Raw genomic sequence first — 71,556 nt, 5'->3', positions numbered from 1 at the left:
TTATATATAGATGTATATATACACACACATATATATATGTGTGTGTATATATATATATATTTAGCATGTGATTCCTTTTTTTTTCTTCTGGCCACGTAGCATGTGGGACCTTATTTCCCCGACCAGGGATCAAACCCACGCCCCCTGCGTGGGACGCCAGAGTCTTAACCGCTGGACTGCCAGGGAAGTCCCTGTTTTATATTTTCATATGTTTTCATGTTACTAATTATGGTCCTTTCACTTCAGCTTGAAGAACTCCTTTCAACATTTCTTGTAAAGCAGGATTAGTGGTGATAAACTCCCTCAGCTTTTGTTTGTCTGGGAAAGTCTTTACCTCTCCATTATTTCTGAAGTACAGGTTTTCTGGGTAAAGTATTCTTTTTAAAAAAAAAATAAATTTATTCACTTATTTATTTTCAGTTGCATTGGGTCTTCGTTGCTGCACGCGGGCTTTCTCCAGTTGTGGCGAGCGGGGGCTACTCTTCATTGTGGTACATGGGCTTCTCATTGCAGTGGCTTCTCTTGTTGCGGAGCACGGGCTCTAGGCGCTCGGGCTTCAGTAGTTGTGGCACACGGGCTTCAGTAGTTAATGCTCGCAGGCTCTAGAGCGCAGGCTCAGTAGCTGTGGCGCACGGGCTTTGTTGCTCCACGGCATGTGGGATCTTCCTGGGCCAGGGCTCGAACCCGTGTTCCCTGCATTGGCAGGCAGATTCTTAACCACTGTGCCACCAGGGAAGCCCTGCATTTTTTTAATTCACTGTATTCTCCAGCTCCAGAATTTCTGTTTACTTCTTTTTTATGATTTCTATCTTTCTGTTAAGTTTCTCATTTTGTTTGTGTATTGATTCCCTGATTTTATTGAACTGTCTTTTTGTGTTTTCTTGTAGCATACTGAGTTTCCTTAAAACAACCGTTTTGAATTATTTATCTGCCAGAGCACATCTCCATTCCTTTAGGGATGGTTTCTGGAGAACTACTGTGTTTCTTTGGTGGCGTCGTGTTTCCTTGTTTTTTCGCATTCCTTGAAGTCCTGCGTTGCTGTCTTTGCATTTGAAGGAGTCGCCTCCTCCAGTTTTACTGACTGGCTTCAGAAGAGAAACACCTTCCGTCAGTTCTGTTAGGCACTCTGAGACTTTCTCAGGTCTTTTCTGTAGATGCACCTGCTCCACACTTCTTGTTCCCTCTCAGAGGGGATTCTTGTGATTGTGTTCTTTAGATCCTACAGGACCGAACTGGCTGCCTTCTCTCTGGTGGTGGTGAATGTTCAAGTCTGTGTGTTTTCTCCCAATCCTGCAGAGTCTGGCTGGCTTTCTGTGTGTGCTCGCTAGCTGTCTGCCAAGGCTCGTGCTTGCTGCCCTTGGGGACATGAACAGGGAGCCAGCCTCGGGGTGTGGGTTTGTGTGGGTAAGGCACATGGAGTGCGGAGGGTGCCTGTGGACAAGCTGGGGGGATCTGCAGGCAGAGTATCCCCCGTGGCTCATGGGAAGGCTTCCTGTTGGAGTTGACCAGGCAGAGAGTAGGGTCTGCACCCTCCTGACGCTCTCTGGGAGCTCTGGGTGCTGTTCTCCCAGCCTCTCTTCACCCTCGATCACGCAGCACACCTTGGTGTCTGCAAGGGACACAAGAGAAAGAGACGGGCCCCTCTGGCGGTGCTGTGCACACATGTGGAGCCCAGGCACTCACGCATATGCTCCCCTTCTCCCTTGGGAGAGAGCGTGCCACCTTGAGGAAGGGGTGATTTGGTAAAGTGAAACTGTTCCTCGTACTCAGTGTGCCCACTGTACCCAATTTTTGCACCAAGGGTGCGCTGGAACTTCTCTGCCTGACTCCCACAAAGGTCCTGTCATCAGTGGGTAATTGTTACAATTTGTGTTCTTTGGGGAGAAAATGTTAGAAAATGCCTACTCTGCCGTTTTGATGATGTCTGTCTCCCATATATGCTTAGTCATTTCTTTTTTAAAAAAAAATAAATTTATTTATTTATTTTTGCCCGCCCTGGGTCCTCATTGCTGCACGCAGGCTTTCTCTAGTTGTGGCGACCGGGGGCTACTCTTGGTGGCGATGCGCGGACTTCTCGCTGTGGTGGCTTCTCTTGTTGCGGAGCACGGGCTCTAGGTGCACGGGCTTCAGTCGTTGTGGCTCGTGGGCTCTAGGGTGCAGGCTCAGTAGTTGTGGCGCACGGGCTTAGTTGCTCCGCAGCATGTGGGATCTTCCCGGACCAGGGCTCGAACCCTTGTCCCCTGCATTGGCAGGCGGACTCTCAACCACGGCGCCACCAGGGAAGCCCTAGAAATTATTTTTTTAAAAAAAATTTTAAACACACTCTGTTCCTTTCCCTGTGATGTATAAAACTATTTGTATACGCATTTTCAAATCCAAATCATTAGATGATTATGTTGAAGATAAACAAAACATTCAATCAGATGTCATTAGTATTCACAATGGAACAACCAGCATCTTCATGGTGAAACACTGAGATGCCCAACCTGCAGGGAGGAGATGGCACAGAGGTAATTACTCAGAAACGAAGAGCACAGCGCTTTCAAAGTCTCATAAAAAGCACACGTTTCTGCTTCCTGCACACCTGTTTTCACTCATGCTTTCACAGTGAAAGAAGTTTACGGTGAGCCCGGAAGCAGCAAGGGCCGGATGTGTGAGACAATCGTTGCCTTAGCCTCTGGCTTGCCTGGAAGAATTGTAGTCGATAGATGCCATCTGACAGTCTGCAGTAGGAGGGAATAAGGGCAGCTCTTCTCTTTGGGTGTCTCCTAGGCCTCCCCTGCCCCGGCACCTTGGCCTTGGTATCTACACAAACACGACCTGATACGTAATCTGGGGAAACAGGCCCTAGTAAGGATAAGCATATGCTAATGGTTTAAGCCCAAACAGTGGTGTGTTTTTTTTTCGTTTTCTGTTTCTGTAAATTGTCTCCTTTAAGCCTTGCACCAGTCTCTGGGGAAGAAGGAGCCTCGGAGGAGACAGAGGTGAACCCAGGACAGTCCCCTGGTTTGTGGTTATACAAGTTAAGCTCTTTAAACCCAGGGCTCTCGCCCTTCTGACCCCAGGAAGTCTGCCCTCTTTTGTCAAATAATATCCACGGGCAACGTCTTTCTTCTGCCGCGCTTTCCCTCGTAGCTGGAGGGGTGCTGTGCCTTCAGCGGGTCTCATGAAATTTCATGGACTTATACCTCCATCCAAAGGACGCCTTTTTGCCCACGCAAATGCGCAGCCCAAGGATGGGGATGACGCAGGTGTGCGGCTTTTCATTCTGCGGGGCTGCGTACATTTGACTGATGAAAACGGTGTGGTTTGGCAAATCATCTTTATATCAATTGGAAAGCCAGTTGGCATCTCCTCTGCCAGGATTCAGGTCTGGGTTCATTCTACTCTGCTCCTGGCCGTGCAGCCTCTCTGAGCATGTGGCCAGCCACTCACTTTGGCCCCAGAGGATGTAACCACTGAGCCTGCAGAGAGAGTAGGGCGGTCAGAGGTGACTTCCACTGGGAAGAGGGCCAGCATTGTGGGCACCTGGAGCTTATCATGGGGCAGAGGGGGATGGCTTTTTTAAGAAACGAAACAACAGGAATTAGTGATAGGGGAATTTAAGACTGTGTCAAAACGGATGTTGGTCCTGGCTCCTTATTACTTTGCTTTCTGTTCTGAGCAGCCCTCTTAAATGCTCCCTAGATTTTCTCAAGGTCTGTCTTCTTGTCTGAACAACAGCAGTAAGAAGTTTGACATATTGCACAGGTTTTTTGTATCAAACGAGATAATGAGAGGGAAATTCTTTGTAAAATTCAATCTGTGTGCAAGCCTGTCGTGTGGGTATGTTTCCTTAAATCTTATATCCTCAGCCCTCTTCCCTGTGACTCCTCATGTCCCTCCCCCAAGTGTACCATGGAATTCCTTCAGAAGTGTTAGGCGAACTTCTAAATCTTGACAACATAAAATAACAAAAATTTGCAAGTTTGGGAAGAGAAAACGAAAAGAATTTTAAAGGTGCTAATGCCATCATGTTTCATAACAGGGAGTAATTCCATACTCCTAGAATAAAAACCACTAAAAACTACAAAAAAAAAAAAAAGTTTAGGCAAAGGTGATTTCCCTGCAGAGAGCTCCCTAGGGCAGACACTGCTGGGATGGAATGTTCTCCGTCCCGTAGAGAGTGAGTGTCTGAATCGTGGAAACTCACACCCCTTAGCTGCTTCCGTCTCGGACATTCAAGCAAAGAATTATCTCTGCACTGGTGTCAACTTATGGGGAGGAAAGTGCTGTTTTGTGGTTGTTTGGAATTAGGCAGCAGAAAAGAAAACATTAGTACCCTGCTAGGCAAGCCATAAGATGGGATTTAGCCCCTCAACCTATTGTAAAATTAGCAGACCATTAAACAGGGAGCAGAGAACACAGTTCATAGAAGGGAATATCAGAGCATATGGTAATGGGGCGAGTGGTGGACGGCAGTGGTGTGGGAGCGGGAATTTCAAGAACGTCTAATTCAGGACCCTGACTGCGCCCTTAGGACTACATGACTTAAAGACAAGTTTTCAAGCTGGTTTTTAAAATGAACAAGGCAAGAATGATCCTGGAATGGACACAGCGTCATTCATTCCAGCTATCCGCTCAACAGTGCTTGGACTCACTTTTAAAGAAATCTTTAAATTTTGGGCTAATTTTAAGCTTGCAGAAAAGCCTAAATAATAGAGGGTTTCTATGTGTCCCTCACCCAACTTCCCTAATGTGGACATCTTACCTACCTGTAGAACAATTACAAAACTAAGATATCAACATTAGCATAATAAAGACTTGATTCGAAGTTCATCCATTTTGACTCGGTAACTGACCTTGGCCAAAAAAGGACGTAGGGGACACTTGAAAGCTAAGTGGATGGACGCTCCTCGGTACTGAGTCCGAGCTCTGCTCGCTGCACGACAGGCCCACGAATCGGAGACGAGGTGCTGAGACAAGGAATACGACTTTATTCGGAAAGTTGGCAGACCGAGAAGACGGCAGACTAGTGTCTCCGGTAAACCATCTTACCGGGGTCCGGATGCCAGTTTCTTTTATAGAATCAGAGAGGGGGAGGCGGTGAGGAAGTAAAGTAAAAGGGCCACCAGTCTTGCAAAACACCTGGAATGACCAGCCTCGGGGAGGGGATGTGTTAATGTCTTCTTTTCTGCAGCCATTCACAGGAGGGCAGGGTTCCCTGAAGCAGGCCATTACGTATGATTATAATAACAAAAGCAACGAGAAGCAAAGGCCATTCATAGTATGGAAAGACTTATCGGTTTATTCAATCCTACCCTCAGCTTTGTAATGTAAGGGACGTTGCCTTGTTGCAGATCTCCTCCTATCTATTTATGTATACATGTGTTTCTTAGAGTCTGCCCAGTGGAGATAGGATTTAAGGTGGAATTTCTTCCACTCTTCCATCTTCCTAATCTTTTCATAATTCCATCCAGAGCACTAGGTGGCGATGTTGTGTTTTTAAAAGCAGTTTTCTTTTTAGAAGCGATCATTGACCAGTGAGATGAAACTTAAAAATAACAATTATGTTTTCAATTTTAGCTAATTTTGGAATCGTGTTTCCTCATTGTTTAAAATGCAACAAGAACCCTTAATTCTTTTTTCTTTGAATTTTGTTTTATTTTTTATACAGCAGGTTCTTATTAGTTACCCATTTAATACGTATTAGTATACATATGTCAATCCCAATCTCCCAATTCATCCCACCACCACGCCTCCACTTTCCCCCCTTGGTGTCCATACGTTTGTTCTCTGCATCTGTGTCTCTATTTCTGCCCTGCAAACCGGTTCATCTGTACCATTTTTCTAGGCTCCACACATGTGTGTTAATATACGATATTTGTTTTTCTCATTCTGACTTACTTCACTCTGTATGACAGTCTCTAGATCCATCCACATCTCTACAAATGACCCAATTTCGTTCCTTTTTATGGCTGAGTAATATTCCATTGTATATATGTGCCACATCTTCTTTATCCATTCATCTTTCGAAAAAGAACCCTTAATTCTTAAGCTCAGAGGCACTGGGTTTTTTTGTTGTTGTTACTGTTCTTCAGGATAACTATCCCAATATTGAAGTAAAATAAAATTAAATTAAAATCTATCCAAAGGTAAAAAAGGAATTTGAATTTTCCCTTAAAGGAATTGAGAATTTATGCTGAAAATATTTAGCGAATTGACAGAGAGATTTCTATTCTCATGGAAGTCTGTGCCAAACCCAGAATTAGCTGTTTTTCAGTATATCTGTTTTCAGAGAAAAAAGTAAAGGCTATTCTAAGAAGCAAAGATAATTTTAGGTCATTATCATCTTATGATTTGGGGAGAAGAAAGACCTAAATCTGACAGATAACTCTTTGCAACCAAGAACAGTTACCCAGGGCAGCACTTTCTAGAATGAGGGTAAGTGACGTAAAGAAAGAGAATTACGTTAGACCAAGAATTTTCTCCTGAGCAATGTGAAGAGTATGGACTCACCTCCTCCACAGATACTGGCTCTAGAAACTATTAGTTTAGAGGAAAAGTCATTTGTGTGTCAGTGATCTGAGACTGGCTTTCTACAAGTCCAGTTGTGTTGACATTGGGCAGGTAGGGGCCGGAAGGAGGATGGGTGAGGTGATACTAATCTTATTTGCCCCGTCATTTAGGTCACAAGGCCTCATTACGGATAAACACATACCAGCCAGAGTTGCGGAGTGCCTGGCTGGACAGTTTATCATGGGCCGTGCTGGCTGCAGAGCTAGGGCACCAACCTTTTGGCATTTGGACTCATTCATCTGTTAAGTGGAGACTCCCGTCTCTTAGGATTGCTCTGAGGACTCAATAAATGCGGATTAAAAAACTAATAAAGTACAGCGCTTGGGACATAGTAGCTACTATCATTGTTCTGCCTTTTTTCTAAAGGTTGACCAAAAACGATCCTAAATTCACCCAACCTGAATTACTGGGCAAAGTAAGTAAGGTTTAGATGTCGAAAGCCAACTCAGACCTTAAAAATGGGCATAACTATATTTAAATTTAATGAATGTGTATATCTTTCCCTATTTATAGTTATTTTTATAGCAAATTCAAATGTTGTTTTACATGCAAAATAAGTCCCTGTTCTTTTAAAAACGAAGTGAACCTCTGCCCCACAAATAAATAGCAAAACAAACAAGCAAACAAAAACTCCCATCTGTGAAGCAACAGACTCTACAAGTGACTTAATTCTGTAGTAAGCGTTTTTAAAACTGCTCTGGCTTAGATGTTCAGAAATTCTCAAGAGATAAGAAAAGGAATACAAATGTGAAAATTTGGTTTTGACTTGATTTCCAAGACTTAATCAAATTTTAGATGTAAAGTCTAGGTGAGCAGAAATCATTTCCATTTACTTTGTCTCACTGAACAGGTAAAGACTGAAGTGATCATCTATGGTGTTACACAGTATTCATCAAAATGATTGAAATAATGAAACTTTGTATCCTGTATCTGTGAATTTAAATTTTTGTTAGATTTGTTAAATTTTGCTTAGCCTATTATTTCATATATACATGTTTGGATTACTATTTTTTTAATATGTGTGTGTGTGTGTATAAATTGATGGTTCCTAGAACCAGCGCCTGTGAAAGAGGTGAATCTTCTCACTGTCATACAGAAGAAAACATACTCCTTCTAAACCCTTGGTCTCATATACTTTTTTTTCTTTCAAGTGCTGACCCTTGCTCTGGAAAGCAACGCCCTGGGTGATTCTCCCTGTCTGCAAAGAATCGTCTCTCAGATAGACTGATGTCTTTTTTCCCCCTGAAGCATATGACTTGAAATAGTGAAACCTTGAGTTCAGAAGGTGCTTTCTTGTGAGTGTGACAAAAATGCTAAAAAGCATAAGCACCCTAAGCCGCTGGGATGGTAAGATGGAATCCTTTGTTATGGAAGGAGGGACTGGGAGCAGGGTCCCTGAGGTGTAGAAAAGTCATGATGATGATGATGGTGACGGTGGTGGTGAGGATGATGGTGGTGATGGTGGTAGTGATGGTAGTGATGGTGATGATGGAAGCCAGCTGCTCTCCTGGGGACCCTTACTGTGCCCCTAGTCTGTGCCTGACACCAGGTCTACATCAGTGTTCCTTGGTCAGCACAGTGTTTCTCAACTGGGGACGGTCCCAACTCTTTCCTCCGTGTGACATGTGACAATGTCTAGAAACATTTTTGTTTGTTTCTGGGGGAGGGGCACTGCTGATGTCTAGTGGATAGAAGTCAGGGATGATGCTAAATGCCCCCAACGTACAGGGCAGCCCCCAAGAAAAAGAACTTTCCAGCCCAAGTGTCTCTCATGCTGCAGTCAGGAACTCTGGCCCTAGTGTGGGGCGCTGGCCCCCATTGTGTGGGTTAAGATTGTGAGGTAATAAAAGACATCTGGGCCCCAGGTAAGGCCTTTAGGATCCCTGTAATGAAAAGATACAGTTTTTCACTCTTTGCTCTTTTTATTAGTGTGTCCCCGAGATATGAAAGCTCATAGCTTTTAAAGGCTTTTTTAGGGCTGTTTCAGAAGGCATCAACGATCTTTTTAAGAAAATTGCACAAATGAAACAGTGTGTGCTACTAATGTTATATGACTAACCTAATATGAGCTGTCATTCCGAGTGAGCCTGTTAGAAATAGTGTTCTCCTGCCCATCAAACAAAAGAGACGTGTTTTTTAGAACCAACGTTCAGTGGAGGATGTGCTACTTCGCGGGCTCCGGGGACATGCTGGTAGGTGAAAAGGCGCACTCGCTGACTTAGGGGAACTAGTAGTCTCAGCGCAAGGACACCCTTGACTCAAAAGCCTTGATCTGTATAAAGTTGCAGCGAGCCAGGTGCTGTGACGGAGAGAACACTGGTCTCCAGGAGCAGAAGGTGGAGAGATTTTGGGTGGAGACAGACGAAAGCGCAGGTCAGGAAGGACCAGTGTGGCTGGGGGGGGGGGGGCGGGGAGCAGCTGGAAGGTAGAGCTGGGGAGCAGAGGGGCAGGCCCTGCTAGGACTGGCGATCTTTATCATAAAGTAGGAAGAAGCATTAATTTAATTGGAAGCGTGGCATAATTGGTTTTTTCTTTTTTTTAAATCACTCTGGTTGCAGAATGGAGAATAGATCGAGGGAAATCATTTTATTGTTCTTATTCCCGTTATATAAGTGATATCCAGTGTCTCTCCCCAAACAGGCTTTGGTCAGATGATGGAGAGACCTCGCCTATAATATCCTGGGTGTGAGTGAAGTGGCTCCTTAACTGGTTGACGTTTGGAACCAACGCGCAAATTCTAAATGCAGCGTCCTGAAGAGGGAGCGACGTCTGAGTTGGGGCAAGTGATCCAAAAGCAAAAATCCAGGGTTTAGATGAAAAGCGGAAACCCGGGTGGGCACTAAGGCAGGAAACTCAACGCTGGAGGACAGGAAACTCAGTGCTGGAGGACAGGAAACTCAATGCTGAAGGACACATGGAACAGCGGAAGAGGAGAGCCTGGAAGGGTCCGGCTGTGGCGGGCACGTTCCCCGTGACTTTCCCTGGACACAGCAGGGCAGGTTCCCTTCCCCCAGACAGCCTCTGTCTCACGAAGGGGGAAACCAGAGGCTCCTTGGGTTTGAGCAACAAATCCTCTTACTTAGTTCTTGTAAATTTCCAAGAACTTTACAAGAATGTGGAATGTGAATTTCCCAAACCACCATCCCAGCCAGCGCCCTCCCCACTGTGCCCGTGCAGGACCCGGCCATGGTATCACCATGTAGAAACAAATAACAGAATACAAATCATGTGAGTTGGGGTCCAGGAGTGTGGGAAGTATGGAGGGAAATTATTATTAACCTTTTTGTCCTGTTTGGGAAGACAATAGAGATATTGATTTATTGATTTATTTCCTCTGACCTTTATTATTTCCATCCTTCTGCTGACTTTGGGCTTTGTTTCTTCTTTTTCTAACTTTTTTAGGTGGTAGGTTAGGTTGTTCATTTGAGATTTTTCTTGTTTCTTGAGGAAAGCCAGTATCGTTATAAACTTCTCTCTTCAAGTTGCTTTTGCTACATCCTATAGATTTTGGAAAGTTTTGATTCCATTTTCATTTGTCTCAAGGTATTTTCTGATTTCCTCTTTGATTTCCTCATTGACTCCTTGGTTTTTTAGTAGCATGTTAATTGGTCTCCACAGGTCTGTTCTTTCCCCCATTTTTCTTTCTGCGGCTGATTTCTAGTGCCATACCATTGTGGTAAAAAAAAAAAAAAAAAGCTTGATATTATTTCTGTCCTCTTGAATCTGTTGAGGCTTGTTTGTGGTCCAGCATGTGATCTATCCTGGAGAGCATTCCATGTGACTTGAAAAGAATGTGTATTCTGCTGGTTTTGGTTGTAATGTCCTGTAGACATATATTAACTCCAACCAGCCTACTGTGTCATTTAAGGCCACTGTTGCCTAGATTTTCTGTCTGGAAGATCTTTGATTTCAGTAGTGTGTTAAAGTCCCCTACTGTTACCCTACTATTATTGTCTTATTGTCAAGTTCTCTCTTTATGTCTGTTAGTATTTGCTTTATTTATATATTTAGGTGCTCCTGTAATGGGTGCATGTGTGTTAACACGTGTAATATCCTTTTATTGCATTGATCCCTTTATCATTATATAATGCCCTTCTTTGTCTTTCTTTATGGCCTTTATTTTAAAGCCTGTTTTGTCTGATATGAGTATTGCTACTCCTGCTTTCTTGTTGTTTCCATTTTCGTGAAATACCTTTTTCCATCCCTCACTTTCAGGCTTCGTGTGTCTTTAACCCTGAAGTGAGACTCTTGCAGGCAGCATTAATAACTATTAATGCATTATTATCAATAATAAACAGATACCTTTATAATATAGTATATAATTGTATACCAGTACAGTATATACGTTTTCTTGAGGGCCTTTTATATGAGTTGGGAGGAATATATCTTTACTGCGTACGTAAAGAATTTGAAGCTACGGATCTAATAATGAAAAAGAAGCCGGAATAGGTACACCTGGTACATTCCAAACATGGTCTGTAAATCACTTGTTTAAAATTTAGCATGTATTTTTCCGAAACAAAAATGTTATAAAAAGCTGTTGGGTTCCCCAGCTAACTCAAAGACACTAATTAAGTTGTTAAGTTTTGGGAACTAGAGTAAAGACTTATTAAACCAGACCAGAATGGACTATAGAATTGGAAGTACTAAAACCGAATTACCCTTCACAACAATTTATTTTTAATATTTATTTATTTGGCTGCGTTGGGTCTTAGTTATGGCACATGGGTTCTTCGTTGTGGCACGCGAGCTTCTCTCTAGTTGTGGTGCGGGGGTTTTCTCTCTCTAGTTGAGGCGCGTGAGCTCAGTAGGTACGGCGTGTGGGCTTAGTTGCCCCATGCGGCATGTGGGTTCCTAGTTCCCTGACCAGGGATCAAACCTGCGTCCCCTGCATTGCAAGGCGGATTCTTTACCACTGGACCACCAGGGAAGTCCCACAACAGTGCTTTAGATTCCTGCGGGGACCAGAAATTGATTTCTGCTGACACATCTTCCTTCTTATTTGTTTCTTGATGAAAGGCAGAGACGATCCTTTGGGGTGTATTTTCTTGCTTTGGAAGGAAATAATAAGACATTCTCAATGTGGGAGAGGGCTGGGACTCTGGCAGCTGGGCTAAGAAAGAAGTACATCTCACGGTCCAAGTGGTCATTTCTCATTACAGGAGTGACCAAGTAGAATAAAGCTGTGGTGAGAATCGTGAAATAAGAAACACCAAAAGAGGACTTCCCTGGTGGTGCAATGGTTAAGAATCTGCCTGCCAATGCAGGGGACACGGGTTTGAGCCCTGGTCCGGGAAGATCCCACATGCTCTGGAACAACTAAGCCCGTGAGCCACAACTACTGAGCCTGCACTCTAGAGCCCTCAAGCCACAACTTCTGAGCCTGCGTGCCACAACTACTGAGGCCCGAACACCTACAGCCCATGCTCCACAACAAGAGAAGACACTGCAATGAGAAGTCTATGCACCGCAACGAAGAGTAGCCCCCTGTGGCCGCAACTAGAGAAAGCCCGCGTGCAGCAACGAAGACCCAATGCAGCCAAAAATAAATAAATATCCTTCTGGAAAAAAAGAAAAGAAAAGAAAAGAAACACCAAAAGAATTGAAAAACAGTGAAGTGGCTCAAAATATGAAGTATGAGGAGTAAAAGATATTGAGCGACTTTCTGGAAGCAACTATTCCTTTCCTTACGAGGTGGTAGAGATTGCCAGTGAAAAGCTCCTGTCGCGCAGAATACGGTGTACGGTTCCGGAGTTTCCTGGTTTTATCAACAGAATTTTGTAGCTGCATCACCATTTCTATTTATAATGCACACCTGTAGAGTAATTAAATCTTATTAAATCAGTTTGAGATTCTTGGCGGTTGTAATTGTTGGTTTCTAGGCACTGTGTAAAGTCTTATCAAACCACAGGCTTCTATAAGTGTGTTTTAGATGCCTCTTTCCAGAGCGCACACACAGAGTCGCCGATACCAGGGTGTTTGGAGCCTCCACTTCTTCTAGGCTTGGTCTTACAGGACCAGACACATAGTTGACTTGACTCTCCAGCAGAATAATGAAGTGAATTCACTTCTGGATGACTAGCAACTTTTTGTGGTGACTATATTGGCTTAACAAGGACGGGAAGCCATATGTGTGTGAGCATCTGCATGGACAGAGATTAAGAAAATGGGGGAAAGCGAAGGCTTTGTTATGAGACTGGACTGTTTTGAATTTCTATTATCTTCATTCCACTCCAAGCAAGAGACTGGGCTTTGAATAACTCAGCTAATCGGCTTAGGTAATAAAAGGTGTGAGTACTTATCTTACATTTCATTCTTCCAAAACAGAAGTAAACAGCCGTGCTGCACCCTATTGTAATTATCCACAAGAGCCCAAGAATCTGATAAAAGTGAAAATAAATGACAATCAAATAACAATATCATTTTATATTTTCAGCAGACAGTTGGGGAAGACTGTATGGTACATTTTCTCTCAAGTTTCTAGAATTGTAAAAATTTTATTGACTCTTGACGAAGCATGTTGTTATAGACCTTCCATCCTTTGATACGTGACTATTTGATTATTTATTGCCATGTTTGGCTGTGCGTGTGTTCTTTTCTTTTGTAATCTCGTGGGTGGATGGGGAATTGGTTATAATTTAGTCACCTCTAAGACCTTGAAACAAAATGGAGTCCCTGGTGTTATAGCTTGTTCTTTTAATTTTTAAAAAATTGAGATATAATTGACGTATAACATTATGTGGGTTTAAGGTGTACAATGCACTAATTTGATACAATTATATATTGCAATATGATTAACATCTTAGTGTTAGCTGTCACCTTTATGGGGTTACATAACTGTTATTTCTTTTTTGTGGTGAGAATAGTTAATATAGTCGCTTAGCAACTTTAACTCTATAGCACAGTATTGTTGCCTGTAATCACTACGCTGTGTTAGCCCTTCAGGACTTATTTTCAACAAACTTGCAACTAGTAGATAAACGAGTCCTGTTTATTTACCAAATAGTACTTCTAGTTTGCTTTTACATTCTTTTTCCTAAGCATTCTTATATTGACATTTTGTGTGTGTGTGTGTGTGTGTGTGTGTGTGTGTGTGAGATAGACACTTGAAACAATAATTTAGTCGGCTCTGAATACAGAATCTACCTTGTTAATGTAGGAATTTTCTCAATTTCTTCTGTATTTGAGTTCCCTTCATGTTTAACAGGGCTCTAATTGTGCTAAGGCTTTATTTATTTATTTTAAAAATAAACTTATTTTATCTATTTATTTTTGGCTGCGTTGGGTCTTCGTTGCTGCACGCGGGCTTTGCCCCGGGTGGGGGCTGCTCTTCGTTATGGTGCGTGGGCTTCTCATTGCAGTGGCTTCTCTTGTCACGGAGCACAGGCTCTAGGTGCGGGCTTCATTAGTTGTGGCACACAGGCTCAGTAGTTGTGGCTTGCGGGCTCTAGAGTTCAGTCTCTGTAGTTGGGGCACATGGGCTTAGTTGCTCCGCAGCATGTGGGATCTTCCCGGACCAGGGCTCGAACCCGTGTGCCCTGCATTGGCAGGCGGATTCTTAACCATTGCGCCACCAGGGAAGTCCCTGTGCTAAGGCTTTAGAGGAAGAACATTCCTCTGGTACAAGATGAAAGAGTGTGTATTTGTGTTAGGGCTGTGTCTCTGGTCGGGGCCATTGAATTATGCATATCCTGTTACACCAAGGGTGAAAGATTTATTTTTTATCTGTTAAATTGCCACCATATTTCTTTGTGACATATTAAATGTTTAATATATATTTTTGTTTAAAATTTAAATTGTGGCCTGAGTGAGAAACCCAAAGGATTACATACCCATTTTTCTTGGGGTGGGGGGAAGGCATACATTCAAGTCAAGAAGTAGAATCTCAAAAAAAAAAAAAGAATCTCTCCAGCACCCCCCCTCAAATCCACCATGTGCTTTTCACTAGTCACCACACCACCCACCCCCTACATGTGACTGCTGTCCTGAATTTATGGCAATCTTTTCTTGCTTACAACTGGGTGAGCTATGTATAAATCTGAAACCAAATAGTTTATTTTGGAACTTTCTATAAGTGGACTCATGCTAGATGTATTTTGTGTATCTCGCTCCTTTTAAAGTTTTATTTGCAAGTTTCACCCATCATTGCATTATTGTATTGCATGTAGCTGTGGTTCATTAAATTGTATTATTCGATATTGTTCCATTCTGTGCCTTTACTGCAACTCAGTGGTTCTCTTGTGGGTGCACACTGGCCTGGTTTCCATCTTTTGGCCATTATGAGCCCTGCAGCTGTGAACATGCCAGCAAAGTACTGGCCCCGGCTCCTCTTAGGTTGAAGAATTGGCAGCTGTGACAACCACTATTTTGAATGTTATCTTTGTCGTATCTTTGATTATCTCATTACATTTCAAATTTATTTCAACTCCCTATCAATGATGTGATACTGTGTGTTTACCTTTTTTTAAATTAATTTTTATTGGATTCTGTTAATTTTTATTGTATAGTTGCTTTACAATGTTGTTTCGTTTCTACTGTACAGCAAAGTGAATCAGCTATACGTATACATACATCCCCCTTTTTTGGATTTCCTTCCCATTTAGGTCACCACAGAGCACTGAGTAGAGTTCCCTGTGCTCTACAGTAGGTTCTCACTAGTTATCTATTTTATACATAGTATCAATAGTGTATATATGTAAATCCCGGTCTCCCAATTCATCCTCCCCTGTGTGTTTACATTTGCTTCTTATGTTTTTCTCTCAACTTCATCTACAATGTATACAGTTGTTGTTGATTTGTTTTCACTGAAATAAATTATTCTGTGCAGATTACATTTTATGACTACGATACAGTTTTATTCTCCTGTCCAGGGACATTTGGATTATTTGCAGGGCTTTTTTCCATTACAAATAATTTTGCTATGAACATTCCTGTACATGAAAACTTTGGCACCCGTTCAAGAGGCCCTCAGGATGGAACTAGGAGGAAAATGGCTTTTCAGTGTAATGCTTGCCTTTCGGCAGCAGCACAGGGTGATGGGCTTAGGTGCTCCGTTATTTATTTTTTTAATAAATTTATTGTATCTATTTATTTCTGGCTGCGTTGGGTCTTCGTTGCTGCGTGCAGGCTTTCCCTAGCTGCGGCGAGCGGGGGCTACTCTTCGTTGCGGTGCGTGGGCTTCTCATTGCGGTGGTTTCTCTTGTTGCGGAGTTCGGGCTTTAGGTGCACAGGCTTCAGTAGTTGTGGCACGCAGGCTCAGTAGTTGTGGCTCATGGGCTCTAGAGCACAGGTTCAGCAGTTGTGGCGCACGGGCTTAGTTGCTCCGCGGCATGTGGGATCTTCCCGGACCAGGGATCAAACCCGTGTCCCCTGCATTGGCAGGAGGATTCTTAACCACTGCGCCCCCAGGGAAGTCCCTGATTAGTACTTTCTTCTGCCACCCTTTATTTCTCAAGTTTCTAGTTACGGGTAAGTTTGTTCCTGGTGCCCATTACGTGCCGCTGATCCATTTTTCTGTCTCTAAGCTGACGTGACACCATTTTAACTATTGCTTTAATACATCTTGGTATTTGGCAAGTTCTCTGATCTTGTTCTCCCTCTTGGTCTGAGGGAGGACATGGCATATTTTGCAACTTTATTATAACTGCTAGCATTAACCTGGCAAGTTCCACGAAGAACCCTGTGTATCGTATCTTTCAACATGGACACACCTGACAACAGCATTCTAATTTGAGGTGATGGGTACTGACTTGTACTGACGTCATAACCTCCTGATAGGATGTGCTCTCTGATCCGTCAGCCTCCTGTGTTGCCCCATCCACACCCTTCCTTCCCTAAAGCCGGTGGTTCCCTATGGCCCGTTAGGAATCGGTTCAGAATCCTGAGTCTGTCCCTTCAGGCCGTCTGCGGTAGATCTCTGCTTATCTCTCCAGTCTCCCATCTCCTTCCCCCTTCTCCTCTAGCCACACTTTGAGTTCCTTCCACTCCTGCTTGGAGGTCTGTCATGCCTCAAGCCCCCAAGTTCCCCTCTGGAAGAGCTGGGAGACTGTTGGTCTTTCTTTAAAGCACCTCCCGTCTCTCCTCCGTCCTCCTCTCTGCTCCCTGTCTCCCTTGTTTCTCACACTACAGCCTTGTCCACCAGCAGGTGCTCTAAGGGTCTCATTCAGTTTGGAAACAGGATTGTAAGCAACAGGATACCAATGAAACGTGGCTTCAACAATTGGGATTTGTTTTTCTCACAAAATAAAAACCCCATAGGTTGGTGGACCCAGGGTTGAATTCAGCTGCTTGATGATGTCAGGGTTACGCTTCTTTCTTTTCACTGTTCCCTCATGGTGACAAGAGGGCTGCCAGTGACAGGAGGGCTGCAGCAGCTCCCTGCATCAAAAAGAGGAAAAAGACCTTCTCTTCACTATAATTCCTTTTATCAGGGAGGAAAAGATTGCCTCAGAAATCCACCACGAGACCCTCTTTCCTGTGCTATTGGCCAGTGTCCCAACTGCAAGGGTGGCTGGGGCAGTTTGGACTTGATATCACACACTGATGCCAGCAGGGAAGAGTGGACATTGGAAATAGTCTGACTCAGGACGTTCCTGCTTATGAACACAAATGGGCCTGAAGTTCACAGATGAGTTTGCATATTACACACCTTTGGACTTGGGGTGCACTGCATTGAGTGTGTGTCAACTTTGCTGCAGTACAAAGAGCTGTGTGGAACCGTTGAGTTTACTGTTATACAATAATTGAGTTTTACTTCCTTTTTTTCATACTTATACATTAGTAAGGATAACTTCAACTCTACAAAATTTTTTGTACTTTTTTGGGAAAAAATATGTTTTCCTCCTTTTTGCTGTTCTCTTTCTGGAAATCCTATTACATGTTTGATCTTTGGTGTTCATCCTCTATGTCTTATCTGTCTTCTCAAATTTTGTGCCATCTTGTCTTCTGGTCTATTTGGTAATATGTATTACACTGTCCAATATGGTAGCCATAGACACATATAACTGTCAAAAATTAAATTTAGATTAATTAAAATTAAGTAAAAGTTACAATCCAGCGTCTTAGTTGTAGCAGGTCATATTTCAAGTATCAATAGCAACAGGTAGCTACTGTGTTGGACACCACGGATGAGAAAGATTTCCACTGTCAAGGAAAGTTCTATTAAATATCACTGGTTCAGAGCCTACTTAGAAAAGCTTTCTGAGCACAGATCCAGACAGAGTCTGTGAGAGTGTCTTCAACAAATATTTACTAAGTTAAAAGAAATCAGAAAAATTGTGTAAATAGATTTAAAACACCGGGGTCCATCGCTCTTTGCTCTACTGCGTTATAGGAAACTTTGTTCTAGTAAATTCCCGTTAATAAGTAATCATAAAATCAATCACATGACATATTTTATATCTGTTTCTTCTACTTTGTTATTTAGTAAACAGCCATTTTAAGTGGTCATACTTTTGAAAGATTTAAATACAAAATTAAATTGTCAAATAGTGGTGACTTGTATTGCAAGCAGAATTACTGTAAAGATATATATATATATATGACAGTTAATTATTCAGAACACTTAATGGGTTCCATTAATGTGAGCAAATTCAACTCATTATTTTCCCAGCAGTTATCCTTACTAATGTGTAAGTACGAAAAAAAGGAAGCAAAACTCAATTATTGTGTAACAATAAACTCAATGGTTGCACACAAGCTCTTTGGACTGCAGCAAAGTTGACACACGCTCAGTGCAGTGCACTGAAATCCAAGAGTATGTAATATGCACACTTTGTGTCTTCATTATTTGTTTGACTGTTTTACTTTTAAAAACCTTAGTTTTAGGGACTTCCCTGGTGGTCCAGTGGTTAAGACTCCATGCTCCCACTGCAGGGGGCATGGGTTCAATCCCTGGTCAGGGAACTAAGATCCCACATGCTGTGTGGCATAGCCAATAAAACAAAAAACAAAAGAGACCCCCAAAAACCTTAGTTTGGAATCATTACAGATTCACAGGAAGTTTCAAAGACAGTACAGAGATGTCCTATGTACCCTTCACCCAGATGCCCCCAATGGTTACCTCTTATAGAACAGTATCAAATATTGATAGTTACAGTATCACAACCAGGAAGTTGACATTCGCACAATGTGTCATTTCATCCCATGTCTAGTTTCACGTAGTTGCTATAATCAACTATTGTACTAGATTACACATTATACTATATTAAGGCTATTCCATCACCACAAGACTATTGTGTTAGCCGTGTGTGGTCCCCACTGCACCCTGACAACCGCTAATCTGTCCTCCATCTCTGTGACTGATCTCGAGAATGTTACGGAAATGGAGGCTGACTGTGCAGCCTTCCATATTAGCTGTTCACTCGGCATACTACCCTTGAGATTCGTTCAAGTTGTTCCTTCTACAAAAGTTTCTTTTTATTCCTGAGGGTCACGGTATGCATGTCCTACACTGTGCCTAACCTTTTGTAGGACGTTTTAGTTGTTTCCGGTTTTGGGGCAATTACAAATAAAGCTGTGGTGAGCATTCTGGTAAGGATTTTGTGGGAGCCTAATGTTTCAGTTCTCCAGGATGAACGTCAAGGAATAGGATTGCCGAGTTGCATGCTAAGTGTACATTTAATCACTAAAGAAGCTGCCGAACTATTTTCCAGGGTCGCTGTACCATTGTGCGGCCTCAACAGCAAGGTGTGAGAGGTCCGGTTTCTCCACATCATTGCCAGCGGTAGGTACTTTCACTGTTTTTAATTTCAGCTACTCAGTGGGTGTGTAGGATAGCTTGTCATGGTCTCTATTTGCATTCCACTAAGGGCCAGATGTTAAACATCTTTTCACATGGTTCATTTGCTATCCGTACGTACCCTTGGTGAAATGTCTTTTAATGTCTTTTGCACATTTTCCAACTTGTTTGTATATTTGGTTTTTACTATTGAATTTCTAGATTTCTTTATATATTCTAGACGCAAGTCCTTTGTCAGATATGTGGTTTGAAAATACTTCTTTCACCTTCTTAACAGGGTCTTGACATAGCAAAAGATTTTAATTTTGATGAAGATCAATTCAGAATTTTTAAATGGAGCATTCTTTTTGTATCATGTCTGAGAATTCTTCACTAAGCCCTAGGTCCCAAAGCTTTTCTCCCATGTTATCTTACAGGAATTTTTTAGTTTTATAGGTTGATATTTCATATTTTAATCTATGATCCATTTTGAGTTAATTTCTATATAAAGACTAAAATGTATTGAAGTTCGTTTTGGTGCTGATGGAATTAGTCTGGCACCATTTGTTGAAAAGACTGTCCTTCCTCTGTTGAACTGTGTTTGCACATCTGTCAAAACTCAGTTGACCGTACTTGTGTGGGGCTATTTCTGGGTTCTCTCTTCTGTATCTTTGATCTGTGTGTCTCTACCCTTCACTAATGTCACACAGTCTTGATGACTATAGCTTATAGTAAGTCATGAAATTGAGGATACTTTCTTCTTAGATCAAAATTGATTTAGTTGTTCTAGTTCCTTTGCCTTTCCATACAAATTTTAGAATAATTTCGTCTATATCTGCAGAAAGTTTTGCTGAGATTCTGATAGGAATTTCATCAAACCTATATATCATCTTGGGGAGAATTACCCTCCTTACTACATTGAATTTTCCAATCCACGAACATGGCTCGTCTTTCCAATTATTTAGATTTGGATTTCTAAATTACTAATGGATTTCTTTCATTAGTACCTTACAGCTTTCAGCATGCAAATACTGTATGTGTTTGGGTAAGTATTTTTAAGTATTTTAAGTATTTCTGAGCAATAATAAGGTGTGTTGTATTTTAAAATTCCACATGTTCATTGCTAACATATAGAAATACAGTTGAGTTTTGCATATGCTGATCTTCTGCAAGACTTGATGAATGCACTTACTAGTTCTATGAGTTTTTGTAGATTTCTTGGGCTTTTCTACACAGATCATGACGGCATCTGCAAATGGATATCTCTTATCTGTACACCTTTGTTTTATGTTTTCACCATGTTTCCAGACCTATGTTGCGTGTGGGTGGGAGAGCGGACACCCTTGCTTTGTCTTGTTTTGGTATCAGGGTCATACTCACATCACAGAATGAATTGGGAAGTGTTCCCTTTTCTTCTCTTTGCTGGAATACATCATGTAAAACTGGTGTTAATTCTTCTTTAAACATTTGGTAGAATTCTTCATTGAAGCCATCTGGACCAGGAAATTTCTTTTTTAGTATCTTAAATTATGAATTCAATTTTCTTAATAAGACTCTTCAAATGATTTCATATTGGGGAAGTCATTCTTTCCAAAAACGTGCCTCTTCCTCTGGCCTCTGTTGCTTCCAACAGGAAATTTGCTGTCATTTTGATAGCTTTTCTTCTATAGGTCAGGGGTCCTTTCTCTCTCACTGTTTTCTTTATCTTTAGTTTTCAGAAGTTTGACTATGATGTGTCTTGTGTGGATTTCTCTAAGTTTATCTTGCTTGGTAATTGCTAGGCTTCTTGAATCTATAGGATTTTGGCTTTTATTACATTTGAAAAAATTTCAGCAATTATTTTTTAAATGCTTTTCAGCCCCAACCTATTTCTCCTCTTCTTCTGGGACGTCAATGACATGAATATGAGACTTTCTGTTATCAATCTACAGGTCTCTGAGGCTTTGTTCAGTTTTTTCAGTCTACTTACTCTGTGTTCTTCAGATTCGGTCATTCTTATGTCTGAACAGACAGCAAGGGTCACCAGACATAGGCGGAGGTCTGCAAAATGAGAGAAAAGCGAACAGAAAGAGAAAAGCAGAAAACTAGTAAGAACTTAAGGAAATGATTAATGAGTGAGGGAAATTCCAAAAGATATTATGTCCATTCAGTAAGCAGTGGGCGCTATAGAAAGAAAGGACAAGAGCAAACTCATAGAACTTAAAAATATAATGGTCAAATAACCAAATTCAGTAGGAGCCTGGAAGGTAGATTTAAGGAACTCTCTCAGACCAGAAGATGAGAAGGTACAAAATCAGAGAAAGAAGATAAGACATCAGCACCAAAGATCAAAAGTGTGATAGGATTTCTGGAAAGAAAACAGCAAAAAGGAGGAAAATATATTTTTTTCCAAAAAAATAATACAAACATTTTTATATAGTTGAAAGTAGCCCAATTTCTCAACTGGAAGGAACCTACCATGTTTCAAATAGAACAAAAAAGCCACAGGCTTAGGCGCCTCAGAATTTGACTATCAGGATAAAGGCTTTTTCAGGAAAGAAGGTCACCTGAGAATCATTTCTGACGAGAGTTCTCATCAGGACATTAGCTGCTAAAAAAGGGAGGGCGCTTCCTTTTTGTTTATTTCAAGATTTTGCTGGTGTTGTTCACTGTTTTGTCTGTTGTTTCTGAACTCTGAGAGGGTCCATGAGTACTTGAACGTCCTTTTAACAAACAAATGAATGCAGGAGTTGAGTGAGGGCGGGAGAAGTGTACACCTTCCCATCAGGAATGAGCTTCTTTGTCAAGCCAGCGTTCTTTAAGACATGTTGCTCCCATGGTTCCCCCTCCTGTAACAGGGTGTGGGTCTGGCTGGAGTTCGCTGCTGGGTGGCTTGATGGGACAGTGGTGCCGGTGTCCGTCCTGCTCTGAGTGTAAAGTGAAGAACCTTTGTATCCTATTACCAGTTAATCACTAAAGGGATGTTGCCTATAAGCTTAACTTCTACACAATGGCCCATCTCTCCGATCCCTGCCTCCGAGAGATTAAGGTAATGAGCATTCAGCTAAAATACCTGTGTTTAGTTCCCAGGAAACCTCCTGAGCAGGCCCACCTGTGAATGACTGCACGAGGGAGAAATTAACACCTCCCCTCCGGAGGCTGCCGGGAACCAGGAAGTGCTTGGCTTTAGTCCCGCCCCTTTTAGTATAAAAGGAGCCTGAATGCTGACTCAGCAAGACGGTTCTTTGGGCGTCCGGCCCGCCATCTTGCTCTGCTGGCGTCCCAGGTAAAGTCGCTCTTCTTTGCCCCAGCAGCTCGGCTCAGTTTATTAGCCTGTCGTGTGGCGAGCAGTACAAGCTTGGACTTGGTAACGAATTTTGATGAAGCCACCCAGGAGCCTTGCTGCTCGTGGCCTGCCAGCCCTGGCTGGGGAATTCTGGGGTAAGACCCTAGCAGCTGCCGGGACCCCTTGTCCTGGGGATCTGCCTTCAGAGTTCTCTGAAGCAGCACCGGCCGCCCCAGCGCTTGGCAGTGGAAGGAAGGAATCGACGTTTGGGAGCCGACGGGCTGCGTACGGTAGGGTAAGTGGCTCCGGTGTGTACAGCCGGGAACTTGATTCCTTTCCGTTTGGGGCGTTTTGTTTTGTTTTGTTTTTGCGGCGTTTGGGGCTTTTTCTCTGGAACAAGCCAATTTGTTTCGTATTGGAGTGGGGTGTACCCTGTTGGAGAGAGGAGAGAGTTGTTGGACTTTGACCCGATTCGTGAACTGGTTCGTTTGCTTCTCTGAAGGCTAGCACTTGTATGTGCTGTTTGTGTTTTATCTTGAATTTCTGTCTCGAAAAATGGGGAATGTTTACTACCAACTAAAGATTCTAAAGAACATCCATCGCCCCCGTTCAGTGGGAAATAGCCCGGGCAGCCTTTGTACCTCTTCCCACAACTGTGGACTGGACGTTGACAGTGGGTAACGGTAATCGGGAAGAACCTCTGTATCCTGTTACCAGTTAATCTCTAAGGCGAGGCTGCCTATAAGCGTAAATTCTCCATAACGGCCCATCTCTGGGACCCCTGCCTCCCAGGTAATGAGCATTCAGCTAAAATACCTGTGTTTAGCTCCCAGGAAACCTCCTGAGCAGGCCCACCTGTGAATGACAGCAGGAGGGAGAAATTAACACCTCCCTTCCGGAGGCTGCCGGGAACCAGGAAGTGCTTGGCTTTAGTCCCGCCCCTTTTAGTATAAAAGGAGCCTGAGTCTGACTCAGCAGGATGGTTCTTTGCGGGGAGGAGCCCGCCATCTTCTTGGTCTGCTGGCTTTCTGGATAAAGTCACTACTCCTTTCCCCAGTAACTTGTCTCTCGATTTATTGGCCTGTCGTGCGGCGAGCAGTATGAGCTTGGACTCGGGAACGTGAGGTCTGAGAAGAGCATCTCACGGCAAAGGTGAGAACCGAGCTGAAAGGGGGCTCAGCAGAGAGGCACACCTTGGCCCCCGGTGCGGTTCCCACAGCTGGGCCAGTGAGCGGGAGCTGGCTCCAGGGAGAAGGCAGAAAGGACCCCAGGGGTTCCTCTTGGTGCGGGGAGGTGGTTGCAGGGGGCTTCCTTTCACGAGGCCCTTTGCATTTTAAGGGGATTGGAAGGCGGTTTTAGGGGGTCGTGTTTGTTCCACGTGTCCACCCGTCACACAAGGGAAACGCTTCAGGAGAAGAGCAGGGATGCTCGGCTGAGGCTGCCGGAGAGGAGGAGCTGAAGCCAGTGTCTCCCCGTCCAAGAGCCGTAACATCCAACCAATGAATGACAGGCACGGGGCTCTGATGCCCACGTCTAAGTCTTTCCAGTGAAGCCCTAGTGCGGCCTCAGCAGATAGTGATCCCTCTTCCACTTCGGTGCAGATTTATTTTATTACTGCGTAGTCTGGGTTTTGTTTTGTTTGTTTGTTCCTTTTTTTTTCTGTACGCGGGCCTCTCACTGCTGTGGCCTCTCCCGTTGCGGAGCACAGGCTCCGGACTCGCAGGCTCAGCGGCCATGGCTCACGGGCCCAGCCGCTCCGCGGCATGTGGGATCTTCCCGGACCGGGGCACGAACCCGTGTCCCCTGCATCGGCAGGCGGACTCAACCACTGCGCCACCAGGGAAGCCCAACTTTGCATTTTTATGTAGGTCTGTGACCCACTTTGCACTAAATTTTGTGGCAGGTGTGAGGGCAGTGTCTAGATACTTACTCATCGTTGTTTGGTCCGTGGCTATCCAGCTGTTCTGGCGCATTTGTCGAGAAGCCACCCCACCCCCGCCTTCTCATTCTGCTGCCTTTGCTTCTCAAGGGTCAGTTGACTACTGCTTGTCACTGGGTCTGTGTCCAGGCTCTCTGTCCTGTCCATCTGTTTGTTCCGTTCACGATTATGTAGCTTTACAGGACATCTTGAAGTCAGGTCCCACTGGTCCTCGTTAGAAGCTTTGGTTCCTCCTGTGTAACTCTTGTTTCCTTCTTTAAACTCTGAGATGACCACAGGGTGCGCGGTGCGGCTTCTTTTTTCTTAGCTTATTTCCCACTGTTCATTCCATAGTTAAATTCCTTGTAGATGTGTTGTTGCAACTTTAATTGTGGTACCCACCCCTGCCTTACTGCGTGGTTATTTCTTCACGGTCAGTGCGGAAGGTAGGTGCGTTTTCGGAATGGACATGTCTGAGCACGGCTGTCGTGAATGGTCTTGGACAACCTCAAACAATTTCCTGTGTTTGCAGAGGGCCAGCGTGAACGTGGCGGTTTAGCATAACCAAGTGTAAATCGGCAAACTTCTGCAGATGAGCTACAATATATCCTATTTCCTCTTTGATAGTTGTGTTTCATAATATATAATACTATTATAATTTAAATGACATCGTACATGTTCATAAAGTACTATTGCATACCTAATGTTAATATAGACAAAAATCAATAATGTATTCAAATTTGAAAGGGATGGAATATGAATCTGATTTCTGGGGCGATGACAAAATGGATCAATAAAAAGTTCCAAAGATGGCATCACTTCACTGATACACTCCGTGTTACTCAGAATAGGTCCCGCAGTTTTTGAGACACAGATGCAGATGCTAGAAAAGCCTGCTGAGATTTGCATTTTAATATTTCCTGAAGATTCAAGTACATCCAGCTAGAATTTGCAGGAAGAGACTTTCATTCGAGCTATGCTTTATCCGAAGGTCCCTAGGCCTTCAGTGTTAATAGTTGCTTTGAACATCGCTGCGCTCTCTCCAGTTGCCTTTTTAATCACCGTTTGTGCAGCTGCATCATCACAGCTATTTGTCTGCTGCTCTTTCAAGCTGGAACACTTCAGGCCCTCTCTCTTTTTATTTTGTTTTTCAGAGTCAGCTTTGTGTTTGCAGTGTCAAGATTTACATTTGAAAGAGACAGGCAGGGAAAGGAGAGAAGATAAAACCCTCTTTTCAGAGACCCCTCTTTTATTTTAATTGAAGTGTAGTTGATTTACAACGTTGTGTTAATTTGTTGTACAGCAGAATGATTCAGTTATATATATATATGTATATTCTTTTTTGTATTCTTTTCCATTATGGTTTATTTCAGGCTACTGAATATAATTCCCTGTGCTCTACAGTAGGACCTTGTTGCCAAGGGGGAGGGGAGGTGGGGGAGGGACGGACTGGGATGGTTAGGGGTTAGCAGATGCAAACTATTACATAGAGAATGGATAAACGACCTCATTTTCTTTGCGACGAATTTCACAGTGACAAGGATGTTGGGCACTGCTCCTTTTCACGTCTGGAAGCTTTCAAGAGTGTGATTTTAACAAGGTCTCGTTTTTCTTATTGTCTTTTCCTTTTTTATAAACATGAACGTAGCCGGGTTAATTATTTCATTCTGTCAAGTGAACATGCAGGACCAATGCCTGGATAACATGCTGCAGAGTATTTTCACAGGGCTGTCACCTGTCTTTCAGTCCCTCAGGGTGACAGGTGTGCTTTAGCGAGTGATGGTGTTGCTTCTAAAGGATGCCATTTATACCACTGACAGCGTGGATTTTCCTATTTTTATAACAAGAGTTTTCCAGCCGGTGGAGGTAGTGTTTTATCCTAATAAAATTAATATATCATGGGAAGTTTCCAATTGTGGGAGTAAAGTGTCTCGTGCAAGGGGCACCTCTTTTTAAATCTGTGCAACTAAAGGGATGATTCTGGTCATCAAGGTGAGGCTCACTGGAGGCAGAACAATTTTGGAAAAAAGGAAAGTTCTTGGGTTCAATTTTTTTTTAAATAAATTTTATTTATTTAATTTTGGCTGCGTTGGGTCTTCGTCGCTGCACGCGAGCTTTCTCTAGTCGCGGCGAGCGAGGGCTACTCTTCGTTGCGGTGCGCAGACTTCTCATTGCGGTGGCTTCTCTTGTTGTGGAGCACGGACTCTAGGCGCGCGGGCTTCAGTAGTTGTGGAGCGCAGACTCAGTAGTTGTGGCGCGTGGGCTCTAGAGCGCAGGCTCAGTAGTTGTGGCGCACGGGCTTAGTTGCTCCGCGGCACGTGGGATCTTCCTGAACCAGGGCTCAAACCCGTGTCCCCTGCATTGGCAGGCGGATTCTTAACCACTGCGCCACCAGGGAAGCCCGGGTTCAATTTTGATCTGTTAAAATTGTGCAGTGGCAAAGTCAAGAGGACAATTGAATATATTCAACTCAAATTCAGTTAGAGATGAAGATACAGGAAGAAATAGCACCTAGACCACGACACTGATGTGGTAGCGGATGAACCCCCCGGGGCAGAGTGTAGAGTCGCAGGAGAGGCCCAGCCTTGGAGGAAAGCCAGAGTTTCATATGGGCCAGAGGAGAATCAGCCAGAAGACTGGGGGGGCGACCAGGGTCAAGAAGAAGGGTGCAGGTGTGTGATTTCAGGAAAGTCAGGGAAGAGCGAGCTTCCAGTGGGAAAGAGGCATCCTAAGTGTGAAGGCTGCTGAGGGGCCAGGCTGAGAATGGCAAAGGGTCCCCAACATTCAGGAGCCGCCGTGAAAGCCAAGATGCAATGTCCTGGGAAGTGCCTGAATGGTGGACAAGGGGAAACTCTCAGAGACAGTCACGTGCGGGGGAAGGAGAGTGAGGGGTGGTGACTGAAGGGGGAAGGGGGGGTCAGGGGAGTGGGTTTTCTAAGCGATGAGAAAGATTGAAGTAGCTGTTGGGAGACAGCTCCTTACGGCTCTCTCAAATGTCTCATGTCTGCAGGCAGAGGCGTTGGCTGCCTTTGCTCAGAACTGAGTAGTGAAGAGCTTTGCAAGGTGCAGCATTTTCCTCTGAGCCAAGGACAGATCTGTCCAGTGTCCACTACAGAAGGTAATGTCTCCCTCTGGGACAAAGCTCAGGCAGGCGTCATGCCCATCATAAAATACCTGGGCTCCTGAAATGCATCCTGGGATGAATGCAGGTATTACTTGAGCCTCTTCACCTGGCCCTGTGAGAATCGGGGTTTGGGGAACAAAGGCGAGTAGGCCAATGTTTACGTTGCTTGCTGTGCTCTCAGTGATAAAATCGTTTGTCTTGGACCCAGGAGTTTGTGTCTTCTTGCATCATCTGTAAAACTGTGGTAAGCTCCTCGTTTGTTTGTAAGACGGTTCTAGTTATAGAAAGGGTTTGGCATTTACTACTTCAAAGAAATAATTTTCCCTCAAAGTCTTATGTCAGTATTTGTGTGTGCATGTGAACTTCTCATTTTCCGCCAACCGGATTACTCTGAAGGAGGCTCTCTTTCATGTATTGCACATTCTGCTCTTGAATTAACTCTTCAGCCACTGTAGAAAACAGTATGGAGGTTCCTCAAAAAATTAAAAATAGAATTACCACGTGATCAAGCATTTCCACTTCTGGGTTTGCATCTGAAATAAACAAAAGCACTAGCTCCAAAGGATCTCTGCGCCCCCATGTTCATTGCAGCGTGATTCATAATAGTCAAAATGCAGAATCAATCTAAGTGTCTACCAGTGGCTGAAAACACACACACACATATGTATAGATATATAACATTTTCTTTATATATATGAATATTATTCAACTATAAAAAGGAAAAAGTCTTGCCATTTGTGACAACATGAATGGAACTTGAGGGAATTAGGCTAAGTGAAGCAAGTCAGAGAGAGAAAGGCAAATACTGTATGATCTCACTTATATGTGGAATAAAAAAGAGTTCATAGACACAGATTGGTGGTCGCCAGAGGCAGGGGCTGGGGGAAGGGGGTCAAAAGGTACAAAATTCCTGGGGCTTCCCTGGTGGCGCAGTGGTTGAGAGTCCGCCTGCCGATGCAGGGGACGTGGGTTCGTGCCCCGGTCCGGGAAGATCCCACATGCCGCGGAGCGGCTGGGCCCGTGAGCCATGGCCGCTGAGCCTGTGCGTCCGGAGCCTGTGCTCCACAACGGCAGAGGCCACAGCAGTGAGAGGCCCGCGTACCACAAAAAAAAAAAGGTACAAAATTCCATTTACAAAATAAATAAGTCATGGGGATTTCATGTACATAGTGACTATAGTTAATACCATCTTACATATTTGATATGCTAAGAGAATACGTTTTTGAAAGTTCCCATCACAGGAAAAAAATGTCTAACTATTTGTAGTGACAGCTGTTAACTAGGTCTATTGTCGTGACCATTCTGTAGTATATACAAATATCAAATCGTTATGCTGTGCATCTGAAACTAGTAATCCTGATCCTGCAAATTCATTCCCCCACAAAATTTATCATGTGCCTTGAACTGAGAAGTACTGTCATAATTTTCAGAAAAATAAACTTTTTTGTTCATTTTCAGTCAGAAAAATAAACCATTAAAAAAATTTTTTTGCTTTCAATTTGGAGTTTATTTAGTTATTTAGTTATTTTTTGTGGTACGCGGGCCTCTCACTGTTGTGGCCTCTCCCGTTGTGGAGCACAGGCTCCGGACGTGCAGGCTCAGCGGCCATGGCTCACGGGCCCAGCCGCTCCGCGGCATGTGGGATCTTCCCGGACCGGGGCACAAACCCCTGTCCCCTGCATCGGCAGGCGGACTCCCAACCACTGCGCCACCAGGGAAGCCCATAAGTTGATTTTTCTTACTTGTGAAAAGTATATTCAGTCACTCAGTAATACTGATTTCTGTTCAAGAACCCTATAGTCGAGTTGGAGAGAAAAGATGAACACACAGGAGGAGAGGCAAAGAATTTTCCTCTGAAAACTGGTTGGTATAGCGTGCTCTAGGATCTCAGGGAAAAGAATCAACAGAGGGTAGTCCTGGAGGGCTTTACGGAGGAGGTGGGAATTGAGCTTGTTCTTAGCGGATGGTTAGTATTGGAGCAGCTGGAGAGAACAGAGGGAAGGTGTTGTAGATGTGGAACAAGATGGATAAAGCGTGGAGGTGAGTAGAGGGCTGCGTGCTTGTCCCAGCCAATCCTGATGAACTCAAGTGATTAGTTCAAAACCGCTCCCATGGGGGTGTCATCTCCATCCTCAAGGACCCCAGGAGTGGAGGCAGAGGACAGGTGGTGAGGAACGAGCGCAGCCCTGTGCCACGGGAAAGGTTCACCCACTGCACCCGGATGCCGAGGGGGAGGGGCTCCGTGGAGGGAGGGATGCTCAGGCGGGGACAGCGCTGCACAGATGCAGGGAATGGGGGGCGGGGCTGGTGTGAAAGCTATTAGAGCTCAGCCCCGCGCGTGCCCGCACAGAGAGAGGCGGCCCCACCTGGGTCCCTGCACAGGACAGGCAGGTGGAGCGGGCCAAGCCAGAGACGCACGCCCAGTACTAGGGCGCGCCCCTGTATTTCATTAATCCTTTAGCACTTCCCCTAAACAGGTCGAGTCCCTCTCCCCCAGTCTGCGGGGTTTACCGATTTTTGTGGTACAGAATTCTGCTGAGTTACTGAAAATCCATTTCCAATTTATAGGAGCAAGATACGAAACAGCTGTCACTCAGCGTTTCTTTATTGACCGAGGAAGTGGAAAAAAGGCTTCAGAAAACAGGAGAAAAGGAAGAAATTGCATGAATTCTTCAGACCGTAGCCCCTACAGAGAAAGCCTTTTTCCTGCTCCACTTTCCAGGTGTTTGGTGGAGGGCCAGGAGATGAGGTTTCGTCTGCTTCCATTTCATTTTCCCTGAGTCTGTTTGACTCGGGTGCTAGAGGTGGGCTGAGCTGGTAATTTATGCTTTTGGAAGAACATCAAACATCAAGTAGCTCGTTCCCTTCGTCTCTGAAAGGACCAGGCAGTTCATTAGGATGGGCCTGTGGCTTTGATGTGAAGCAGGGAAATCTTAAGGAATTCAGGACTGTTCAATACAGAGAATTTTTCAGAAGGAGATCTGGTTCACAGTTGTGCTGTGAGTGATTCTAAATAGCAAAACCAGCTGGACCATCAAGGCCACTGGATCTGAGAAGTGCGGCTTTAGATGTGGATGGCGGCCTGAGCGCTCATCCCTAAGGCTCCCTCCACCTCCAGCCCCCTCCCTGTGCGAGCCTGTGGTACTTTGTGTGTCGGTGTGTCGGGCTGGTCGGGGCTGGTACGTACATCACGGGAGAACTGGACACCGAGGCGCTTCCTTGGAGGCCCACAGCTTGGGACAACCGCTTGCCCACGGGCCGGCTTGTCCACTGCGGCTCGTAGAGTGGAAATCGCCTAGCCTCCCAGCACTGGCTGGTTTCTTGAGAGGTGGTAACAGCTGAGACTATGAATTCAGGGCTACATCCAGCTGTGAGTAACAGAAATCTGATCTAGGGCGGCTTAAACCAATTAGGGGTTACATTTCACCTGTAACGAGACGACCAGAGGCAGCATCCCAAAGCTAGCCCAGAGATTCACGATGTCATCAGAGACTCAGGCTCTTTCCGTTGCTCTGGTGACCTGCGCAGAGCAGGTGACGGGCTTTTTCCCTGTGCTTAGAAATGTGGCTTCTCTGCCTGCAGCATCGGGTACCATTCCTGCTGGTAGAAAGAGTAGGGAGCCAGCACCTGCCAGCGATCTTGTCCGCCCAGCACTCCCACTCTCACCCGCCGGCCAGGACGGCGCCTTCCCTCCTGAGGCAGGCTGGGAAACTTGGTGCCTTGGGGGCGCACACCAGCGCCCCCAACAAAACGAGGCGGACACAGGGAAGGCAACTAGCAGTGTCTAACCAAAAAAAAAAAAAAAAAAAAAAGAACTCACAGAGCCAAACGCAGGCAAGAGGGAAACAAAAAGCAAAAGCACAAACCCTCACCTAGCAGATGTGGCCATCAGAGGCGGGAGGCTGGGTGAAGCACTTGGGCGGGGGGAGGGCTGCCACTGAAACTCAGCCGGTAAAGAAGTTACAGCTTTCGGGCAACAAGAAGGACCAGGAGCAATTCAGGGGGTTTGATTAGGTCAGAACAGAGGGTTCTCGAGCTAAGACACATGATTTTTAAAGGATTTATTTCATAAAATGCAGGAGAGGCTATTCACGTTACTCAGAAGAACTGGCTAGAATTTGAGTGTTCCAGAAGAGAAAAGAAGGACTTGGGGTGGCGTGTGGAAAGGGCTTATCAGCTCCCAGTAGGATGAACTTCTTTGGAAAATCCTGCATCACAAAGAAAATCTTATAAAAACAAAGATCTGGACAGAAAAAGTTATTCACCAGGACAATGGCCTTGGGGAAGCATCTGCAGGACCGGAAGCCAAAAGGTAGTGGGTTCACACCTGCAGGCCTCACCCCCCTATCCTGGCGGGAGTGAAAAGGGCTTTTGCAGATGTGAAAGGATTCCAGGAGGATATCATGGAATATATTTAGGGAAGTACACTAATCAGATCAACTGCTTGTTTCATAATTAGGAGAAACTAGAAATTATGAAGATTGTGAGTTTAAACTAGCAATTACAGTAAAATAAATCATTGAGGGACTTCCCTGGAGGTCCAGCAGTTAGGATTCCACGCTTCCAATGCAGGGGGCACGAGTTTGAACTAAAATCCCACAAGCTGCACAGTGGCAAAAGAAAAGAAAAAATAGAGAAAAAAAAAATATTTAGAAACTTCCGTTGATCATTAAAGGGGAAATAAAGTGAAAATTTCAGTATTGCTCTGAGATGTTTTTACAACCAATTCAGTTGAAGCTTCCCACCTAAATTAATGGGACCGTTTCTTCATATGCTCAGATAAGAATTCTAGGGATTCGCTGTGACAAACATTCAAACTGAGGAAAAGCCCTCAAAGTCAAGGTGAATGAAGAGCACTAGATTGCAGAGGTTCGTGGGAGAAAATGCAAATGCAGAATTTAAAGTAGGTAAAAGACGTAAGGGAGAAACATAAGGGGAAACAGTTTCATATTCATCTGCTGGTCTTTCCCGAAGACCTGGTCCATGTGAGGCAGGGAACGGGCAGGAAGGGAGAGGTTGAGGATCAGGGGAATTCAGGGGCTTGTTGATGGCTAGTCACCCTTGACGCGGGGTTCTGGAGATCCCAATTGGGGGGTTGCATCTGAGGAGCTGAGAATAGGAGCAGTGATGGCAGAAGATGCAGGAAGTGTAGGCTTTAACGCACAGACGATGAATGGCAAGTGTAGGGTACACCCACTACCACAGCCCGCACCAAGTCCAAACGACGCTAAGAGATCACAGAGCTCTTTCCGCTGAGCCCAGTCTTAGCCTCAAAGTCCTTTGAAACACGTGTCTCCAGGCAACCCCTACTAATTGGTCAGAATTGGCACAGCAGATGAAAGATTGACCACAGTTGCTATAAATGATGGGCAGCCACTGAAGATGAAAAGTGACACAAACACATCTTTGTCTTCACTATGTTGGTCCAAACTCATGGCATCCAACTTTCCCATCAAATGCAGATGTGCTGGCCCTCTGCCTGCTCGCCCTGGGACTGGGCCACCCCCTGCTCTGCATACCAGGGAATCATGTTCCCCAGGTCTCCCTGCCTCTGGCATTTATGCAGGTTCAGCCAGTGGGAGGCACCTGCCCGAGACTGGAGGGCAGGTGGGGGGTTGGGCGTGATGCCGGGGTGTTTTCCCTCCTCCCCTCGGCTTTGTGGCGTTCCTGGCAGGACCAAGTCCCCTCGATGGGCCTGGGCGCCCCGGGAAGGCCCCGGCTCTGTGGGCTCAGTTCTCACCTGCTGGCTGGCTGCAGTTCTGGCCTCTGGATCCTGGACCCCATCCGTTTCCCTTTGGCCCAAGGAGGGACAAACCGCCTGGTTTGTCTGACCACCCACGCTTTGGGTCCTCAGCTCTTTCACTGCCCGCGCAACTGATTCACAAAGTTCAATGCCTCTGTTTGAAACGTCTTCTCGATGACCCCTGGCTGATTCACCTGTGTCATTCCTCCCCTGTCTGGATCCACTGTCCTCTCTGCTCACCGGCAGGTGACCTCCCATCACGCGTCAATACTGAGTCTATCAGTGTGTGCAGTTGTGGGCCCAGGAGAAGAGGGATGGATTAGGGACAAGAACAAGATGGAGGCTGGACTTGAGAGAAAAAGACTTTTCCATCCCCGTTGACATTCCAGGCAGTGGCTCTGGACAGCGTCCCTCAGTGGAAGTTTCCTTCTGAAGACACGACGCTGTCACCTTCCCCCACTGGCCCAGGCAGGCTGGAACTGTGATTAGTGCTCTACATGAGCAGAGAGAGCTAATGAAAATCTAGAATGTACTGGGGAAAGGACTTTCCATTCGTCTACTTGATGCCCATTTCACAACTTCTTGGAGAAAGACAGAGTAGTGGGGACCATGGTGTCAGCTCAAAACTGAAAACTGTCTTTCTGTCTCCCTCCACCTCCACCCGCTTATTCCATCACAGCTGGAAAGGGTCCGAGAAAAAGGTAACAAAGACAATGGCCTAGACGTTCTTCAAGTCCACCTGGAAATTTTCCTTCTGGTTAAAAAAGCCCACAGGAAGGGCGATGACCTTCTTCTGGTATCGTGTTTCCTTCTGCGTCTCTACACGGTTCCGATTGTGTGAAGATAACTTTTTAGTGGGTTTTGAGGCACCTCATATTTTATTTGCTAACGTATAGAAATGTGGTTTCTAAAAACTCATTATCCCTAAAGGATGAGGTTGACGATGTCAGCTGACTTTGATTTTAGGCAACAGTGAGTAATTCTGCTACCTCAGCTTCTGGAATGATCCTTCATATCTGCAAATTCTCTTCTAAATCAGTTATTCTCCACACAAGAATAAGTTTTGCTTTATTTTTCATTTTAGGAATAGCATTTCTCACTTAATAGAGCTTTCCTTTTCCCACGCATTCTTCCTCCCCCCCCCCGCCCCAAAATCAGAGGGACTAGGACGCTTGAAAGAGGAAAATCGCGTTTGTCTGACTCGTCTCCTGAGGGCGTTTCTAGCCGTGTGGCTCAAGGGCGAGGGAGCTCCTGCAGAAGGTCTTATTGGGCTTTTTTTTTTTTTTTAGTCAAACTGATCTGGTGTTGAACCCCAGTCATTTTGCCAACATCTCAAACATCACATATGTGCTTTTCACACTCATTCTGCTAAATTCTTCTGGGATATACAACCAGGTGTCTGTGGGAATTTGAATCCAGGGGGAGCGGGGAGCAGCTTGTAGGAGCCCTTGTAACTTTATTAGTAAAGGTCTTTCTCCCTTCTGTTCTTTTATCCACTTACGGGACATTAAAATATTGACATATATCATCAGCTTCAAAATAGCTGATGATAGTTTCCAAACAGCCTTTCTAATGAGTAACGTGACCCCAGGTGCTTGCCACAGGGCGTGATGGCGGCTGGCGCTGACAGCGCTGGGTGCCGGGCGCTGAGCCAGCCTGTACTGCTGCGAATATCTGGCGGCTCTGACCCCCTGGCATACCTGGATCACATAAACGAATAAACACAAAGCAGGACGTGGATTTTCTTCTCTGCCCAGCCACTCTGTCAAAGCCCGTCTCTTCCCGCTAGAGCACAAGACCTCCTAAATACTTTTAAAATTTGCTTTTTGTAATTATATTCAATAGATCTTTTAAAAATGTGTAAAATTAAGCACAATTAAGATAAGTAAGGTAAGATCATAAGATATAAACCACCCATTTTCCCACCATGCAGATAATCGCTTGTTCTAATTATTTTGGCATATTAAAGTATTTTTAAGTCATCTGTGTATTTACGTATGGCTCATATGTGCATATGTATATAAATGTGTAAGTAATATATGCGTGTGTGTGTACATACATGAGAAAGAGATTTTAATTATAATATACAGTTTCTGTCCTATTTGTTGACCTTAACATTATACCATGAACTTTCTCCTATCTTATTGTGTTTTTAGCCGTGGTTTTCATAGCTGTGTGGAATTCCCTGAGGCTTTGTACTCGATGGTGTGTCAGCAAAGTTGGGTTGTAGAAGAGTGAAGGACATTTCCTTGGAAATACTGTGAATTCATGGTGAATGTCCCCATGTCTTCTGCATAGGGCAAGCCCCAGTGTTTTTCCTTGGAATTCATTTTGTTCCTTAGACAGAAAGGTTAGGTGAAACAATTACAAACTTTGGGTTGAGAGGACCTGAACTCAAACCCTGCTCTGTCACGACGAGCTTCGTCCAAAGTCTCCTGGGGCCTCAGTTTCCTTGTGTATCAAGTGGGGGTGAGGATGCCTCCCAAGGGTGTTGTTGAGGATTCCCGGGATCACACTGGGCCAGCATCTGCTACACAACGGGCGCTCAGCGCCAGCTTCAGTGCTGATTCCTTTTTCCAGATTTCTTTTTCCTTGGGGAAGGGTGAGGGTGGCTGGCTTTCAGAGTCTGATTATTTGTCTCGTGACGACCGTTAAGTGTGGTGGTCCAGTGGGCCTGGCAGCTTAGTGGGGCCCTAGTGGCCTCCTTCAAGCAGCCAGTGACACAGAAGCATCCCAGCAACATGAGTAAGGGCTGTGGAACCAGCTGCTTGGATTAGGTCGCGGTCCTGTCATGGACCAGCCTTCTAATTCTTATTAAGTTATTCTGCCTTCCAGTCTCTCGGAACCATGAGTACCCCTTCTATCTCAAATTTCATTTCAATGTATCAATATAACAAAATTATTGAGATATTTTACATTCATTTTTTCACACTAAGTCTTAGAAATCCAGGGTGTATGTTACACTCCACGTCTCAGTTCTGATGAGACTCAGCTGTTCAGTGCCGTCCTGTGGCTTGTGGCTGCTGTGTTCACAGCACACGCCGAAGGGTCCACCAGCTTAATGACAGCATTATTTGTTTTTTTTGCGGTACGCGGGCCTCTCACCGCTGTGGCCCCTCCCGTTGCGGAGCACAGGCTCCGGACGCGCAGGCTCAGCGGCCATGGCTCACGGGCCCAGCCGCTCCGCGGCACGTGGGATCTTCCCGGACCAGGGCATGAACCCGCGTCCCCTGCGTCGGCAGGCGGACTCTCAACCACTGCGCCACCAGGGAAGCCCCGGTGAAAGCATTTTTGTTTGTAGTGGTTCACAAAAGACAGGTGCATCTCATGCTGAATGATGTCTTAGATTAGATGAAAAATGGTAGTTTTCACCTTGTGTTGAGAAGGGGATTCAAGACAGAAATTAAGTTTAGTTATGGAGAAAATAGTTACAGTTCTTTTTTTTGTAACCATTTTTAAATGGGAAGAATTGTTAGTTTGCAATGTTGTGTTAGTTCCAGGTGTAGAGCAAAGTGATTCAGTTATATGTATATATTCTTTTTCAGATGCTTTTCCATTATAGGTTATTACAAGATATTGAATATAGTTCCCTGTGCTCTCCAGTAGGTCCTTGTTGGTTATCTATTTTACATATAGTAGTGTGTATCTGTTAATCCCAAACTCCTAGCTGACCTCTCCCCTCCCCTCCCGAGTCGCATTTCTTCTACCTACCTGGGGTGTAGTTAGATGACAGCTGTCCAGATCCCCCTGCCTGCCCGTTATTCCGGATGAGCTCCGAGTCAGCCTCTCTGGTCCCTACAGAGAGGCAGCGGCTGTACCACCTCTGCTGGCTTTTCTTCTCCTGGGGCCCAGCGTGGCCGCCAAGGCCTCCGAATGTCTCCTCCGGGTTTGCCGGTGCCCTGCTGGGCTCCTTCAAACAGGCTTCGTAGATGAGAGCAATCCCGCACCCCTTCGTGCCCGCGTCGCGTTACGGCAGACAAGGGCCACGCTGCTCTTCTAATCCTTTTTCCTCCGCCCTCCTGTGTACCAGCAAGGCAGCCGGGACAGGAGACGATGTATTTTCAAAGTCATTGACTTTTCTGTCCCTTTGACTTTGTGATCATTTCACACCTAGTGTCTCACTTTCCAAGTCTGCTTCTCCAGCACGACACTGTGTAGTTAGGACGGGAGCTGGGAGTGGAGTTTATGGATTCCAGTCCCCCGTGCTGGCTTTTTCTCTGTGCACAGCAGACCTCCTCCTTCCACTGGGCTGTGACAAACACAGAGACTGGCTTCTGACCACAAGATAGAAATTGCCCTTGACACGTGCTGCTCAGATACCTGTCAGTGTCCTGGGGATTTAGAGAACTCTGCTCCATAAATTTCAAAGCACAATTTCTCAAAATATTCATAGTATAATGAGCCTGCCAGAGCTGAGCCCTTGGAGTCCGTGGGGTATCTGAGAAGCAGAGCAGTGCCTCAGGGAGAGGCTGCTTTAAGGAGCCTGTCCACAAGGACCTACTGGAGAGCACAGGGAGTACTAATCAAAAATCTGTAATGACCTATACGGGAAAAGAATCCGGACGAGAATGGATAGACGTACATTTATAACCGAGTCTCTTTGCTGTACGCCAGAAACTAACACAGCATTGCAAATCCACTATACTCTAACATAAAATAAAAATAAAATAAAATAATTTTTAAAAACCTGACATAAGGGTTCCAAGCAGGGGCATTGAGTCAGACGGGGACTGCAAGCCGGGCTCTGCCTTTTCCTGGCTGTGGGATTGCAGGCTGATGGATAACCTCGCTGACCCCAGCTTTCCTGAAGCTAACATTATACCTACCTTAGAAGGTGGTTTGTGAGGACTACCTGACGGCCATCTACCACAAGGCTTGCCTAACTAGTCTCATACACTGTGTTTACAAGCGGGGCTCCGCAGATCCTTTCTGTAAAGGACCAGGTAATAAATACTTTAGGCTTGGCGGCTACACGGTCTCTGTTGCAACTACCCGACTCTTTGTATGGTGCAGCCGTGGCCAGGATGTCAACACACGAGCATGGCTGCGGCCCAATAAAACTTTATTGACAGAAGAAGGCTGTGGCCACAGTTTGCCAACCCCCGCTCAGATGAGGGGTCAGCGGAGGTTTGCTGCCGGAGGGCCTTTCTGCTGGATTCTGTGCACCTGGGGTTTCGTGAGCACAGCACGGAGCGCCCAGGGCCATCACCCCGATGCGTCGCCAGCCTGAGGCAGAGGTACTCAGCCCCCCTGCTCCTCTGTTTGCTGCCACATCTCCTGTGCACACACCTCGGTCCTGGGCTGCCGCATCCCAGCATCTTTCCAGGGGCCCCATCTTCGGTGCTTGTGAATCCGGCCTGCATCTTAATTACCTGGAAGCAGGCATCTTGCGGGGAAAGAAAAATGATGGCAAGCCAAGGTGTGGGTGTCCCCTCTGAGCCAGCACGTCCTGCAGAGGGGGTTTGGGGCCCCCGGCTCCCCCAGCTGCTCACATCCTTCCTCACACAGAACCCTGGACGCTCCCTTCAAGGATTCTTCACATTCTAACCGGAAACAACAAGCCTCTGGGAATTCCCTTCTAGGAGCCTAATTAACTGATATCCCTTCACGTGGCAAGTGTGAAAATACCAGGGCTAATGTGACGTGGTAGTGGGTGAGTCTTCCCTCTAATAACTTACTTATATTCTCTAAGCCTAAGAGCTCTGCCTCGCTGGCAGCACCCCTCAAGGCGATAAGTTACTCAGAAGCTGGCCGACTAAGTGAGCATCAGGACCTGCTAGCCTAACTTTGCTTTTCTGCTGGATTTCACTGTGGCCTTTCTCCTGGTCTGGTAGTGAACCCTTGGGTGAGGAACACTGACCCAACCTCTGTTTCAGGCCGGGCTGTGTCCACACTCAGTGTTTGAAGGCCTGCTGGTGTTGTTATTATTATTATTTTTTTTGCGGTACGCAGGCCTCTCACTGTTGTGGCCTCTCCCGTTGCGGAGCACAGGCTCCGGACGCACAGCCTCAGCGGCCACGGCTTACGGGCCCAGCCGCGGATGTGGGATCTTCCCGGACCGGGGCATGAACCCGTGTCCCCTGCGTCGGCAGGCGGACTCTCAACCACTGCGCCACCAGGGAGGCCCTGGTGTTACTCTTTTTTACAGTCGTCCAATTAGGTCTCAACTTTGTGCCATTTTTTTTCTAGGGGTGGCTCATTATTTTGTGCAACTTCTACAAATTAAAACAGAAACTTCTAGACAAATGAAAACGTTTTATTTACAAGAAAAAAGTCTGTACACTGTGTACACGTAAAAATATACAAAACCAAACTAGAAAATATCAGTGTTAAAATGTGTACAAACACTTTTAAAAGGTGACTCCTGGAAAACCTCAAGCCTTAATTCGTTTGAAGAGTACACATCTCAATTTAAAAAATTATACAAAAAAATTCTCTAAGCTGTTAAAAAAGTTCACTGGTTTCCACCGGAAAAGCTTCATAAGGATTTTATCTAGAGTAAAACAGGCTGTGTGGTATCATAAATGTTAGGTTTTAACAGTTCCGATGCAGTTAATTTGTGTGAAACCTACCAAGTAAGAAGACTATTTTCCATAGAACCAAGTAAGTGTTTCTTCCCCTAATCTTGCAAAAGCCATGAACTCTACATCAATTACCCATCAAAGGTCAGAGTTCAACCAGACTTCTGGCAATGATACAACCTTCAGGTCATAGCTCTACCCTCAGCACCTTTTAAATATTTCTGCCAGACCTTTAAATGTAGCTGGAACGTGTGAAATACGAGTGCGTGGGAAGACTGGATTTCTGTTTGACAGAAGGACATGTAACATTTGCTTACCTCTCTTAAAAAATTGGTGTTTGCATAATTAAAACAAAATTTATTGTAAACGTTTCAGAAATAAAGTTTGATGAAAAACAATATAAAAGCAACCATGTGTGTAGATATGTATATATACAATTATATAACTATATCTACATGCACACTTTTTATAACAAGAGTAAGAACTCTATCAACGTCTTTAATTCTTTAAATTCCATTAGCCCAAAGCCTGTAGAGAAATTTGTTGGATTTCTTCTTACTAAAAAGTCTTCACTCACTTAATAAAGCAAGAATCAGAACTTAGTTTATTTCCTTGAAAGATAAATACCTTTCATTTACCAATTGTGTAAAATAATTTACCAATTGTGCAAAATAATGCCCGAGAGATAGAAACATGCAGAATAATTTCACAAAGGAAATATCTGGAGTACAAAGCACGAGCCTGGACTCAGGTACGCTTTCCCTAAGCACTGAATTCCTACACTCAGCTGCCCTCGTCAACTGTGGAACCACTGGGCAAGAGTCCTAAAGGATCAGAAAGTGAGAAGTCGACACAGACAACCCGAGTGAATGGATTCAGACCCTATCTGGCCTGTGCATTCAGTCACGTGTTCCTCGAAAGTCACCCCACCTCCCAGCTCCGTTTCTTCCCACAGCTAAGCAGCAATGAGACCAGGTCACTTTGGCTACCGGTCTCAGCCACGCACGGTGCCTTGATCTCTAAGAGAAAGGCTGGAGAGAGAGCTTCCATTATGTCATTTGTGCACACGAAATCCCTCCATCACCTACCATTACTCACGTGAGCCCGATCCCACGTCCGCAGCCAGATGGGACCTAATTAATTCAGTGATTGTAAGTGGTCCTGCCCGGAAGGGTCAACCCACAACAGCAGGTATTAATCTGTTCCACCAGAATGAACCGGCTCATGATCGTGTAACAGCGTAACCCGGGGCGGCTTTAAACCCTTGACTTCATTTCCCAATTTGGAAACGGCTAACGCTCGTTTCAGCATTGCTTGTGCAGATGCTACGGCTACCATGACAGAGGATTACTGGGGAGCCCAGGGGGGAATTAAAGGTCGGGCTGCCGGCCGAGGGCGAGGGACACGTGGGGAGGAGGGGGGCGAGGGACACGTGGGGAGGAGGGGGCCAAGGTTCCTTGAGCCCTGCGTCCCGCAGACGAGGGTAGACCCCGGGACCGAAAGGTGAGCCTAAGCCCCGCGCGGGCCCTGAGGGGAGAGGATGCTTCCTTGCGACTCCTACCTGCCAACCCGTGGGCCCTGTGCCCTGTAAGGTGACACACAGGACCAGCACTGGTGTCCCTGGGGACAGTGAGGGTGCCACATCTGTTAGACCTTCCGCTTGTACCTGGGCAAGGGCTGGGGAAGGGCCTGGATGCAGGCGAGTTGTTATTCTTGGTCCATGTTTGTTTCATTGTGGCAGTAGCAGCAACAGAAGATCGAGTGAAGTTGCCTCGAGATGTGAAGCAACGTGACCTCCTTCCGTCCTGAGAGTGAAGGCCACCTGACGGCTTGGGCTCATCAAACATCCCTCCTCAGCAGAGGGTGAAGGGTCTTGGAAGAGGCGAAGCCTGGAAGAAACGCAGCCGGGCGCCGTTCCCTGTAACTGGTCCGCGGAAAGCCGGGCGTTTATTGCCGTCCGTGGCATTTGAGGGCTTCGTCAATGTCTGGGAAAACACTGCCTCTTAGGGCCGATTTCATTCATTCTAGAAGCAGCCGGCACATCAACTGAAACCTCCTCACACTTTTAAGGAGTTAAACAATTTAAACTTTTAAATAGGAGAATGCCCAGCCCGCGTCGTAGTAATACGTGTACCCCATTTTCTCAATGTTTAGCAGACCCTGCTTTCCAAGGGTCTTTAAGGCCATAATAAATCCAAAACTTTTAATAAAATTTTCTTTACTCTCTTCAATCTTATAACCTCGGTGACACTGAAAGTACGTTTTAAAAGTACATGTGTCACAATAAAGGGTATCAATGCTTAAAGATCTTTGCAGTGTTTTCTGGGGCTTTTGAACTTGAATATTTACATTGACCCCCAGTAAATTTTCTTCTACCCATGATCTCATGCCACCAGAGGGGGCTGCCCTGGACATAAGGAGGCCGGTAGGGAAATCCAGTAGGAAGATTATTACAGAAACTTCAGCGTCATGGGCCTCTGAAGGCAGAGCCTGGAGGGTCTGGGGGCGAACAAGGGTGGCTGGACTGCTCACCCCGTATCAGCCACTTCCCAGTGCCCAGAGTCACTGAAATGTTATTCACCGGACACTGGACAGGAGCACGCTCTTTCAGGAAACCAGGAAGAAAAGTGGCCTGGCCACATCTCAGACGTAAGCCAACGTGCTGAACAGAATTACCATCCCTCCTCACAGATCCAGAAGCAAAGCTCGCAAAGTGGGCTTTGGTGGATATAGTCACGATTGAAGTTTTTCAATGACGCCCTCCTTCACTGTAACAATAAGCTGTAGGAGATGCTTGGGACCCAACCCGATTTCTGCTGAGTCTGGTTTCTGTCAGCCCCTGTTGCTCAGGAAAAAAACCGATCCTGGAACAGAAAACCCTGCGCAGTAAACTCTCCTGACGTTCACACAACTGCGAAAGACGACAGATTTAATTAAGCTGTTCTCGTCATAGCCAAGAAGTCTTAACGGTACCACTGAGATAGGTTTTAGTTATAGATTGAAATCGCATGTTTCACTAAAAGGTATTCCAAAGTGTTTCTGTTTCACTACATTTACAGCCAAAAAAAAAAAAATTGTTTTTTGATGTATCAGTGACAAAAGTTGAGATCACAACAAAAGCAACTGACCCAGCCAACACACTGGGATGACACTCCTCCCTCTCCCTGCCTCTCCCTCTGAAGCGTGTATTAATACTTCTTTTCCTATTTGTTAAAGAGCGATGCTTTCACACAACTGTATTTAATTACGTGGCTTTGTTATGTTGCTGACATAAAACAGGTAGGTGAAAACAAGGGTGGGATTCCTAAACATCTGTCTGTAGGAAGAATTAGTGAAAAACCGGTGTATCACCGTCAGGATCCCAACAGCTGATATTAACCTGCAAGAAAAAAGCATGAGAGACAGGTGTGCATCCCCAGAAGCACAGGGTGAAGCTAGAGGCTGGAAGCCACCCCCCACATCCCCCAGGGGTGTCCTAACCGTCAGCGCCTGTGGTTAGAAGGCTATGGGGAGGGCTGGCAGGTGAGGCGGCCAGAAAGGCGGCGGCCCGGGGCCGTCCTGCCCTGGGCTACCCTGCAGCCCCCGATTTTGCGTTTACCTGCCAGGAATGTTCCTGTCCACCTGGGGGCGATCCTAGTCAAGAAAGGAAATATTGCAGGAAAACAAAGTGCTTCCCCTGTGCTGCTCTTCCGGGTTGGCTTTTTCTTGGACTGCTCAGGAGGAAGGCTTTATGGTTTTAGAAATGTGTCTGATACACAAAGAGCAAAGCCTTCGGTGGCAGCTGGGAGCAGAGATGGGGATGCCGAGGGCTAGAAACCCCTCAAAGGATATACCGCGGATTCTGCTGTTAGTGTAAACATGCCTGGGCGCTAATCCAGACGTTCGTCATCAACTCTAGGCTCTTTCAGGACAAGTGCACGTACACGTGGCACAGTTGATGGGACATGTACTGTCCCTCAGCATGGGTGCTTCCAGGTACAAACTGTGTCATCTATCAGGTGTATCCCTGACACCTGCTGCTGAAACCAGCCTTAGTAAAGAGAAGACTAACATTTTGGAGCTATTTACCCATTTGTTATACATTTGCTTTTTTCCTAGCTATTCTTTACAAAAGTTTTTTGCAACTTTCTTGAGTTTATTTCTTTGAGTTCCACTTCTATATTCAAAGCAGTCGTAAATACTCAATGGCTTAGAAAGGGAAGGACCCCCGTGGCCACCACGAAGTCACAGCTGGCGACCGAAGGCTGCGCCACCTCCAGGGCACCTTCCAGCATCTCCAGGACTCGGAGCCTGGCCAGCCCCTCAGGCTCCCGGTGGGCAGCGCACGGCCCGCAGCCCGGGCAGCACGACCTTGCCCTTGCGGTGCAGGTCGCCCTGGGCGCCTGTGTTGAGCCGCTGCACCAGCAGCTTCTCGTAGAGCAGCGGGTGGTAGGCGCCCAGCGTGCAGGCCGCGTCGTAGTAGGGCTCGTGGTAGTGGCACAGGTCCGTCTGCCTCACGGACGGGATGTACTCGTATACGTGCACCTCGCCGCACAGGCTCATCATAAGCAGGATGCCTGCAGGAGAGACCGGAGCCGTGAGCAACGCAGGATCCGGATTCCGCGCTCGTGTCTTCCCTGTCTGTCTACGCATCTCTGTGTCCTTCTGACCGTGACACTGGAATTGTCTGTTTACAGTCTGTCTTTCCCACCAGACAGCAGAGGATCTGAGAGTTAGGGCTGGGCCTCGTCCATCTTTCTGTCACTAGTGGCGAGCACAGTTATCTGGTGGAGAGTTGGGGGCCCGTGCTTGTTGAATGACTATATGACCTGCTTTCTTGCTTTTTTAAAGGTAACGAGGTGGGGGACGTCTTTGAAGGGGCGGGGGCGGAGGGGCACGGCTGGGGCAGGAGATTCCTGCTCTGTGCCCCCTTCCTTGTCGGCTTCACTTTGTGGCTCTAACTTCCAGTGAGGGGCGTGCATGCGGTTTGGGGGCTGGGGGCGTGTTAAGACGTGATGCTATGAAACATTCACTCGTCCACTTGACCGCTGGGGGCCCAGGAATGTGAGAAGAAAAGACAAAGTGATCAAACTTAAGGAAAGGACAGTCAGCGCCAGATCTGCTTCCCCAAGTCAGAATATCATGTACCACCTTCGACATGCAGGTCCAGCTAATGTGCAGCAGGACTGTGATATAACAAAGAAACACGTTATAAAAAAACAGATGCAAAAATAGTTGCTTCAACGGAAAGAGATGGAGATACAGAGTTCAAAATTAATATTAAAATTATTTTTCTCACTGGAACTGTCAATATTAAAGTTGATTTCTTTTTTTTTAATGTTCAAGATAGCTATAAAACCATATGACCATTGAGCAGATCTCGTTCTGGATCTATACTAAAGAGCTTTCTTTTCCTAGCTCCACCATCATCTTTGTTAACATTCTTTAAACTTAAAAAACATATGGACTTCCCCGGAGATCCAGTGGTTAAGACTCCATGCCTCCAATGAAAGGGGTGTGGGTTCGATCCCTGGGTGGGGAACTAAGATCCCACATGCCGCGTGGTGCGGCCAAAGAAAAAAAATAAACCCCAAGAGGAAAAGAAAAGAAAAAAATAATGCTTAGCACTTTTATGAAAGGATATCCCTTGTTATGAAAAACACATGAAGTCACACAGTTCCTGTTACAGACAAGGCCTCTCTGCAGAGGACGATTGTATTTCTAATTAATCAACTGTGCATGCAGCCTGGAAATCCCCACAGCTGGAGAAAGTGCGGCACGAGGGGCCCAGGGGAGCAGTGGGAAGGGCCTGGTTTTGCCTGGGACTCCAGAAAGGTCCCCAGGGAGGTGAGGCCTGAAGCCGCAGGGACCATGTTGGGCGGGGCGGGGTGGGGGGAAGAAGAGGATGGGAAGCAGAAAGGACGACAGAGGGGACCCTGGGGTCCCGCTGAGAAGACGTTAGGATGCGCCTTGCGGGCCACGAAGCTGCTGTGACTGAGAGTAAACCACGCTCCTAACGAGAGATTCTTCAGGTCAAGGGCTAGGAAGTGACGCTGTTCCCAGCAGCTGCGTCGAAACTTCAAGCCCCTGCTCAGTCCCCCTCTTCCTCCCAGCTCTGCGGGCTCCCTTCCCCCCTCCCGCGTCCGTGGGCCCCGCCCACCGTGACCGTGATCCAGGAGAAGCCAAGAGAGAACCGAGGACCAGCGCCTGCTTCAAGTCACCGAGGGGGTGGGCACCAGTCCAGCCTCGCACAGGCGATAAGATCTCTGCCTCTTTTGTTTTTTTAAATTCTTTTTCAAATTCTTTTCCCACTTAGGTTATTACAGGATACTGAGTAGAGTTCCCTGTGCTCTACAGTCGGTCCTTATTGGTTATCTCTTTTAAATATAGCAGTGTGTACCCGTCAATCCCAAACTCCCGAACTATCCTGCCCCCTCCTTCCCCCCTGGTATCCCTGCTCTGTGTACGTTTCTCTTCATCATCACAAAATCACCCGTGAGGAATTGACACAGTGGATGAGAAAGCCACGTGCCCGGAGAATTACATTCGTTTATTCCTGTGACTTTAAACCTTTGATGAGCAAGGCCGCCTCTGCCATGTGTGTCTCTGGGTGAGAGTCACAGGCCTGTGTCTGTGGAGCTGAGGACGCTTCAGTGTTTGCCCATCAGGGCTCACGCTGGCCGCCCGCCCTCCCTTCCCTTCCCTGGGCGTGGCGTGTGGCCAGCTGTGCCCGAGGAACCACATCAAAGCATCCCAGAATCCTTCATGAAGAATTCATCCCTGAACGTCCTCCCTCCGTATATTTATTACAACGGTTTTCCTGCAGCGCAGTGAAGAGGCTTCAAGGGTAGCTTTTTTAAATAAATTTATTTATTTTTGGCTGCGTTGGGTCTTCATTGCTGTGCACAGGCTTTCTCTAGTTGCGAAGAGCAGGGGCTACTCTTCGTTGCAGTACACAGGCTCTAGGTGCGCCGGCTTCAGTAGTTGTGGCACGTGGGCTCAGTAGCTGTGGTTCGCGGGCTTGGTTGCTCCGTGGCATGTGGGATCTTCCCGGACAAGGGCTCGAACCCGTGTCCCCTGCATTGGCAGGTGGATTCTTAACCACTGCGCCACCAGGGAAGTCCCCTTCAAGGGTGTCTTTTGCACAAAAGCTTCTGATAAATGAGCATGGAACTGTGTCTGGAAACCACACTCCCGTTACTGTCAGCCCAGAACACAGCCTCATCCACGGGGGCTGCGACCTGCGTGCACTAGCCGTCGCCTTTGCAACTCTGGTCTCCAAGTGGGAGAAGCCACTGTCATTCCTGAGAGATGCTGTTATCCTTCCTCGAAAGCAGTTCTCAGCCTTCAGCGTGAAAGGACGACCTGGCAGCTTGTTAAAATGCAGATTCCCGGGCTTGTCCCCATCCCTAGAGACCTGGGTTCCCTGGTGTATGTTGGGGTCCAGGAAATGGATTTTTTTTTTTTTGGCCATGCCTCGTGGCATGTGGGATCTTAGCTCCCCCGACCAGACCAGGGATCGAACCCATGCCCCCTGCATTGCAAGGGCGGAGTCTTAACCACTGGACCACCAGGGAACTCCCAAGGAAACGGAATTTTTTTTTGTGGTACGCAGGCCTCTCACTGCTGCGGCCTCTCCCGTTGCGGAGCACAGGCTCTGGACGCGCAGGCTCAGCAGCCATGGCTCACGGGCCCAGCCGCTCCGCGGCACGTCGGATCTTCCCGGACCGGGGCACGAACTGTGCCACCAGGGAAGCCCCGGAAACGGAATTTTTAACAAGCATTCCTAAGCAACCTGTGGTGAAGGGCCATTAAAAAAATTCCCATCCATCACAGACCAATACTTCTGTAAAATACGCGAACAATGAACTACGAGAAGAATGATCACATATTAGGTTGCCATGCTATGTCAAATTGCTATAAAACCTTCCAAATACTTTCAGTTTCTACACTGATCTAGTCGTAGACTAATAACAAACGTTCCTGGACCAGTGCTGGTCTTCTTACCATGCTTGGAGGACCGGGATGGTCTCACACACGTATTCTTTGAAAAACTCTGCTGTAAGGATCCCGGAAGTGTCTCCTTAGTAGCTGACCATTCTGCATGTTAGACAACTAACCTGGAGTTGAACTGCTACTCCCACCCAAGTAAGAAGAAGTCTGAGTAATTTCTCTAGGTGTCCTTGCCATCTACTTGGCCTCAAAGGTCTACTAAGTGCTCGAATCTGGTTACTGTTTTCTGGAAAGTTTTCCAGAGACAACGTTTCCTCTCACTGCTAGTGAACTACTATCAATACATTTTAAATCACGTATTTATTAAATAGACAATATAGATTTCGTCATATGACTGGGCAAAAAGTTATGGTTTCACTGTAAGTAAATAGGTATATGTTTGCATTTTCATATATACTTTATATTTTAAAGTGACTACTAGAGCTTCAGAAATACTGACATTTGCTAGGTAGTTCACAGCCGTCCAAACTGAAGGCCAACAGAGGTTCAGGAAGTGTCTATTTTGAGTCATCTGTGTGCATCCTCCTGGCTTTTGCATCTCATTTTGTGCTTCCGTATGAACTTGTGGGCTCCTATCACCATTAGCCTTGGTCCAGAGCATCCTAAAATTTAAGTTAGAGCCGAGTCTGCTCTAAGTGATCAGGTGACGGCCAGCTGTGGTACTGACAGCAGAATCGGTGTGGCAGCACCTTCAAAGGGAAGGGAAATCAGTTTATAACTCATTGGTGCATGTGAAAGGGGGACAAGGTTTATGGACGCAAAGGTGGAGAATATTTTCTCTTATTTACGTTTCTGTGGACGGCGTGGTCATTGCATTTGGCACACGCGTGCTCTGCTTATTAATTTATTAAGGCCGACATCACACATAAACTTGAGTTTAGATTCAGACTCTGCCATATAATAAATACTGAAAATCATTATTAAATGTGGTTATATCTGCACATCACTTTTCCTAGGAGTTAAGAGTACTTAGTCACACACAGAATCCTGAAGATGAAACTTCTTCATGTATTGCAAAGGGGGCCTAGGCAGACCTCAGCGTCAGGAGGGGTGTAACAGTCCTGGCGCAGCTCGGGCATGTGTGTGGGGAGGAGAGACTGGGGGACCTATAGGGTTGGGACCAGACCGGGAGAGACCAGAGCTGTCAAGCACGGCTAGAAGCCTCTTCAGTTAAACTCACACATGTATTCAACTGGGCACAGTGCTGAAAACTGGGAATTTGGAGAAAGTTTCTTTAAGGAAAAAAATAAGTAAATCCAACTAAAGAATGAAACTTTAAGTTTCACAATAGGTGGCAAGCTCATAGCCTACAGTTCTTAGGACAACTTGAAGAAAGCGTCTTAACTACCGTACTGAGAACAACGTCTGACGTGCTGTGATGTTGGGCCCTGTCATCCACAAGTGACGTCAACACGTGGTCCTCAGATGTTCTCTGAGGTACGCTGACAAGGTACCGTGCTGGGAGGCCCCAGCTCACCTCTGGGTTTGATGATTCGCTAGGAGGCCCCACCAGACGCAGCACACAGCCGATGATTTCTTACAGGCCTGCTGTGCCGGGCGCACACCAGCATTCCAGACTCCGGAAGGAAGCAGGTGCTGGGCGTGGGCCCACTGCCGCATAAGCATCTGGGCACAGTGACCCACCCTGGCACTTAAGGGGGCCTCCCCAAACCCAGGCTCCCAGATGCCAGCCAAGGGCCAACCCTGCAACCCTGCAGGCAGTCAGGCCTGCCATGTGGCTCTTTTCTGCACAGATGCCGTATATACCTGGAAATTCACAGTATCACGTTAGCGCCTAATCATTTCCCCATGCCAAGCCGACACGGGGAATTCACAGCTGGTTATGCTAAAAATGTTTTTTTGTGTGTTTTTCATTTCCTTTCTTAGGACTGCTCAGGATTACCCAGAAAGCGAAATGAATACAGACCATCTAAGGCTGTGCTATTCAGTAAAGGATTTTTTAAACCATCACTTAAGGAACTTTTATGTTACATAATTTTGTTTATGGACTACCAAAAAGTAACTGCTTTCATCGCTAATAAAATTTTACTGCTTTCAATGCGGAGCCGGACTTTTTGATGGGCGGATCAATACTGAGACACTTTCTAATGTATTTTTCGAAGCCAATCAAAATGGGTGTGCAGCCAGTGCTTAAAAATCTTTGAACATAATTCAATTAATGTTAAGTTTTTACAAATGAGGAGGGATTCATTTGAAGAAAAAAAAAGTGCAAATTTTCCTGGGCAATTATGACTCAAGAGGCATTCATTTGCCAAATTATGGGTTTTAAAATATTGTGTAATTCAATGTAATTATCAAACCAATTAAAAAGCATTTCCACTGGTCTTAATAAAATGTCACATGCTATGACTCAGCATAACAAGCAGTATGTACACTCATTTATTTGTCCAAAACCTGGATAAAAAGCAAACTTCCACCCATGTTCAGATGATCACAGATCCTGAATGAATGAGGTTCCCTCTAAAACTCTACTTTGCACATATAGAGATGCCTTTGATATGTGTCAGAGTCCAGCAGAGTTTAATCACTGAGCCTTTACCTTAATTGTGCTCAAACGAAAATTGTCTTACTTTGCACCTGGCAAAATATTTAAAGTAACAACACCCCAAATCGTTCACGGTAAGAGAATTTTTTCCTTGATGAATGGATCCTTTTAACGTGGAGCAAAATAAGCTATGGATATAAACAGAACCTAATGCAAGTGACGGGAAAAATACTGGCTTTCATCCATTCCAGGTAACACTTGAACATAATCACATGTGAGGTAAACTAGAAATTTCTGAGACTGTCCAATAAAACACTGCAAAATATGTTTCTGAATGAGGGGTGAGGGTGAAAGGTTAAGCGTATCGAATATGCTGATCTAATGGAAATCTAGCAGGTGTTCTGTGGTTTCTCCATAAGTTCATCATAAGATGGAAAATTATGAGAACTATATTTAAGATTATTGAAGGAGCACAAATGACATTTTAAGTGATAATTCCAGAAAATATCTGTAATTAAAAGATGGTTTGGAAATTTGCATTTCATGAAATAAAATAATTCAAGAAGCATCTACTATGTTAAGTCAAATCATATAATGCATAAATAATACTGGAAAGCCAAGCTTTTAGCTCATTTATATTGTATTATTCGATCAGGATTCACTGTTTAATGTGAATAGTGAATTTAAATGTAAAGTGTAAAACATGTAACTAATAAACTCTTCCTGATCACCATATGTGATCGATTTGACACACTCACAAATATGGATGTTAAGTAGCTTATTAGTTTGGGTTAATGTGTTACTATTTTGTGTTAACATCTGAGTTTGGATGATATATTGGAAAATTAGAACCCCAAACTCAAAATAAAATGGAAAGGAAAGGAAGTTATGACTGGTTTTTAAGCATATTATTCTTGTGCATGTATTAACTAGGCTGAAATTATAGCGTTTGCATCGGTGAATTCTAGAAACATCACTTACGATATAATCAGTAGAGGCAGGACGAGGCGTCGGTGGTTTGTACAATAAAGGCCTTGTCACCTGTAGGCTAGAGGAGTCCCTGCTCTATGCTGCTGGTCGGGCCGGTGCACCAGGCCCGTCTGCCTGAAGACGCTCAGCCCCGAGCCCTGGGAGGTGAAGCTGGGCCTCCTGCTTGGCTGGAGGCCCCACCACCTCAGGTGGCAAAACCATCCGGGCAGGCTGCAGGACCCCAGACGAGCTCACGGACCTTCTAGGACAACATCTGTCTGGATGAGAGCTACACGGCAACAATGGGATTCCAAGGAAATGATTCCCTGTCCTCAGCCAGGCCACGGTGCGGTAAAACCCACCTCCTAGTACCAAAGAACGAGAGAAAACCTCCAGTATCCAACTGGGGATGAAAGAGAAATGTCCCTCGTGTGAACAAGCAGCTCCCAGCGGGCTGAGGGTGAGGGTCCTAACGAAGTGAAGGAGTTGCTCCAGAGAAACCGGTCCCACGGAGCATCTAAATCGCCTGGATCCGCGCTACTTCCTTCTAATTTAAAAAATACACGTGCAGTGCCAGAGGGGTAAGAATCCCTTCACTGCTGCTCTGGAGAAGCGGATGGTTCACGGCATACGTCTCTGATGCACTTACTATTGTAAGGCTGTCCTTCTGTGACCCGGAAGGACAAATATGGCCTCTGGTCAGAATTCAAAGAAAAAGCGGTAAGTCGGCGCTTCCCAACAATGATCGACACGCCATACCCTTTGCTCAGCACTCATACTGCTGGGAGTTTATCTTCAGGAGATCTGATTGATGATAGCAAACATCTTCTATCACGTGTGTCCCCACCCACAGGGCAGTGTCCAGTGGGACCCTGATACCTTCTCCGTGAGCTCCCTTTCACCTTTTTGTGGTCAGCAGGACGTAGCGGTGCTGTCCTTTACAACCTTCCCTGTGGTGGAGACGGTCTCCGTCTACACTGCCTAGGACTGAGCCACCGGGAGCACGTAGCTTTGAGAGTTTGCAATGGGGCTCGTGCACCAAGGAAGAGAAGTTTTCCTTGTATTTAATCCTAATTAACTGAAATCTAAGCAGCCCCCTGTGGCTAGTCGCCGCCATACTGGGCAGGACGGTGCTAGAAAATAACGATTGCGAACGGCCTGATAGAAAGGTGGTGTTATGACTCCCTTTTCTCCCAGGAGCACAGGGACTTTCACACGAGTAAGTGACTCGCCCATGGCTGGAAACCCAGTGACAGCAGAGAAGGACTGTTGCTCAGCCCAGCCGCCACCCCTGCAGTGACATCCGACCGCAGTCCCCTTCATCCCGGAAAAGATGCCACCCAGGCAAGCAGCAGCCCCTGAAAACTCCAAACAAACGCTCAGCAAATAGCTGTGAAAGGAAGCTGTCCACAGGTGGCAGGATTTCTTTTCAACACGTGAGGAAATAGTGTTCTCCAGCTGCGACTATGTCAGTGGAAACTTGCAAACTGCAGGTCGACAGTAAGGGTACCTGACAGCCCTCACTGGTCTCCCAAGCTCCTGCTGTAATCAAATACCGGCCACAGGAATTCACGGGGAGGCACGGATGGGAAAGAGGCTTGATCAGGTGGCCGCGTCCTGTTATGCTGTCTCAGCCTCATTCCACCCCCGTTACACGCGCTTCCCTAAGTCCGCAGGAGTCCGTGAAACCGCACAAAAGATACAGCACTTGGGCTTCCCTGGTGGCGCAGTGGTTGAGAGCCCACCTGCCGATGCAGGGGACACGGGTTCGTGCCCTGGTCCAGGAAGATCCTACATGCCGTGGAGCGGCTGGGCCCGTGAGCCATGGCCGCTGAGCCTGTGCGTCCGGAGCCTGTGCTCCGCAACGGGAGAGGCCACAACCGTGAGAGGCCCGCGTACCGCAAAAAAAAAAAAAAAAAAAAAAAGCTCCAGCACTTAGGGTTTTGCAAAGTGACCTGGAAACAAAGCATCTTGACGGCACGACATAAAATGGGTGGGAGGAGCTACACTTGAGGAACACATTACGCAGCGTCGTTAATCTGTCTCGAATTCTGCGTAAAATATTTCACATTATTATAGCACCTCGAACCCGCTTCAAAACCCGCAAGCCTCGCTTCGGATACTCCGGCGCCTTGCATCCCTCACCACCCCGTGTCACCTCCACAGACGCTCCTTTAGTCGTGGGGACCTACTGTGCACCCGAGTTAAGGGGCAGGGTGTAAATTCATCGAAGTTAGGGTGGAGAACATTAGCAGTGGTTTATGGACGAAGTTACTACCCTCTGGTTCCACTGTAGCTTTCATATGGCCAAAGGGATCTAAGACCTCCCTTAATATTATCCTATTCAGGTAAAACCAAGGAAATGTTGGGGCAAGAGGCTGAAACACAGGAAGAGAAGTGGGTTAAGACCACAAACGTGTGGATTGGAGCCTGGCTACAGAAAAATACCCAAGAGCCAAGTGTGATGCCCTCGTTACAGGAAGTCCATTCTCAGACTGCAGCTGGCGGGTCTGCTGGAGACAGTGGGACATGGCTCTAGAATCCGGCTACGCAAAGCCCAGACCTACCAGGAAACTTGCAACGTCTGCGGTGTGGTCCTCTGGCCACAAACTCCCATCCTTCATCCGGGCCCACATCAGCAATGTGCACGCAAGTGGGTGGTAGGTCCCAGGTGGCCCTGGGGTCTCCGGCCCTTGAGTCTCTCGGTGACCCACAGAGAGTCCCCAGGCCTCCACCCTGAGAAACCGCAGCTTCGACTTCCTGTCATTGGAACACTTGCCAGGAGCCCTGAGCTTCCGTCCAGGGACCAGTTCCCGCGAGGCCACCGCCGGCACACGGTCACCAGTCCAGCGGAGCCGGCCTCCCAGCTGTCCCCGCCGAGGGGCCAGGCAGGGGAGTGAGGCCACCCCATGACACAGCTGAATACCTGCACGCGACCCCACGAGGCCTGTGGGACGATGGGGTCACCCAGCCGGGCCCATCCTGACCCACCCGTCACGAGGGAAGGTAAAGCAGTCCTCGTTTCACCCGTGGAAATGTTGGGCTGGGGCGCGTGTTACATGCCCACTGGGAACTGGGACAGTGTCTTTGCGCTGTTTTCAGTTCATCTGTTTTCCCTGTAAAGCCACCTTCTAGGCGCTCTTATCATTTAACGTGAATGTATACTTGTTAACCCCTAAGCCTCACCCCGCTGCCCAGCCATCCCACCTTCCGGCATCTACCTACCAAGGAAGCCCGAGGACGGCGGGTTCGGCTGGATCTTCTCCTTCGTGTTCTCCTGGATGATGTCCCAAAGCTGCCAGATAAACTTGGGGTGGAGAATGTAAAACGGTTGGTTTGGGTTTCTCTGCCGGTGCTGAACATACGGAGTGAACAGGTTGTAATCCGGCTTCTTGTACCACTAAGAGGAAAAAATAACAGAGGACCACGCCGTGAAAAGCCGGGCAGCGCCCACGTCGCGGGGTATTTAGAGGCTGAGGGGCCGGGCTGGGAGGGGATGCGGACCCCCTCTTCTGCAGGCATTTCCACACTGGATGAGGGGGTGAGTACAGAGGTGAGGTCTAGCCTGGGGGACTGGTGCCTTATTCTTTAGTAAAATGAGGGAGAAGGGCTAGGGCGGGGTCACTGGACTTTTCTGGAAAGGGCCAGATAGTAAACACATCAGGGTTTCAGAGCCATAGAGTCTCTGCTGCTACGACTGGGCTCTGCTGTGTATTTACTTGGAAAGCAGCCACCGAGGGTACAAGACGAATGGGCGAGGCCGTGTTCCAATAAAACTTTATTTACAAAAACAGGGGCACACCCCCCCAAAAAAGAAGAAAATAAAAAGAAAAAACAAAAAGAAAAAAAAGGAAGAAAAAAAAGAAACAAAAACAAAAAAACATGGCCGGATGGCCCATGGCCGTAGTTTCAATCACTGTATTTCAGAAATATGTTTTCCCAATCTAATCTCTAGCGCAGAAAGATGTCAGTAATTGCCTGGGTCTCGGGTCGGGTCTGGGAGACGGATGGGTGGGCGCAGGGGACGCTGCAGCAGCGGAAAGATTCTGTTCCTTAATTGTGGTGCTGGATACAGGACTGTATACACTTGCTACTACCCATCAAAATGTGCACTTACATCGGTTACACAAAAATTACTGTAAGGAAAAAACAAACAATAAGGTTGATTTAAAAAACAAGGCTTCAGAAGTGTCTCAGGCGCCACCGAGAAATGGGATTTGGAGGTGTGTGGGGAGAGGCTCAGCTCACGGGGCTCTGACAGTCCTTTCAAACGACACCTCGGGCAAAGATGGGCTTGGATGAAGACCCCAAGGCACAGCCCCTGGTTGAATGGGGTCTGTGGCTTTAAAAATTTTGACAAGGACGGGCCAGATCATCTTTAGTGAACTGTGCCCCCAAATCCCGGGGGCAGGGAGAGGGAAAGCAGGGGCCAACAGCCACAGCCTCTCGTGGGTCCACAAACAGCAAGAAAGCTGTCAGAACTTAAAACCACAGAACCTCAGGCTGGAAGGAAGCTGACAAGTGCAGACACCCCCTTGATGCCGGTTCTCAGTAGACGGTGTGTAGGAGAATCAACCAGAGCGCATTCTCGGAAACACACGTGGGGGCCTTCCCTGCTGGCGCAGTGCTGAAGACTCCGCGCTCCCAATGCAGAGGCCCCGGGTTCGATCCCTGGTCGGGGAACTAGATCCCACATGCATGCTGCAACTAAGAGTTCGCATGCGACAACTAAGGAGCCCGCCTGCCGCAACAAAGACCCAGTGCAACCAAATGAATAAATAAATAAATATAAAAAAGAAAACAAAAAAACCCACACATGGAGGCTGGATATGCCCGGATTCCTGGGAAATGGGCTCTGACGGATACTCTGAACTGATGCTCCAGGTGATGCTGATGTGAACCCCTGGCTGAGAAGAGTTATAATCACGCCAGGTATGTGTCCAGCCTCTGTCTTAGGACGCGTGGTGACAGAGTGCTCCTTCCAGAGGGACCATCGACTGTGGGAAGCTCTCCTGGATAGGTACCCCCTGGGGGTGAGCTCTGTTCCCACATTCATCTTAGGAAGCTGGCATCCTCTCGGCTCACGGCAGAACGAGTCCAGTCACTGACACAGCCGGCAGCCTCGCTCACGGGGCTAAGCTGTAACCGAGCTTCCCAGCCCCCTTCCAGAACAAGTGCGCTGGCCAGGTTCCATGCCAGGTTCCATGCCAGGTTCCACCAAAAGTAGAGAGGCCGTGAATGTATCGATAACTTGCTTATATGTTGATGGCTAGTAATAACCTTCTTTACACTGTATCGTGTAAGATTAAAAAGATTTGGAGGCAGAAGCCCCCTTCCAGAACAAGTGCGCTGGCCAGGTTCCATGCCAGGTTTCACCAAAAGTAGAGAGGCCGTGAATGTATCGATAACTTGCTTATATGTTGATGGCTAGTAATAACCTTCTTTACACTGTATCGTGTAAGATTAAAAAGATTTGGAGGCAGAAGCCAAGAGGGGCACACTCAGGGAAAGCCCGTGACACGTTCCATTTCAATAATAAGGATTCGCAGAGGTTAGCCTTTCTTGCCAAGAACTTCCCATGTATTTCAAAAGGTCTTGTAACTACTTGAAAGGTGATGTAACCATCTCACAATGGAAAAATTCGGAGTTTAAGCAGCCCAAGCTCTGGTGTCGCTAGGACTTTCTGAACATCTAGACATTGTACATTTGTTTTTGTTTTCTAAATCCTCCAGAAAAACACTTTAGCATCAGAGGGACTTCGCTCAGCAAGGGTGCTACTGCAACCGGGACTCAAACCGTGTGAACATATGTGAATTTAATTCGCACCCACAATTGGTTTCATTCTGCCCGTCAAAGTTTAATCCCTGACTTACTCCCATTATGTATCGGTCAAAGGCGCTGTCTGACCCTCAAGGGTGGGGGCACCAAGAAAATACTCACCAGGTGAAGATTTGCAGAATACGGAGCTGGGTCCCAGGCCACCAAGATGACATCTTTATACAACGAACTGTCAATGAAGTGATGCCTGGGGTTGGTCAGAATCTGCAAATACGTAGCAGAATCATTTCAAAACAAGGCTTTGGGCCTTCACAATTACATTTTAAAAAGAGGCAGAAATTTTAAAAAGGAGTTTTGGAGCAAGAAAAAACAAATGTTCCTCAGACTTTCTGGGGGAGGGAGAGAGGCAGGCTTTACACGCTAAGGCACTCAGGAGATATTTAGACAAAGGAGGGCTTTCTTTTTTAAGAAAAGAACCAGGGATTTCCCTGGCGGTCCAGTGGTCAGGATTCTGGGCCTTCACTGCCGAGGGCCTGGGTTCAATCCCTGGCCGGGGAACTAAGATCCCGCAAGCCGTGCAGCGCCACCAAAAGCAGCAGCAGCCCTGGAGTCACCTAGAGGCACCAGCTCCCGATGCAGCTCCCGGCTCAGTAGCCCCCGCCAACGACAGCTGCAGGCCTAGAAGGCCTACCGACTGCCAACCTCAGGACAAACTAGGCCCAGAGGCCAGGAGACGTGTCCCCGCTCTGGGGCCCTCTCTGGTCCTGAGTGAGTCCTTCAGTCTCACCTGCCAATCAGCTTTTGTCAACTATAGTCTGGGGGGAAAAGGATGCATTTGCCTTGCTTCCTTTTTAAGATGGAATTTTCCCACACTGTTTGAGATGCCCTCTTTTGCTTCGCATTTGAGTATCTCTGAAGTTAGGGAGTATCTCACAAGGGACCTGTATTTTAGTATCTCTGAAGTTAGGGAGTATCTCACAAGGGACCTGTATTTTAATTTGCTGGGGCTTATCACCCCCTCTCTTAAAAGCTGTCATCAGACAGATGAGGAATCTTCAATCAGTGGCGTCTCTGAATTCAGGAAACCGGGGCCCGTTTCTCACCTCTGTAGGCTGTGAGCCCAGAGCCCGACGAAGAAAGCTGATCTTTGGTTCTGCAACAAACTCACCCTAAATCGCTCATCACCCCATTTTTTTATACCGTTTGAAACTCTAGAAATTGTTGTGGTTTGTTCTGAGGCTAATTTTGCTATGAATTTTGGAAAACATTGAGAACATACAAAAAAGAGAGATTTTCCTTTTTAAAATGTTCAATAACAAAGTAAAGTTTCTGAGCTGTTCTTCTGACCCTTGAATTCTGTTCCTTTGCTTTTCTCCCCTCCATCCCCATGATTTACTCCGTTTAACCTTTCTTTTCCTCAGTTCACAAAATGCAATATGCATATATATATTTGTACCTCTACTCTGATTTTTCCTTTTGATCTTATTTACTCTTTTTTCCTACTGACAGCACACACGAATTCCCATTTCTCTGCATTTTTCCTCACTAATTCTTTATAATTACAAGACTTTTAGAAATAAGCAAGGTCGTGGTCATGGATAACTGGGTGATTTCTCTTCATTCACCCAGTTAAGCTATTTACCTATAAAACAGTCCACCCATCTTACCTGGGAATTAATGATGCGGACGGTGGTTTTATTTCCAACATCCTTCTCGTAGCCACGTGTAGGAGCAGAGTTAAATCTCAAAACTGCATCGTGGGAATCTGAGGGCACATAAGTGACAAACTTACTTCTTTTTTTCCCTCTGCATAAAAGTCAGCATATAATCTAGGAAAATATCTTAAAGCAAACCTTTCAATACCTGAAGCTAACTAGACCCCAACAAGATTCAGATACCCACACACACACTGTTTGGCATCCTATTTACTTAGGATGAGATCCTGGCTGGGGGCAAATAAACATAAAAACACATCAATCCATTACAAGTGGCCCTATATCCTCTAAGTTATATTTAGATACTTGGTATGTGCTCACGGTCTTTAAAGACATGCTTTACACAGGAAATTTCGAGACATATGTGTGTATCTAGACTGCTTTGTGGAGTCTAATGTGTTTCCCAGAAACAGGGCTGAAAGCAGAGTTAATCAGCGATAGGGAATTTCTATGCGATTTCTTCAGCTTCAAAAACCCCATGCACGTTCCTAATTTAACTTGGAGCAAACAAGAAAGCCCGTCTGTGAGAGAGTGAGAAGTGAGATCACATCTCTCTGATTCGTCAAACACCCAAAGCAGCGGTTCTCACTTTTTGGTCTCCGGACGCCTTTACACTCTTGAAAATTACTGACAACCCAGAGGCCTTTTGTTTATCTGGATTACAGATTTCAGAATATATCACATTAGTGAGTAAAACAGAAAACTTGTAAATGTTTATTTATTATCTGTAAAATACATTTTTATGAGAAATAACTACATTTCGAAAAATAGTGAGAAGGGCACTGTTTTAAATGTCTGCAAATCTCTTTAACGCCTGGCTTTTTAGAAGATAGTTGGTTTCATATACCTGTTTCTCTATTCAATCTGCTGCAATATATTGCTTTAGTTGAAGTATATGAAGACTCAAGCTATATCGTTGAAAATGGTGGGAGTATTTCAAGAGTCTTTCCAGATGACTAGGAATATTCTCCTCTGATACTTCATCGTAACTCCACAAGAGCTAGTTTCTGAAAGGTTAGTGGCAGTGTGGAATGTGAAACAGTATCAATTTTTGTGCTGTTACATTAAAATCCATTAGTTAATCTTGCTCTTAAAATGGATGATTCATCAAAAACAAAAAAACAAAAAACGACCCAGTCAAAAAATGGGCAGAAGATCTAAACAGACATTTCTCTAAAGAAGACATACAGATGGCCAACAGGCACATGAAAAGATGCTCAACAGTTGCTAATGGAGAAATGCAAATCAAAAGTACAATGAGGTACCACTCATACAGGCCAGAATGGCCATTATGCAAACGTCTACAAATAAGAACTTCCCTGGTGGTCCAGTGGTTAAGACTCTGTGCTTCCACTGCAGGGGGTGCAGGTTCGATCCCTGGTCAGGGAGCTAAGATCCCACGTGCTGCACAGTGCGGCACGGCCAAAGGTTAAAAAAAGAAAAGTTTACAAGTAATAAATGCTGAGAGGGTGTGGAGTAAAGGGAACCCTCCTACACTGTTTGGTGGGAATGTTAAGTCGGTGCAGCCACTATGGAGAACAGTATGCAGGTTCCTTAAAAAACTAAAAATAGAGTTGCCATATAACCCAGCAATCCCACTCCTGGGCATTTATTTGGAAAAGACAAAACTCTAATTCAAAAAGACACACGCACCCCAATGTTCACAGCAGCACTATTCACAACAGCCAAGACATGGAAGCAACCTAAATGTCCAACGGCAGATGAATGGATAAAGACGATGTCGCACATATATACAATGGAATACTACTCAGCCATAAAAAGAGTGAAATGATGCCATTTGCAGCAACATGGATGGACCTAGAGATTATCACACTAAGTAAAGTAAGTCAGACAGAGAAAGACAAATATATGATATCACTTATATGTGGAATCTTTAAAAATGATACAAATTAACTTACAAAACAGAAATAGACCCACAGACAGAAAACAAATTTATGGTTACCAAAGGGGGAACGGGTGGGGGAGGGATAAATTAGGAGTTTGGGATGAACATACACACACTACTATATATAAAATAGGTAACCAACCAGGACCTACTGCATAGCACAGGGAACTATATTCAATATCTTGTAATAACCTATAATGGAAAAGAATCTGAAAAAGAATATATATATATGTATGTATAACTGAATCACTTTGCCATACAGCAGAAACTAACACAACATTGTAAATCAACTATTGCGTTGGCCAAAAATTTCCGTAAGATGTTATGGAAAAACCCGAACGAACTTTTTGGCCAACCCAATATATTTCAATTAAAAAAATAAAGGATGATTCATCCATGTGTATTTTGTAACACTGTCCAGCGGTCATTTGGAAGCTATCAGTTCAGTAAGTAATGCAGATCTTTCAAATACTGAAGCATTTCATTATAAAGTATCAAATATCATTAATGTCGCCACGGATCTCATCACTTTTTAAGTTTGGGAAGCCTCCAAGCTCAGGGTTGAAAGCTTTAATTTTATCACTGGCAACAAACACTGTCAGTTATTTTCCTGAAAGTCGAGGCTTCCTTCCTTCCTTCTTGAGAAAATGCCTGCCAAATGCCGAAGTCTAATTTAAGTGCGTCCATCAGTCAGTCTGTTTCAAGTATAGTTGTGTTTTGTGACAAAGGCGCCTAGTGCCGCTCACAGCTCAGTCACATCGGTGCCCTTCCGTCGGGGGTTGGTTGGCAGAAATGCTTTCATGTTATTTCCCATTTGGTCTTAAAAACACATGTACTTCAAAGGCTGAACTCTCATCAAACTAACCATTTGTACTGCTTCATTAAGGACATCCATACGTGGAGCTGGCATGCTTTGCTTTCACTGCTAAGCTTGGCAGGAAAACATCCCGTGAGGACTAGTATAGTGGGTACCACTGCCTCGAGCTGTGCTAAGAAGCAGTTTTATCCACTGTTGCTCCTGCATCATCCGTTCCGATGTGAACAGTTAAAAAGACCTCCGAGTACTATGATGAGAATTGTTCTCACCTTGTGAGTCCCCGAAAGGCCAGACACTATGTGACCTGCTCACCTGGGGCAACTCTCCCATAGGCAGGGAGTGAGGGGGGCCCAGGCAGTGGGGTGGCCTCCCGGCACTCAGAGGTAACCAGGAGAGCACCAGGGCAGGGAGCAGGATGCTGGCACTCCTGGACCGGTGCTCCCTCCGAACCACGCCACCCTTAGATACAGCCTCCGTCTAGAGGTAAGGTGAACAAACTGAGGTTGCCAAGCAGTGGGTGCATTTCTAATTGATTACGTAGAAATTCCTAATGAATCGTATCACCCCGGACAATGTCCCAGCTTTTAAAAGCTGGTGTTCTACACCGAGGTGTGTTTTAAGCCTTAGAACAACTTAACAAAGGACAGGGCGCAGAAAGGTAATCTAGGTTCACTCCTTTGGAAGTCGCATGAGGCTGAAGAGTTAAAAGGTCCGTTTCATGGAGGACACAGAGAGGTAGGTAGGGACGGGGCTGCTGTGGATGAGACTGAACTTCCCCCAGCTGGCCGGGAGAAGGATGGACCAGGATGGGAGGGGGCGTGTGGGGACGACGAGCTGAGAGAGCCCGTCACATGGACACATTCGTAAATGCGCCCCTGGGTGTGCTTCTCCCAGATAACGACCTGCGAAACTAAGCTGTCCGTTCACATTTAGAGAGGGAGGAATGATCAGCCAGCCAGCACAGGGGAGGAAAGCAAAGCGTCATTTTTGGAGACGGCATCTCCAGGCTAGAGCCATTTCCCGTTGACCTTGAGAGCAGAGCCAGGCTGAGAGCATCATTGAGGAAAGATGAAAACCCTGCAAGGAGCAGCCAGCCAGAAGGCACAGCAGCACGAAACCCCTGCCCAGCCCTGGGCACTGCATCCCCACCGCTCCCTTCCCTTCCCGAGCTCAGGAATCTGCAAGGGCGGCCAGCGCCTTGTCTTTGGGGAACGGGGAATGGCCTGCCCAAGAGATGATTCTCCTCTCCCCCAAACCCACCGCCCTGGTCTGTCTCACCTCACTGGGGCTCCTGCAACGTGCTTACTCCAATCTAGGCTCTGGAGCAATCTTTCCAAAATGAAACACTGACCCATCACTCCTCTGCTTCAAAGATTTCAGTACCTCTGCACCGCGAGGCCAAGGGGCCAGAGCTGGAGTTTCGGGGACCCAGACTGGAGTTCAAATCCGGCTCTACCCTCTGTGTCTCTGGGTACCTTGGTTTCCTTACCCATAGAACAGGAATAATCGTGTCTGTCACTTGGCATCGCAAGGCTTGTTCACAGATAAAAGCACTGAGGATGAGAACTTCCCTGCAGTAAACACCCTCTAAGTGCTATCTATTATTACAATCATTATGAGAAGTCTAATTTCTGGGGAATGACATCCAAGAGCATGAAGTGGCTGACCTCCTGCCCACCCGTCCAACTTACCTGTCTGCTCTCTACCCCCAGCCCATAGTGGTCCCCAGCCCTTATCACCCACACACTGTGCTGTTTCTCATCCAACTGCTCTGCTGGCCTTTGGCCTGGATTCCCCTCCTCAGACGTCTGCCCTCGCGGTGGGGTGGGATTCCGCGGTCATGTCTTCCCTGTCTGTCTGCGCATCTTTCTGTCCTCCTAACCGTGATATTGGAATTGTCTGTTTGCAGTCTGTCTTTCCCACTAGCAAGCAGAGGATCTGAGGGTTAGGGATGGGCCTCATCCATCTTTCTATCACTAGTGGCGAGCACAGTATCTGGTGGAGAGTTGGGGACCCATGCTTGTTGAATGACTATATGATCCGCTTTCTTGCTTTTTTAAGGTAACAGGACGCCAAATCCCAAGCTCGCTACGGGAAGATGCCCCCTCCCTACACAGCCTCCTCCCTACCCTCCCATTTCCCATACACTTCCCAGAATCCTAGTTTCAGGTAACAGATCCTGACCTCCCATTCAAGGTGACAGCTGTGAGTTCAGAGTACTTTTCTCATCTGCAGTGTGTTTCCACGGGATTGCTGCTACTGATCTCACTACCAAATTATTATTATTTACAGGAATGGCTGAAAAAAGATCATCTCACCACTCTAGAAAAGAATGTTCCATGTTTCCAAAACAGTTCAGTTTGCTTTCCAATAACATATTCAAAGTGGAGGTGTTTAAACAATTACAACGTATGACTCAGTCTAACAGAACTGGGAAACAGGACGGCACTGCCCAGGCAGCAGCCAGCAGAGCCACTTGCAACCCTGGCGCTTCCCTGGTCCCCTGGCAGGAGGGGGGGGGGGCAGGGGCTGAGCCCTCAGGCAGGGAGGGTAGGGGGGGCAGATGGGGCAACCCGCAGGAACTTTTCTAGCTCTGCCCTCAGTTTTTCATAAAACCACGACCTCGTGCAAGACTTCTAATCTGCACTTAGCCGATTCACAAGTAGATGCTTAGGGATGAAGACAGAGTTAGCTAAATAGTAGAGCATGCCCGCTTCCGAGTTTCCTGAAGGACTCTGCTATGTGAATTTGTTCTCACTAGGAGGGGTGCTAACAACTGTGTGTTGATAAGCCTCTGTATGTTCAGGGGAGTCGGAAGGAGAAATGCCAGCACATGGCAGGCGCAAGGGCTGACGCTGAGAGATTGCCAGCTTGTAAAAAAGCGAGACTTCTTGTCTTTACGAGTTGAACTGTGTTACGTTACATACTCTTAAAAAGGTATCGATGGCTATACAACTGGACTCAAAGGAACTGAGGCAAAACAATAGAGAATTTAAAAATTTTTCTGAGTGTGTTTGTTCTTCAGTTACCTTTCTACGATTCTAATGGTGAACCTCTGTATAAGTGCAGACGCTATCAATTAAATGCGGATACTAGAAACTAACAAAGAGATAACTGACGTGTCACGTTCCCCAGAAATGGGGAACTCCCAGTCTCTTTCACACTCTCTTCCAAATCCTGAATAGAGGAGAGTTTATAAGACTACGGTCAGGGATATTTACACCAGAATAAAGAGCAAGGGAATTCTCCCAGGCAGGTGAGCGCAAGGCAAATGTGCAGCTATGATGCAGTGGGGCTTCCAACAAAGCAAAAAAAAAAAAAAAAAAAAAATCCCAAAGCAAGTCACCACCTGCTTTAAAGCTGCTTAAATTCCTTCTGCCATGATTAATCATGGTCTTCGAAAACCAGGGAGAAGTGTGGCTTTACTTGGCCCTGGGGGCCTCTGAGCCAACGCTCCTTCCTAATTGGTAGCAGCCGCTCGACGCGGCCTGGCCGCAAGCTTATGTGACACACAGACAGCGTGATTACGAGTCTACTTAACGTCAGCTCGGGGACACTGACACCCCAGGCTGCAAGTCCAGACCTGGGCCTTGTTTTTTCAACGTCTTAAAAATTTCACATTCAGCCTCATTCCCAAGAGCCAGTGGGAGGAGGTCTGGGCTGTGCAACCTGATGATGAGGGTGTCGCCCCATCTCAAGACGGCTCTGGAGTATCGGCTACTCCTCGAGGACACGGAACAACGATTCCTTTCTACCAAGTGGGCAGTGCCCCCTGAAGGTCACGTCCAGGTCAGCCACCTGTGAGAATGTGTGAGGGCGTTGTTTTACATCTGGACTCGAGGCAGATGCTGCGTCTGACCCGCACTTGTTTTCTTGGCACCTAGTACGGCAGCCGGCACAGAGTGGAGGCTACGTGCCTGTTTGCTAAATGAGCCTAAGGGGTCACGGGGGCAGCACCAGGGTGGGCTGGGCACTGAGGGGCTCAGGGGCATTAGACTAGACTGCAGGTTCCTGGGGAAGCAGGGCTTCTGCCTCCGGATGCAGGGGCCCTCCCGAGCTGCCAGCCCCGCAGATGTGGGGCTTCAGGCAGCAACATCAGCTCTCATCTGCATCTCCAGCCAGCCTACCTTCCTGCCCTGCAGACTTCAGATCTGCCAGCCGCTAGGACGGCAGGGGCAAGGCCTTAAAATAAATCTTTCTCTCTACACGTATCCCACCGGTCTGCTTCCCTCGAGAGGCCAGACTAACAGGGGTGTTCTCCAGGGCTCAGGAATGGATTTGAAGACAGTACAGAAGGGGAGATGGAAGCCCAGGCTGCAGCTGGGGCCCAGAGGCTGGGTGTGTGCCAACCTTGGAGGTGACGGTGCCCACCAGATCAATGCTCTCACCAGCTGGCGGGCTCTCCGCAGAGCCCAGGGACAGGGATTTAGTCCTTGAACGAGTGACAATTATCATCCTGCAAACTCCTGTTTGGAGCTGCCCCCTAAGGCTCGTCGCCCGGTGGGGTTTCCCCTGCGCTCCTTCCTGCTCCTGCCACATTAAGGGGTCATCAGGGGTGCAGGCTCGGCTGGGAGCTGTCAGTGCACAACGTGGGCTCTGCAGGAGGTGGGTCCTGAGACCGGGCCGGTGAGAGGGCCGCGGGCTTCCCTTTCCCGGGCCCCCAGCTCCTCGGAGGATGCCTGTCTCTGCTCTGAGTCTCTGCAAAGGAGACCTCTGCTGGGATTCCACCCGCCGGGGGTCATTCAGTGCCAGGGAAGGAAGAAGACCTAAGACTTTCCGGAAACACAGTAAAGGAGCGGCCACCCTGGGGGCGGGGGGCCGCGGGGACCCACCTATCTCTTCGCCCAGGGACGAGTTGAGGATGGCGCCGGCCGACGTGACCACGGCGCAGGTCCGGAGCCCGCGCGGGAGCAGCCGGCCGAGCGGCACGGCGGGGACCAGCGCGCGCCAGCCGAGCGCCGAGAAGGGCGGCTCGCTGCCGTCCAGGGTGCGCACCCGCACGCGGCCCCGCAGGGCGCACAGCAGCTCCGCGCGGCTCCGCCCGGCCGCCCGGCGCCCCCGGAAGTTCACGCCGTGCTTGTTGGCGCGCAGGTAGGCGCCCATGGCCTTCTGCAGGCGCGGGTGCAGCATCCGCGCCGACGCGTCGCCCTTCCAGAGCCGGCGCAGGAGCGCCCGGGACGTGGACGAGTACAGTCGCTGCCCGTCCTCGCCCACCCCGGGCGCCGCGCTCCGGCTCTGCCTCCGGGCCCCTCGCTTCGCCCACCGCCCCCGGGCGCGGCGCGCAGACAGAGCCCCCTCCGGGCCCCCCGACGTGCCCGGAGCGGCGTCCTCCGGCGGCAAAGCGCTTTGCGATGTTCTCCCCGTCTGGGGCGAAAGGAAGTCGTCTTCATTTTCAAAGCCGTCTGGGGCCCACGCCCGCAGGTCGCCTGGCCCCGCGTGCAGGGGGCCATACGGGTGTCTGCGGGGCAGCCCCCTGCGAGCGTCCGCGCCCTCGGGCAGGCCCTCCGAGGCGCCCATGATGGCCCGCTGCCTTCCCTGCGCGGGCAGCAGCCTCCTGGTCTCCAGGAAGGAGAAGGAGCTGGGCGCGGGCTGGGCAGGGTTGCTGTCGGTGAAGTACAGGAAGATCGCCAGAAAGAGGAGACCCCAAGCGAATATCCCGCAGAGCATTCCTTGTCTCCATTGCTTCAAGTGTGGTTTCATGGCAGGTCTGCGGGGTCAGCACCTGGCGTCCCGAGGCGGCGGGAGGCGGGATGGACCTGAAAAACAGCCGGGTGTCACGGTGAGGCGCGCGGGACAGCGCTGGGGACAGTCTCTTTAGAGGGTCTCGGGAGGGCTAGAAGGGGCATCAGAATCCAGGGTCATCCGGAGCTTCGGCCACATTCGGGGGTCACACGCCCCCCACCCTCACATCTGCAAGACAACGGGTCCCACTGAGGCAGGACGTAGATGCCGCAAGTGGAGATTTGTCCCCTGGGGCCCGATACTCCCAGACGAGAATAGCAGGACAATCGAGACAGGAGGCTGGGCCCTGCCCAGAGAGAAGGGAAGAGACCACAGATTCCTCATGCTGGAAGTCAGGAGACCTCCCTGACTAGAAAGCTCCTTGGAGGTCAAAACGGGAGTGATGTCAAGTCTACCCATAGGCCTCTCCGCTAGAATCCATCTCGGCTAAGAGATGCACACACACACGGGGAGGACCCTGAGATAAACCAGATACGGACTCAGAGCCAGGCAAAGCAAGATGACTGGCCAAAGGAAACCCGGAAGAAATGCCCCATGTGAGTGATTCAAACTGCCACGAGGGCACGAGTCTCTCTCTGAGACCGCCCGTGTGTCTATCCACGCGTACTTTTCCCTTTTCCTGCTAATAAACACTCTACTTGTTTCACTACTTTCTGTCTTTGTGGGAATTCTTTTCTGCAAAGCCGAGGGGCCAGGGCCTTGTCACTGACCACAGGTCTCGTGGCTTGGAGTCCATGCTCTCACTGCCACGGCCCGACCTCGCTCTCTGGCTGGGAACCGAAACCCTGCTCCAAGCCGCTGCCGGCCGAGGCCAGCCGAGGTCACCGCCACCTCAGCTGAGGGTCTTGGGGGAGGGGAGATGCGGTGGGTGCACCTTGGAAAACCTCTGGAGGCGTCTCAGTGATGTGTCCACCTCCCCACCGAGGGCTGCTTAACCCGGGCCCATCCCAGCAAGTCCCATCCCGCAGCTGGGTTACGGATTCCAGTTTGGCGAAGCAGGCCGGAGGGCTCAGCGGAGTCCGCCCTCTCGCACCTCTCATCAGACCACACGGGCTCACAGCTCAGATACTGTACAGCAGCACGGCGGGCTCTGCGTTTCACGGGAAACTTCCAGAAGGGCCCCAGTAAGCGATGACCCAGGGACTGCGGCTGCAGGGGAAGGTGATGTCGAGGTGTCTGTGAACCTCAAAGCAGCCCCCAGATAATCGCCCTCACCGTGAGCCTCTGATGGAATAAAAGGGACAGATGTCAAAATTCTAAACAAGGGAGGAGATGAGAGAGCTAGGCGAGCCTCCAGCTGGGAAAGGGTGAGGAAGGAGGCTGAGATGAAAGGACAAGATACAACAGAGTCAGAGAGAAGGACCCTCTTCTCCACTCAGTGGCGCAGCCCACGATGATCGCCTTTTTGTTACTCAGGTAGCAAGCACAGTGCTTGGCGCTAAAGGAAACAACAAAATATCAATAAGAAACGCACCTAACGCGGCTGAGAGCAGATCACGGAGTCGTCATAGTGGCCCTCGCTCTTTCCCCCGTCCCTATATGAGCCAGTCTTCACAGGGGGCCTCTCCTATCAGTATGGAGGGTCCTCAAGAAACTAAAAATAGAGTTGCCATGATTCCGCAATTCTACTCCTGTCAGGAAGAACTCTAATTAGGAAAGATACATGCACCCTTATGTTCACAGCAGCACTATTCCCAACAGCCAAGACATGGAAACAAGCTAAATGTCCATCAACAGAGGAATGGACAAAGAAGATGTGGTGCATATATAGAGTGGAATATTACTCAGCCATAAAAAGAATGAAATAATGCCATTTGCAGCAACATGGATGCAACTAGAGATCATCATACTAAGTGAAGAAGTCAGAAAGAGAAAGGCAAATACCATATGATATCACTTATATGTGGAATCTAAAATACGACACAAATGAACTTATCTATGAAACAGAAACAGACTTGCAGGCATAGAGAATAGACTTGTGGTTGTCAAGGCGGTACGGGGAGGGAAGGATTAGGAGTCTGGGGTTATTAGATGCAAACTATTATATATTGATCTACATATATAGTAATGCAAGCAAAGCCTTGGAAGAGGACAAACATAAGGAATACTAAGTGAGCTGCGGGAGCTTTAAGCTGGACAGCCCAGAGCGCAGCACAGGCCGGCCCTGAATAAGTACTGGCTGAAAGAATGACGTGCGTGTGTGTGTGTGTGTGTGTGTGTGTGTGTGTGTGTGTGTGTGCGCGCGTGCGCGCGCGCGTCGAGGGTGGGAGCTGTGTGTCTGCAGGTGTGCACAGCTGTGTGTTGGTGACGGTGTTGGAAGAAGTGGGGAGACCATTTGGGGGGAAACCTGGCTGGGAAGCTGCCCTTCCAGCCTTGGGGGTGGGGATGGGGGCCTACTGGCAAGTCAGGGCCACGTGCTGTGTGAGGTGCTGGTGGCAGGGGCTTTCAGCGAAGTGGGGGGCAGGGAGGAAGGAGGAGGAGGTGGGGTGGGGGAGCCTCAGCAGCAGGGAGACACCCCGGAAGCCCGTCTGATGGGAGGGGCTCGCAGAAGGGACCCTCCCCCACCTCCAGGCCTCCAGGAAAGCCAGGAGGCAGGTGACGACAAGACCGTAATGCAAGGGCAGGGGTTTTACTCACATAAGAACTGAGATCAAAGTGGGTGATCCCTAGGGCAGTGTAGTCACCTGGGGACGCCATACACCGTCTCTGGTGGAAAAGAAGATGTGCGAAAGTGAGAAGCCCACGTGCCTGTTACAGACGGACACGGGTCCTTTGCCCTCTTCCCATGGAGAGGTGAGTCTGTGCCCCCCGCCTTGAGCAGGGGCGGGGCTCTGACCAGGTACCAGGCCCAGGTGCAGCGGCTTCCACGTTCTGCCTTTAAAACACTCCCGACGGGGGAGGCAGCCACCAGCAAAGACAGACGTCTCTCTCACCCGGGTCCACCGTGCAGTGAGGAAGCCCGAGCTAGCTGCGTGGGGAAGGCCACGTGGACCGACAGAGGCCCAGGCAAGCCCGGGCTGCCCAGCTGCCCCAGCCTCTCACTGCCTCGGAGCCCAGCCCAGTGGAGCCTTCAGATGACGTCAGCCCTGGCCAGCCTCTGGCTGCAGCCACACGTCAGACCCCAAGTGAGAACCCAGCGGAGCCCAGTTAACCCACAGGACCAGGAGTGATCGTGACAGGTCGCTGTTCTGAGCCGCTAAGTCTGAGCTGATTTGCTGCATCAGAAACGATGACTGGAGCAATGCCAGATGAGGGGAACCCAGAATGCATCCAACAGTCCAGCCTCTCCGAGGGGTTACGTGAAAGCAAGATTCAGTGACCTGTTTCAGTTGTGGCTACTTAACAGTGTTTGCTTTACCCCGTAGTCACGTGAAAGCAAGCCTGTAGATTTCCCTCGCAGTCAGACGTCAAACCCATTAAAGAACGTGGTCTCACGAAGCCAGAAACAACGATGTCAAAAAAAGAACGTACAAGACATAATGCCAGGGACTTCCCTGGTGGCGCAGTGGTTAAGATTCCACCTGCCAGTGCAGGGGACACGGGTTCGAGCCCTGGTCAGGCAAGATCCCACATGCTGCGGAGCAACTAAGCCCGTGAGCCACAACTACTGAGCCTGCGCTCTAGGGCCCGCGAGTCACAACTACTGAAGCCCGCACGCCTGGAGCCTGTGCTCCGCAACAAGAGAAGCCACCGCAGTGAGAAGCCCACGCACCGCAATGAAGAGTAGCCCCCGCTTGCTGCAACTAGAGAAAAGCCCACGCGCAGCAACAAAGACCCAATGCGGCCAAAAATAAAATAAATAAATAAATAAATAAAAAAGAAAGAAAGAAAGAAAGAAAGAAAGAAAGAAGAAAGAAGAAAGAAAGAAAGAAAGAAAGAAAGAAAGGAAAGGAAAGAGAGAGAGAGAGAGAGAGAGAGAGAGAGAGAGAGAGAGAGAGAAAGAGAGAAAGAAAGAAAGAAAAGAAAGAAAGAAAGAAAGCAAGCCAGCAGCTTGCTTGCTCCGTGCCAGACCCTGTGCTCACTTAGCACTTCTTCTGGATTATCTCACTTGGTCTTCCCAGCACCTAGTAAGGTAGGAAATACGGCGATGTCCATTTTATAGATGAGGAGGTTGAAGCCCAGAGAGGTTAAGTAACTTGCCCAAAGCCACAGAGATAACAAGCAGCAGATAGCACATAAAAACCCATCTGCTCACTTTTTTTTTTTTTTTTTTTTGCGGTACGCGGGCCTCTCACTGTTGTGGCCTCTCCCGTTGCGGAGCACAGGCTCCGGACACGCAGGCTC

The 71,556-nt window shown here is 47.2% G+C and overlaps 1 protein-coding gene across 1 annotated transcript; it reads right to left on the bottom strand.

The window, feature by feature from the left end:
* Positions 1 to 44,149: 44,149 nt before the first annotated feature.
* ST6GAL2 (ST6 beta-galactoside alpha-2,6-sialyltransferase 2) lies at positions 44,150 to 67,230 on the bottom strand. The gene is made up of 5 exons (XM_060169677.1): positions 66,363 to 67,230; positions 58,760 to 58,857; positions 57,255 to 57,356; positions 54,540 to 54,714; positions 44,150 to 44,403 (listed from the first exon to the last, which is right to left on the bottom strand). Exons 1-5 carry the CDS (start codon positions 67,228 to 67,230, stop codon positions 44,150 to 44,152), a joined length of 1,497 nt encoding a protein of 498 aa, XP_060025660.1.
* Between the last annotated feature and the right edge of the window lie 4,326 nt (positions 67,231 to 71,556).

This window comes from Lagenorhynchus albirostris, chromosome 13 (genome assembly GCF_949774975.1).
Source record: "Lagenorhynchus albirostris chromosome 13, mLagAlb1.1, whole genome shotgun sequence".
Taxonomy (NCBI): Eukaryota; Metazoa; Chordata; class Mammalia; order Artiodactyla; family Delphinidae; genus Lagenorhynchus; species Lagenorhynchus albirostris.
This window is presented reverse-complemented; position numbering and strand designations above follow the sequence as displayed.

Excerpts from the sequence above, each read along its gene's own strand:
- ST6GAL2 (XM_060169677.1), bottom strand. The coding sequence starts at position 67,230 with ATGAAACCACACTTGAAGCAATGGAGACAAGGAATGCTCTGCGGGATA. Across the intron at positions 54,715-57,254 it reads ATTCTGCAAATCTTCACCTG|TGGTACAAGAAGCCGGATTA; the intron begins GTGAGTATTTTC and ends TTTTCCTCTTAG. Across the intron at positions 44,404-54,539 it reads GCCGTCCTCGGGCTTCCTTG|GCATCCTGCTTATGATGAGC; the intron begins GTAGGTAGATGC and ends TCTCTCCTGCAG.